General features: G+C 40.9%; 3 protein-coding genes and 1 non-coding gene across 6 annotated transcripts; all 4 read left to right on the top strand.

Annotated features, from left to right (window-relative positions):
- Window positions 1-5,757: 5,757 nt before the first annotated feature.
- LOC121994570 (AP-3 complex subunit sigma-like) lies at window positions 5,758-7,914 on the top strand. The gene is made up of 7 exons (XM_042548561.1): window positions 5,758-5,919; window positions 6,006-6,048; window positions 6,147-6,208; window positions 6,449-6,545; window positions 6,731-6,801; window positions 7,418-7,509; window positions 7,625-7,914. The coding sequence occupies exons 1-7, from the start codon at window positions 5,851-5,853 to the stop codon at window positions 7,689-7,691; spliced, it is 501 nt and encodes a 166-aa protein (XP_042404495.1). The 5' UTR covers window positions 5,758-5,850; the 3' UTR covers window positions 7,692-7,914.
- A 630-nt stretch (window positions 7,915-8,544) lies between these two features.
- On the top strand, window positions 8,545-8,616 carry TRNAQ-UUG. Its single transcript has one exon. It is a non-coding gene; the product is annotated as a tRNA-Gln (tRNA).
- Window positions 8,617-11,129: 2,513 nt separating this feature from the next.
- On the top strand, window positions 11,130-18,887 carry LOC121998798 (inositol-tetrakisphosphate 1-kinase 3-like). Of its 3 annotated transcripts, none has more exons than XM_042553857.1 (10): window positions 11,130-11,564; window positions 12,521-12,602; window positions 12,833-12,865; window positions 13,670-13,790; window positions 14,067-14,159; window positions 16,783-16,902; window positions 16,981-17,157; window positions 17,281-17,336; window positions 17,419-17,503; window positions 18,529-18,887. In XM_042553857.1, exons 1-10 carry the CDS (start codon window positions 11,380-11,382, stop codon window positions 18,606-18,608), a joined length of 1,032 nt encoding a protein of 343 aa, XP_042409791.1. In that variant the 5' UTR covers window positions 11,130-11,379; the 3' UTR covers window positions 18,609-18,887. The 3 variants fall into 3 exon arrangements, with proteins under 3 accessions (XP_042409791.1, XP_042409793.1, XP_042409792.1); XM_042553859.1 differs by lacking the exon at window positions 12,521-12,602 and adding an exon at window positions 13,376-13,425 and having other exon boundaries at window positions 11,430-11,564; XM_042553858.1 differs by lacking the exon at window positions 12,521-12,602 and having other exon boundaries at window positions 11,430-11,564.
- A 2,220-nt stretch (window positions 18,888-21,107) lies between these two features.
- On the top strand, window positions 21,108-27,378 carry LOC121998797 (leishmanolysin-like peptidase). The gene is made up of 17 exons (XM_042553856.1): window positions 21,108-21,568; window positions 22,102-22,464; window positions 22,557-22,697; window positions 22,883-23,015; window positions 23,116-23,229; window positions 23,314-23,387; window positions 23,471-23,545; window positions 23,650-23,742; window positions 23,856-23,916; window positions 24,021-24,353; window positions 25,043-25,169; window positions 25,320-25,419; window positions 25,498-25,567; window positions 25,650-25,802; window positions 25,980-26,075; window positions 26,213-26,529; window positions 26,801-27,378. The coding sequence occupies exons 1-17, from the start codon at window positions 21,482-21,484 to the stop codon at window positions 27,011-27,013; spliced, it is 2,550 nt and encodes an 849-aa protein (XP_042409790.1). The 5' UTR covers window positions 21,108-21,481; the 3' UTR covers window positions 27,014-27,378.
- Window positions 27,379-60,948: the final 33,570 nt, after the last annotated feature.

Here is a 60,948-nt window from a genome sequence, read left to right as displayed (position 1 = left end):
TATATATTCTCCATCCTGATGTGATTGATGGATGCAGTAAAAGCATAATGATGGGACATATTGATTGATTATAGGATAATGCCTCATTAATGCAGAGATTGTAAGAGACATTATAAAAATGGGTCCTTCTCCGTTGGCACAGACACAGACACACACACACGCATCTCCTTCTACTTGTTGCTATTTGCTGTCATCTTTGCGCCACCATCATTTTTGACTTGATCATCGGAGTAGCTGCGCCAGGGATCCCCTAGCCCGCTTAATGACAATCTCCTTCTCTTCACAGGAGTTCTTGGAGCCAGTGATCTACACGCCACATCATCGACGATCCATCCTCATCACATTCACACAAGATCAAATTTGGTGTCGTCTATGGGAAACTCTTTGCTTAATCCGGAACGTGAAGATGGATGACACCGAAAGAGTAACTATCACTTTGTCGCAAGAAGATATCGATTTGCTTGTGCTAGCCAAAGCACAGACACAGATGCAAAAGTGACAGGCAATAGTTCCTTCCCCTTCGAAAGCATCCACTACATCTGCCACATCATTTGAAGAACCACCTGCTATTGAGAGAGGATCCAAGTCTAAACAGCCAATGAAGTTTCCTTGGACATTTGACCGAATGCCCACCGAAGGCTACCTTGGAGCCGAGTGGTCCTAGAGATCTTTAACTAGAGATTCATCCCCAAGGATCTAAAATAGGGGAAGGCCCCAGCCGGTGTCAGCACGCCAGAGCGGCAGGGAACACCTTTCTCACAAGAAATCCTAGTTCCTAGAAGATAAACTACCCAAACGCTTTCAGCCTTTGCCGATTGAAGAATATGGAGGTTTTGCCGATCCTGAGGATCATCTCTGCAAGTTTGAGAATGCCGCCCTGCTGTATTAATATACTGATGGTGCCAAGTGCTGAGTGTTCCTAACAACTCTCTCCAGTTCGACGCAAAGGTTGTTCGATCGACTCCTTATTGGTTCGATCACCAGCTTTAAGGACTTTAGGAAGGCTTTCATCCAATACTTCGCCAGCAGCCGGAGGTACCATAAGACCAACTTAAGCTTATTCACTCTTAAGCAGAGAGCAAAGGAGTCCTTGAAGACCTATATAAAGAGATTTGACCAAGTGACTATGAATGCCCCTTCTACCTTATCTGAAATTCTGATAAGCGCTTTCTCACAAAGGCTCTTGGACAGGGATTTCTTTCGCTCTCTGGCAAGAAATCCCCCAAAAGACTTCGATAATTTGTTAGGCGGGGCGGTTAAATACATCAACATGAAGAAAGCTCAATTCGCTTATAAGAAGGAAGCACCTAACCTAGTCCCTCCTTTTCAAACCAAGTGGAAGGATCCCCAAGCTCCCTTGCAACGTAAAGAGCACCGACCAACTCCCATGCCCCCGGTTCAGTTGCCCCGGGCTCAACGAGGAAGAGTTGTGCAACAAGTGGAAGTAGCTTAGACATCCTTTGTCGAGTTGTGCTGGTGGATCCCTACTTTTTAAGCTTACCATCGGACCATGACACACAATACTCAAGAGTGTCAATAGTACACTCAGGATAGTCGCCAAGCGGTTGAGCAAGGACATCCGCCTCCCTAGATTGATTCTCAACTACTTAGACAAATAGCGTCGAGTCTTGGATTAGCCGATAAACCAACTAACATACAACCACCATCCAGTAATCTTCCCACCTCAAATTATGCCAGGGCATCTACGTCAACCAGACAAGAGGGAAATCAAAGTAACACAATAGTGAGAAGAGTAGGTATGATTTTACAAGGATCTACTGATGGAGACTCCAATAGAGCACGAAAAGCCCATGAACAATGATCGGAAATTCATGTGGTTAGCTCCAACCAGTAGTAAATGGAGGGCCCACAAATTAGTTTCGGGCTTCAGGATCTTGAAGGAGTGGAGCTTCCCTACAATGACGCCTTGATCATCAAAGTCATTATTGTAAATTATGAAGTAGTGCACATTTTCATGGACACGGGAAGTTCCATCTATATTCTCTTCAAGGCCGCCTTTGATAAAATGCAAATAGACCAATGTGAGCTCCAACCTATGACAACTGTCTTGTATGGATTTATAGGCAACGAGATACAACCGCTCGAATAAATCAGGCTGGTAATCTCCTTTAGATCCAAGCCACTTATGAGGACTCGACGAAGTACTTTCATTGTAGTGGATGCCCCTCAGCCTATAATGTCATCTTAGGAAGGCCCGCACTGCATGAATTTCGAATGACCATTTTCACCTATCAAAAAATAAAGTTCTCGATAGAAGGTTAAGTGAGAGAAGTAAGAGGAGATCAGTTGGCAGTACGAAAATGCTACGTGAACATGGTCAAAATAAAGGAATGAAAGGCTCAAAGAACCCAAGTGGCCGAGGGTACACGCCATATAACAAGAAGCCTTAGGCCAGCCAAGGACAGGAAAACTAAGGTTACCTAAGAATTGATTCCTAAAAAACATGACATGTCCCGGAGGAGGAAGATTGGGACGATCAAGGAAGTTGAAAATGATGATATGGAAATTCGTCGGATTGTGTTAGCTTAAGCTGATTCACCTCTCCGTTGTTGATATCTGAGAGCATGATAGTGTATCATAGGGAGGGGATGTACAGTGAAATTTCAAGGGACATAGAATCAGAGCAAGGAGACAAGAAAAAATGCCAGAAACTTATGGAGGAGAGCGAAAACAGAAGGAGGAACGAAAACGAAGAAAAAGTAGCCGGCGAAAGACAGCAAGAGCAACGGGAGAAGATGAACACATGAGAATTTACTCTAAGTTGCCACAACACCATCTGATTATTTGGACAAAAAAGCAAACTAAAATATCACCACCGTTCGATCAGGGAGACAATTGAATTCAAATCGTCAAACGTCTCTTCAGCAAACCTATCATGACTAGCGACGTGGATGAGCCACGTGGCAGCACTATAGAAATTAGCATTTATGATGGATGTGATAGATGAATCATAACCATGATACTCCCTCACCTATATCACAGTGCCTTACTATGCATTTATGACACTTGCAAAATATATCACTTCCCATTATCAAACATTTATAAGGCCTGACATCTCGTTTTTTGAGAAAGATGACGACAAAAGTAAACTTAACGAAAATGTATTAAATTGTCGATCGGATAGACAAAATTAAGATAGTGTCTAGTTAGTTGACATGATCCTCATTCAATTAGACTTGAAGAAGAGATTTGTGATATGATGAATAGGTAAAGAGTCATCTTGAGGGGCCAAGGGGTTAATAAACTTGCATAGGTGGCAGTTAAAGTCCACGGTGGGTTAGAGAGCCGAATAACTGACCTAGTAGGGCCCCATACTCTTGATCGGCCCTATTGATCAGACAAGCTCTCTATGGACCCTACTCCCAGTCCAGACCAGACTCACTCGAGACTCAGCTCCCCTCTCTCTCTATCAACCCTACAGATCGGACAAGTTCTTTGTAGACCCCACTCCCGGTGCGGGCCGGACTCACTCGGGACTCAACTCCCCTCTCTCCCGATTGACCCTGATGATCGGATAGGTTCTCTATGGACCCCACTTCCAGTGTGAACTGGACTTACTCAATACTTAACTCTCATTTCTCCTGATCAACCTTACCGATCAGAAAGGCTATCCGTGGAGCCCACTCTCGGGGCGGACCGGACTCACTCGGGACTCAGTTTCCCTCTCTCCAGATCGACCTTGTAGATCAAAAAGGCTATTGGTGGCCCCATTCTCGGCTAGGACCGAATTCTCAGGACTATGTTCCCACTCTCACGATGGGCCTAGCCGATCAGACAATCTCTCAATGTCCCAATGCTCTACTCTCAACTTAGACCTAACACACTCAGGCTCTGCTCCCCGTTTTTTCTCCTGATTGGTCCTGCCAACTTGATATGCCATAAAAGAGTAAATGTTGACTTGCTAAACCGCTTATAAAACTCTGCTACCTTTGAGGATGTCACTACGACCCAGTTAGGCTATTTATAGAAATGGATTCTTTGAGAAGCCCATCTTCTAGTTAATAGCTAAAAACTCATTTACTGTCATTAGTACAGCACATTAGTTTGTCAAACGATTGTATCTATGTATAGACACTTACACAATACATCTTCTCTATATCGATGTAATTGATGAATACAATATAAGTATAATGATGAGACAAATTAATTGATTGTAAGATAATGTCTCATTTATGCGGAGATTGTGAGGGATATTATAAAAAAAAATTCTTCTTCGTTTACATAGCTACGCACACAAATATGCATCTCCTTCTATTTATTATTATTTACTGTCATATTTGCGCCATCATCATTTTTGATTTAATCATCGGAGTAGTGGTGTCAGGATCCATAATCCGCTTACTTCCGGACAGGATCGCAGCGAAGAGTCATAGACCATTTTAATTATCATGCAAAAGAAGAAGAAATAGCAATGTCTACCTACTCCTCAGACGCACTGTTTCTTCCCTCCTCTCTGTCGTGCTCTTCAGTCTGCAAAGCCATGGTCAGATGCGCTTGTTTAAACCTATCATCAAAATGACCAGTGACAAGAATTCCAGCTTTGAAATCAAGATCAATCTATTCAAAGCCTTGCAAAGGTAGAATGGCAATATGCAGGAGAACATATAGCATAAATAAGCTGATGGCTGGTACCTTGGGAGAGCCAGCTCCAGCAGGAGGAATCCAGCGCGATGAATGGACCGAGGCGATGGCGCTGTGAAGCGGCATCAGTGACTGCACGCTTCCCGCCATCGACCTAGAGAGTTCACATCGGAAGTAATCAGGATAACAAGATCGGAAGAATGCGTCGATTCACCTCCTCAGAGTTGCGGCAGCTCTTCGGGAAGGCGCAGGTTTCGGAAGCAGGGTTTTGGAGAGGGGGCGACGGATCTTAAGGTGGCAGATCTCCTGGATCATTTTTTTTTATTTTCTAAGGAATGTGTCATTCATATTTGTGGTCGGATCGTGACCGTGATCCGGCCGTAAATAGTTGTGATCATTTTTTATATTCATCGTCTCCATCAGATTATAATTTTTGTTGGAGCGGACGACCGAAGCAGGAGAGGACAGATCCTCTGGTCCACAATTTACGGACCAGGGGATGATCCACTATTGTAGACCCTTGATTTGGATGGACCCTACTAACTTAAAAGTGAGCTCCATCCAAATCAATGGTCTTCATACAGTAGATTGTCCCCTGGTCCACAAATTACGGACCAGAAGATCCGACTAGGGGGCAGGGATCCTCTGGTCCAGGATCCCTGGACCACCCCTGGTCCCCTATTCATTCTTTGATTGGATGAACTGGATCCCATCTGTCTAACAGGTAGGGTCCAGTTCATCCAACCAATAAATGGACGGGCCTCTTGTGATCCAGATTTTTCTAGACTAGAGGATCTGGTCTCCGGGCGATCGAAAGCCACCCGAAGATCTTCGGTGATGGATAAGTGGTCAGGTTACTGTGCACCGAGCGAGGGTGTCCTTCGGACGACTTCTGGCCGTTCGTTCCGAACAAAAACTATAACCTGATGAGGACAGTGAACCTATGAAGGGATCACAACTATTTATAATTGGATTGTGATCATGATTCGATCTCAAATGTGAATGATATATTTCTTAGACCATAAAAAGTGGTCCAGAAGACAATGGACCTGCATAGCGACACCATCCGTAATGGGACGGAGGATCACAAACGCATCAACGGCCGTGAGCTGATCGAACACATCGACAGCGAAAAATATGTTTTGTTTTTGTTTCTTAAATCAGAAAACAGCAACGCCAAAGAGGCGAATTGGGGCAAGTCTCGACCCGATCACTTTGGATTTGGGCGGCTGGTGACCGGCGGCGACCATGATTCGCGCGGTGATCGTGATGAACACCCAGGGAAAACCTCGCCTCCTCAAGTTCTACGATTTCCAGGTCCCTTAATCTCTCTTCTTCTCGTCCCTTGTCATCTTCGTCGGGCTTATTATCGAGTTCTCTTGTTGCTCCCGTTTCATCGCCAGCCACCGGAGAAACAGAAGGAGCTCATCCGCAGCGTCTTCGCAGGTCAGGAAGCCCCCAATTTCTGAACATCCTCCTTTCCCGTACGTTCTCCGCTTCTAATTCCAACAAAAGATCCAATCTTTTTGCATCCCTTGTTGTAGTTCTATCTGGAAGACCGGACAATGTCAGCAATTTCGTCGAAGCAGATGCAATCTTCGGCCCAGTATTTTTCTGCTTTTAAACATGTTCTTGCCTTGCAATTTTTTCCTTAAATTGAGGGTGCTAATTCTTTAGGAACTCGATCTTTTTACCAATAATAAATTATGTTCACGATGGATTGTAGAGCCCGTGAGGAAAATACATAGTTTCCTGGAGAGACATTAGTAGTTCCTGAAAAGGTCTCAATCTTCGCTGCAAGTCTTTATGTGAATGCCATCATATGAGCTTTTCTGTTTCATTGCAGGGTACAAGGTTGGTCTACAAGCACCTTGCAACGCTTTATTTCATTTTCGTGTTTGACAATAGTGAAAATGAACTTGCTATGCTCGACCTCATTCAAGGTGAAAGCAAAGTGTCAACTGCACAAATTAGTGATTTTCTCCTCTAGAAAAACTGTGTGAGAGGTTTCTATGATACTAAATAGTTCAAGTAGTATACTTAACGTTCATTTTATCATATTTTTAGGAACGTCTAACATGTCCATGACTAGAATTATTCTACCTAATATGAATTCCATTGCCTGCAGTCTTTGTGGAGACAATGGATAGATGCTTCAAGAATGTCTGTGAGCTTGATATAGTGTTTAACTTCAATAAGGTACAGTAGTTAGCTAAGAGATTTGCATGCATTTTTATCAGCAACTCCTTGAATCAGTTAAACGAGCGAGTCTCTGAGCACATTTGCCTCATTTCAAGCATATATCTTAGCATGTAACTGATATTTGAAATGCTATGCTTGTGTTCCAAGTAAAGAAAATGTACTTCAAAAGAAATCAGGAGAAATTAGATTAGAAAACTACTTTTTTTTTTTTTTTGTATAAAGTAGAAGGAAGGAGAACTAATAGGTTTATGGATCAGAAGATGGAAAATTATGAAATGGAATAATGCAATCTTAATGGTTATAATTTGCTTGAATATGACAAAGGCAGTATAAACAGCCTTGTAACATTTATTGTTTGATTTGTAACCAAACCTTCTACTTCTAGTAGTGTCTACCTATGCCATTCTTGCTTATAAGTCAATTTCTCACGGTCAAGCAGGGCATTAACAAAGATGCTACGGTTTGGGTTATCCTTTCTGATACATATTTGTGGTTTATGAACTATCAACTCGTACAATTTCTCACTTCATGTGTTCATTGTTACCTTGAAGTTGTTGTAAGATAATCTCAAAAATTTCATGATTCTAAATTAGTACGTGCTGTTGATTTGCAGATGCATGCCATTGTTGATGAAATCATATTTGGAGGGCAGGTGCTGGAAACTAGTTCTGAGCAAGTGATGAAGGCTGTCGAGGAGATTTCTAGGTGCATGCATATTGATTTTTCTTTGCACTTTTCTCTTCTTCTCATTTCTATTAAATAATATTTTCTTCTCTGATCAATAAATATACCATATATTTAATTGGTTTCTCTTGCGCAGACTTGAAAAATCTTCCAACTCAATCAGCTTTGTGCCTAAGGCTGTATCGGGAAGGTTTGGCCGCTAACTAGTTCAAGATTTCGTTGGACTCGTATACGCAGGCTCACAGTTTTGTCTGTTCTATTGCGATGCAACATCAATCTTTCCGTTTTATGATCAAGTTGTAAGGGGAGTCTTTAACGTATTGTTATGGTAATAAATATTGAAATCAACAATGTCAACCCACCATCAAATTTTCTCGTGCTATCAAAGTCATACCGATTCTAATTTAAAGTTGGCTGTTATTTGCATGCATAGTAGCTCACATACTCGTACCTTCTCGTGTATAGAGCTATCAATTTGGGTTGAACTTATCGGGTTGATCCGTTTCGTCAAACAATTTAAACAGATTGAGTGAGAATTTTACCAATCTAAATTCATCGCGGGCCGACCCGCGTGAGTCAGTCCGTGACGGACTTGGGTTGGTCCGTGAGTTAAAAAATACATGTAAGTTAAGTTTTTTGTCAATTTATTATCTTTCTTTATTATAATTTTGAAATAAAAATAGTACTTTTCATCTACTCATTTATATTTAAAATATATGTTTATGGATACATTTGCTTGATGAAACCTTTCCGAAGTAAAATATTAAAAATATAAAATATTTTTTATTTTTAAAATTAATGGGAATTTGGGTTAGCCCGTCAAACCCGTAATCCACCTTGGATTGGGTTGGGTTGAAAATTTCTCAACCCGCCAAGTAGATGGATTAGCTCGTCCTGTCCCACCAAATGGTTGACCTATCGTGGGCGGACCCACCCTGTCGCGGGTTGGTCCGTTTGACAGCTCTATTCTATTCAGCTCATGTATGATGGTTTGTTCCAGCTCACTTTTGTTGTAGAAACTATTGAAATATTATAATAGTTATATCAATGCCATGTGGTTCTATGGTGTAGTGGTTAGCACTCTGGACTTTGAATCCAGCGACCTGGGTTCGAATCCCGGTAGGACCTTTTTAAAGATAATTTCCCAATTTTTTAATAATATTTTGGCCACCATCTTCCAATTAATTAAAGAAGCTTTAATTAAAAAGGGCCAAACCATGTCCTCGGGGAAAAGACAAGTGGTTCTACGGTGCGCTTGTGTAATCAATGCTCTCGCTTAAACTATTTTTTATTTGATTTTTCTGGAAAATTGTCATTTAAAACTTCAGGGCTTGATGTTAAAGTTTTAAGCACTCGAATAAACTATTTGAGATTCAAATAAGAATCCACTGTGTGGTGGCGAATCCAAACATATCTATAAAGAGATCACAGGTTAGATAGATTACTGATTAAAGTATAGAATGCTAATGGTTATATTCTTCGCTAATATGCATTCTAAATATTCTCTCTCAGCACCTCTTTCCATTTATTTTATAGATATTCTCCATGTCCTTCAAAATTCCATAAATGTAACTTATTTAATTTTAATGCATAACCGTAACTTTAAGGTTAACAGTAGATAGAAATTCCTTTGCGGCTTTGCTGCTGTGGCACGTATCTTTTATGGATAAGAATTACAACGAGGCTAAATATATTATACATAGACAGATTTTTTAGTGACCCTTATATATATTTAATGATCGACGAATATTTTATTTTCATGATTACTATCCATTGGTCTGATGTGCGTGCATCTTTCATTTTTCTGGCTTCCTTCTTTAAAATTATATTTTCTTAATCGTCAATTTTTAAATATCACTTGGCTGGTTAAAATCATATTCTATCATATCACTTTCAATATGAAATCCACTTGCCGAATAAATTTCGTCGCAGTGGTTAATTAACTAGCTAGCTAGATTTGGTTTTCTTAACAAGCCAAGAGAAAAATCCAAACCAAGATTTGCATACGATAAAGTGGTACGGCCTCCCTATAATATATTTGCGGTTAAAGGATAATTCTATTAATTGTATATGTAGTTAAATAGTCAATATATATATATATATATATATATAGTGACAACACACCCATTACCTCACTGTGATAATTGATATTTTAGTAAATGATGCATCTAGATCTTATATTTTTATTTACCAAAGGTACACATTATTTCAAAGATATTATAACAATATTTTTATTTTTTTTAAAAAAATATTTTAAAGACTTTTTAATGATTAAAGTTAACAAACACACACACTAATTTTTGAGAGTATAATAAATTTTAGGGTTAATAATTTTAAACTCCTTTGTATTTTATAGCAGATTGTATTTTGCCCCCTCTATTTAAAAAACTACACTTAATCCCTCTTTGACAAAAGTAAAAAAGAGAAAAAAAAATAAATGATCAAAGTAACTCTAACCTAAATAAGATTTTAGAAGAAAATGAAAAATAAAAATAATTCCGTAAAATCATTGAAAGCTTAACTTTAACCCAACCTGATTTATATATAGGCCTATAATCTCACTTGTTCCTAGAAAAAATATCATCACAAAATTCACACATGCACCAACATAAATAATAGAAAAAATAGTAACTATGAAAGGGATAATTAGCCAAAAACTCATTCCACCAAATAAAAAAGAGTCAAAATTCTAAATTGATGAATCAAAATTAAATAAAGGTAGAATAAAATTTATCATTAAAAATAAAAATAAGGACCCTTTGATAATTTATAAAAAAAATTGTCCTTTTAATTTTTGTCCAAAAGTAAATTTTCATTTCAAAGCAACTAAAATTATTTTTCATTTCAAAAAGGTGATGCTTTGGAATGAAAATTTACTTTTGGATAAAAATTAAAAGGGTGATTTTTTTTATAAATCATCAAAAGGTCTTTATTTTGATTTTTAATGATAAACTTTATTCTATCTTTATTTAAGTTTGGTTCATCAATTTAAAATTTTGTTTCTTTTTTGTTCGGCGGAATGAATTTTTGATTGATTATCCTTTCAGAGTTGTTATTTTTTTGTTATTTATGCCGGTGCATGTGTGAATTTTGTGAGGATATTTTTTCTAGGAATAAGTGAGATTTTGTGTCTATATATAAATCAGGTTAGGTTAAGGTTAAGCTTTCAACGATTTTACGGGATTATTTTTATTTTTCATTTTTTTCTACAAGTTTGATTTAGATTAGGGTTATTTTGATCATTTATTTATTTTTTCTCTTTTTTATTTATATTAAATAGGGATTAAGTGTAGTTTTTTAAATAGAGAGGGATAAAATGTAACTTATTAAAAAAAATTATAAGGGGGTTTAAAGTTATTAATTCTAAATTTTATTGTGAGAAAGATGGTGAAGGGAAGAAGAGAATGAAGGGGAGGAATTCGAAAAATAGGGCTCCCCTGATTACCTGCTTGAAAATTGCGGGTCCCTTCAGTCCTAACCGATAATACGGAGGTATACCCACTTGGACAGAGATACCATCAAACGGAAGCGGGGCCCTCATCGACGACACGCATCCCGCAGTCACGTCACGTGGGAATGGAATGGGAATTTTCCTAATTGATGGACGCTATTTATGGAATTTGCTCCCGATCGAACTTTGCTACAAATACCGCCGATCGAACCTCGCTGCCTTGCTCCATCGCTCTGCTTCCTTTCCAACTGCTTCCTCTACGACATCTTCTCGCTCTCATCTCTCGCTTGATTTCTGCTCGTCTCGACCAATCTCGCAGCCTTTCGACCTTCGATTCGCCTTCCCCGAACCGAAGTCACGGCGTTGCTTTGCTTACGATCTTTTGATCGTTTGAGGTCGGTGGTGGGGTTCTAGGGATTTTGGCCGTGCGCTTTAGGTCGATGAGGCTGAACGGAGAAATCTCGCACCTCCGAAATGAGGAGGTAGAAGAGGAAGAAGCAGAAGAGAGGGTTCCCCTTATGTCGCTCTCGCCTCCGCCGCCGTCGCATAAGCTTGTCGTCGGATACGCTCTCACGTCGAAGAAGGTCAAGAGTTTCTTGCAGCCTAAGTTGGAAGGATTGGCGAGGTGAGTCCCTCCTACTTCAAAAATTTGATGTTGGAAACTTATGAAATAGGTTGGTGGTTTTTCTTAGGATGACCTGAGGTGGATCTGGGCCACTGTTACTGTCAGTGAAAGTGTTGGAACACTGGATTTGTGAGGAGTCCATCGAGAATCAAAGTGACTTTAGGTTTAGACGGCAACGATACAGCCTTGCGTTGGTTTCTTCTGAAATTTAAATGAGAGCGATCGTTAATTTAAATATTCTCCATCTTTTCTGTCCTGGGATTCATTAAGTTTTTTTAAAAAAAAAAAATTCTTCGTTTTGCGTGCTTATATTTAAAATAAAGATTTAGTTTTCCCGTTGATTCTCAGTTCCTTCTATTTGTTTATTTCTTTTATTTTTTTTTTCCAATTCAATTGTCGACGTTTTGACAATCAAATCCGGCCTCCGTTTAAGAGGATAATAGGGGAAGTTCATAAACCATAGCGTACTATTTCAAAGACAGCTGGCATTGATTCTTGCAAGCGTCCACAATAGGGCTCCATTTGCCTTATCTTCAACAGTACGCTTGATTCTGCATTTATCTAAGCTGGCATGCCTGATGTGGTGGTGGTATCTGGAATCTTTGGTTCCATAAATCAGAAGATTCTCCTGCCTGTGCAACTCGGCCATTATGTCTGAGAAAACAGTGACATCATTCTACTGTGAATCTCTTGGATCCTATTAGTTCTTGAGAAAAATAAAATTGAATATATATATTGTTGCATGGCCTTTGCTACCGACTTAGATGCCCTCATTGTTATTGAGCTTTAAAAGTTTACATCTGACATTGATTTTAGTTTACAGCGTTGTCTACTCTGTTTCTTGCCATAAAAAAAATACTAGCACAAGAAAATAGCTATTTATTTGTCAGATCTGATGTCTCGTTATTTTGAAAAGTAAAAAAATTGAAGAGGGGGTTTTGTGATATGTGATGCAGGAAGAAGGGAATTATATTTGTTGCCATTGACCACTTTCAGCCACTTTTAAATCAAGGTCCTTTTGACATTGTTCTCCACAAGGTCAGGTGTTTCCCATGGATAATGACTGCAGTTGTTTTAAATTTTGATAGGCAATGACTTTTTCTATGTTAGAGATTGAAATTATTGAATGTTTTTTTTATTGTTATTTCAGTGATTCATCTTATTGGTAATTTTCTTAAATATGTTAACAATCTAGCGGTCCCAACTCTTGTGTTTTGATTTTCCACATGCCGGAACTGATAATCTTCAGTTTTTTAATATTTGTGCAGTTGACCGGAAAAGAGTGGCAACAAATTCTAGAGGTTAGTAATCACCTTCTGAAATACTAGAACTTCTCTTTAATCACTTATCAGTATACTATCACCTGATCAATTCATTTACTCCAAAGGGTGCATAACTTCTTCATCATGCTAGAACTCAATATATTCATCAAAAGTTGAAGTGTTACTCGATGGTCAACCTACAGGGTTCCCCTTCTACTGGTTTTACTTACAGAACTTTTCTATCCGTCTGATTAATAAAAGTGAAGTTTAACAGAGAATTGTACTTCATCTTTCCAAAAACCATAGCCCCAAATGATTGAAGGTGGCCCAAATTGTGATACATCTAACTCGTGAAATATTTTTCTTGGATCTGACCTTAGGTTTTAGAGTCATCTTCTTAGAAACTTTATTCTTGTCGTTCCTGGTATATTATGTCTCCCTATGCAAGATCAATTTAATACTCGTAGCCATGCTTTTCGGTAGGATTCTAGTGTTGGTATGCCATGATTCAAATTTCTATTGTCTAACTTGTACATTTTTCTTTTGCAGAGTCTCAGTCCCTTACTCCAACTATATTGACCTGAACCCTTTTACAGAAAGTAAATTACTTGAATATTTTTGATTTGCAACTAATAAATTGTCACTGCCGACGGATAAAAAAGTTCTCATTAAATTTGATCTAATGTTTCAATAGTAGCTGTTGAAATTGTCTTAATTTGTGTTCCACTCTCTTGATGATTGTATTATGATCTTCTCTCTAGGAGAATAATTTCCAAAAATTCATCTTCTGAATCCTCTATGTCAGAGGTGTATAATTATTATTTGTCTCTTAATTCTTTGAAGGATTACTTGGAAAAACATCCAGAAGTAACTGTACTTGATCCACCAGCTGCCATAAAACATTTGCATAATCGCCAATCAATGCTCCAGGATGTGGCCGATCTGAATTTGTCAGGCTGCTATGGTAATTTTCGTTATGCATCATCCTGAAAATTGGTTGCATGGTCACAGATATATTATTTTCCATATTCCATGTCACCCTTACAGCCTTACTAGAATAATTTGATAGACTTATCCTCAGCTTCAGTACATTTCTGTTTGCAAAATCATTGACTATTATTCACCATAAAGTATTCACATGATGAAACCAATCTTATCTCTGACTTATATTTTATTCTTTCCAACCATGAAAGCTCACAATTATACACTATAATTGTACCTGTTTGAATAATAATTGCAGGCAAAGTTGGTGTTCCTAGACAACTTGTTGTCACAAAAGACCCTTCATCAATTCCAGATGCTGTTGGCAAGGCTGAGCTTAGTTTACCATTAGGTAAACCCTCTGACAACTGTTTCACTATCTTAGCAATGATTCTTTATGCACACAAATTATTGCAACTGATGTTGGAAGGAAGGAATGGGATCTCTAGATGTGCAATAGCAAAATTACTCTATGCCATCTAATGGTATATTTGTTATAACAACCAGGATGGCTTAACAATAAGGATAATGCTAAATGGCCTGAATTTGGCTAGCTAGAATGAAACACTTTATATTCATTTTTTGGCTGACATGCATTAATTAAGATGACATGTATTAAATGGAACACTTTATATTCATTTTCTGGTGGCCAGATTTTGGCCATTGAGATTTACCGTAACAATAATGTGCACCTCCATTTAGTGAAATTTGTTTGCATATCAGTTTGTGGAAAATCTAGCTCTTCATGCTACATAGGTACAAACCAAAATACTTAGGTCCTAATTCCTACGGTGGATGAGCCCCGGTAGGAAATGCACTTAGGAGAAGGCTTCCGAGGCACTGTTTCCCATTGTTTCCTTGGACAGAAAAGGTGGGATTGAAGCAATGTGTTGGGGAGTTGTAACCACCCCAACACATTTATTGGGAAAGAAATACTGAAATGTAACCACCCGATCAAACCAATCAAACTCCTAAATTACAAACTACTCATTAAACTATTAGTTTTTTACCGAACCCAGTAGATAAAAAAAAGAAAAAAAAGGCAGCCCGGTGCACGAAGATCCCACCATGCAGGTCCCGGGGAAGGATCTATTGTACGCAGTCTTACCCTGTTTTTTGCAAGAAGCTATTTCCAGGATTCGAACCCGTGACCTTTTGGTCACATGGCAACAATTTTACCGTTGCGCCAACAACTTTACCGAACCCAGTAGATAAGTTTCCAAAATTCCTAAATCACGTATCATAGTTTCAAAATTACCAAATCACGTATCTACTTCTCATTTTACCCTTGTCCTCAAATCAATTTGAATGGAAAAAAATCAATCATTTTTTGATTTCTTTGTGTCTTAAAAAATTCATTAACCGGTTTCGGCCAAAACCGGTTGATGGACTTAGAGACTTCGAAATGACATGAAACCAGTTCCTATGTGTTCGTCTAGTTCTCCTGATTGTAAAAATGTTATTAAACATCAATTTGACTTAATATATTGAGAGCGGTGATTTTTAAATACAATGTGTCTGAAAAATGAATTTATGTTTAAAAAATTACTGCTCTCAATATGTTCAGTCAAATTGATGTTTGATAGCATTTTTACAATCGGAAAAACTAAAGGAACACATAAGAACCAGTTTCATGTCATTTCGAGGTCTCTAGGTCCCTCAGCCTGACCGAATATATTAAAAGTAATGATTTTTTAAACATGAATGTGTCTGAAAAGTTAATTCATGTTCAAAAAATCACTGCTCTCAATATATTGAGTCAAATTGATGTTTGAGGGCATGGATATAATCATAAGAACTAGAATAACTCATAGGATCTAGTTTTACTTCATTCCGAGCTCTCTTGGTCTATCAACCGATTTTAGCCGAATGAACCTATATTGATTTTATTTAGGTTATTCGGCCATAGTTTCAAAAAAAAATCAGTGCTCTCAATATATACATTAAATTGACATTTTATAGTATTTTTACAATCAGGAGAACTAGACGAATACATAGGAACTTGTTTCATATCAATTCAAGGTCTCTACGTCTATCAGCCGGTTTCGGCCAAAATCAGTTGATGGACTTAGAGACCTCGGAATAATATAAAATAAGTTTCTATGTGTTCATCTAGTTCTCTTGATTATTAAAATGCTATCAAACGTCAAATTCATTTGACCCAATATATTGAGAGTAGTGATTTTTTGAACACGAATGTGTCCGAAAAACTGATTTATGTTTAAAAAATCACTGCTCTCAATATATTGGGTCAAATTGATGTTTGATAGCATTTTTACAGTCAGGAGAACTAGACGAATATATAGGAACTGATTTCATATCATTTCGAGGTCTCTAGGTCCATCAGCCGATTTTGGTCGAAACCGGCTGATGGATTTTTCAAACAGAATGAAATTGATCCTGGAAAAAAAATTAGTCGACTGATTTGTTTTTCTAGTTGAATTGATTTGAGGACGAGGGTAAAATGGAAAGTGGGTACATGATTTGGTAATTTTGAAATTATGATATGTGATTCGGGTATTTTGGAAACTTATCTACTTGGTTCGGTAAAAAGCTGTTAAACTATTACCAAATTAAAAGGTGCCCGTGCACTCAATTCTAAAATAGAACAATTACAAACATAAATTCCACTATGTAGCGATCCTTGTATATGACTTCACCCTCAGGGTATCTCATAGTCTGTTGAATTGCTTTTGCCATCTGCGTGATGGATAAATCAACAAATTCCATGCCAACGTAGTGTTGTCCTGATCATTGCACGTTATATCTGAAGGTAGAAGGTTATGTCCTCAAAATGATGTAACTCTTTTTGTACAACTAGTGTTCATTCTTGCAAATTTGACTTGGCAACAATTTAACCTTTTGTTGACAGAGCAGTGAATTAGGTACATGTGTGCAGCTAACTCGCATGCCTACTTTTTAACCTGAGCATGGTTGTGTTCTCTTCATGTTATTATTTTTGTTTCTTTTTGCAGTTGTCAAACCTTTAGTCGCTGATGGAAGCGCAAAATCACATGAATTGTCACTTGCCTTTGACGAAGTTTCCTTATCAAAACTTGACCCTCCGTTGGTTCTCCAGGAATTTGTTAACCATGGTAGTATGCTTTTGACTCTTCATTGCCAGGCGACCTTTTCAGTAAACTATTTTCTGAACTAATTTCCCTCTCCCATAGGTGGGGTTCTCTTTAAGGTCTATATTGTTGGGGAGGCAATAAAGGTTGTTCGTAGGTTTTCCCTACCCGATGTTAATAAGAGGGAACCATCAAACAACACAGGTGTCTTTCAGTTTCCAAGAGTTTCTTGTGCTGCTGCATCTGCAGATGATGCAGAATTGGACCCTAGTATTGCTGGTAAGGTTAATGCTGAAGACACATCTGATATTAATTGTTTGTTGGCTAATAGTATGTCACACAATGTGACGTGAGATGTTTTTTTTTTCTTTCTTTCTAAGCTTCGTTACTACTCTTCTGTAGAACTTCCTCCACGGCCTTTGCTTGAGAACCTAGCTAGGGAGCTCCGTCATCGGCTGGTGATGATTTGCTATGTGCATGCACTATCCAATTAATTTGTTGGTTTGTTGAAGTTTTAAACTTGCTTATAATTGCCTGTAGGGTCTTCGATTATTCAACATAGATATAATCAGAGAGCACGGAACAAAAGACCGGTTTTATGTCATTGATATCAATTATTTTCCCGGTAAATGCAGCCTACTTGTTCAGTTTTTTTGGTTGGAAAGTTTTTCTTTAAGGCTCATTAAATTTGGGTTTTATTCGTATTCTTTTGTTTGACATTAGTTAGTTTGACCTTAAGACCTTTCCCTTTATTGAACAAGCCATAACTGACAGAGAGAACATTAGATATACAGCTCTTCGTTGGTGATTGCTTGCATTACGAATGTTTAGTTGGAAATTCATGCCTTGTTTGGTTAGATAAGTAGACCACTGTTTGTTGTTTTTAATTTCTTTATATTTCTCACAATAACATTTTTCATATGGTTTGGGGAGAGTCTTAAGTATCTTCATATGAAATATAAATTTTATTTTGAAATGTTGTTAAAAACTGGAGAATTTTTTTTCTAAAAAAAATCTTGTCGGTTCTCAATTTTTTTTTTTCTGGAAAATTAAAAATTTGAAATTTGAAATATTGAAAAATTAAATAGTTCAAGTGTATGTTTACTCTCTCTCTCTCTTTGAATATGAATCAGTCTAGCTTCTGTGCCTTTCGGTTTAAACAAGGACACCAACTGTTTTCATGTCAACTGTGAACTTGCAAGTTATTTACATTAAATCAGTATATTTTTATACGCGGGATTTGTGTATTTCCATATGGAATGAAATAATGCATGTGCATCCATTGTAATATCTTTGATTAGTGGTTCTTAAGTTGAATACTGCCCTAGTCATCTCTGTCTCTGTCATATGTTGGATCTCAAGAAAATTTTAGAAGTATATATATATATATATATATATATATATATATATATATTATGGTCCTCAATTTTTTTTGTGACTAAAACTATATGTTGGATTATTTTCTTAGTATCACCTTCTCGCCACATTTTTGCCATGACCACTAAAATCACAGCATCTTTAGAAAGTCCGTGTCGGTTAGTCGGTAATTTTAGCTTTTGGATGATTGTCTTTATTCAATTGTGAGTTATTCCCTGTCGATGCAACTTCAACAAATATTATGTTCTTAGTTGGATTGTGCAATCTCTGCAGGCTATAGTAAAATGCCAGGATATGAACACATATTCACTGACTTCCTCCTCGGCCTGGTACAGAGCAAGCTCAAAAGGTGACTACCGATCTGTTAAACATGACTTGCAGTTGGCGTTTGTCAACATGAAAAAGGCTAAAACACATCTGAAATTCCTCAATGCACATAAGCTCTAATCTCGGCAAATTGTTATGCACGAGCAAGTGCAGTGCTGCTTTTTTCGACTACCCATTTCTAATCAGTCCATTCTTCCTGCTTACCCCCGCCTTCATTGTTGTTTCATGATGTCTTCGTTTGTGCATTCTGGTTGTAACATGCTTCATTATTTAGTTGATAGTAAAATGTTAATGTCATTCCCAAACCGCATGTCGTCCTGATGACGGTGTCGCACAATACCAAACACTTTGCGGGTCTCTAATGCCCTTTCGTCACATGTCGCTCGCTCGTCTGGTTCTGTACTAGTGCTAAGGTTGAGCCTGTGCGTACATTGTAGTTCCTTGGGCCATAGGCATGTGGCTTATTCAATAGTGTCTAAGAATTAGTTGGAATTTTTTTACTTATTTAAAACCATGATCTGGGACAAACTTTGTGTTGGAAAATAATTGACGCAAATAATATTATTTGTATAAAGTTCAAATATGCGTTATATATTATTGTACAAGTTTATCCAAAGGACCACACTGGGACAAACTTTGTCCTAATTGCTATCCCTACATATTAATTATCCTCAGTAGGCTTTAATCTTTCAACACATTTCTTGACTCCTACCACATGTCTATGAATAAAATAAACTATTAGTTAACTTTTCTTTCTTTTTAATTTCAACACCATGATCTGTTCTCCAACTAATCTTGCATTGTCTTGTTGTTGTGATTGGTGGGAAGGTTAGGGATTATACCATCAAATACCTAAAATAGTGTTTCTTTAAAATGATTTTTGAGAATTCTTTTAGTAAAAAACCAAATTGTTTTCCATTTCTCTGAGGGTTCTAAGAAAAATATATATATATATTTATTATGAAAGAATGTTATACTTTGTACATTTAGGTGCTTTTTTTAGTGAAATATGAATATCTGAATTCGTTCTCTCTCTTATTTTAGAAAAAAAAAAATGTAGTTGGAAGAGAAAATTTAACTGAAAGAATTAAAACCTTGTGCTCCATCTTATTTTTATCACAACAACAGGGAAAAAAACTAATATTCTTGATGCATATGCCAACCGCACAATTTTAAAATGAAATTTTATACATCTATTTTTTAATACATACATTTATTTAATTCTAGTAGACTGTAGGTTAAAATTAGCAACCCATCCAACGTTACATGATTATTGATAACTGTGGAGCCACGAGGAATAAAATTACACCCAAGCAACAATTTCCTTAATTAGATGCCATAAATCGCGATTAATGAGAAGGCATGACTCGTGAGGAATAAATTATAAATAATCAACAATTAACCCTAAACCCTAATTAAAATTAAGGAAGATAAGGGACAGCCATGTATGCATCATTAAAAGTCGACTGTTATCAATAACAACAAAGCTACAATGTCAACAATAAACTAAAAAGTTATTATGGAAACTACCCAACTGTAATCATAGTCATTTCAAAAAGCAATGAAAGTATGGGAAGTCAGAATAATTTCCCTCCAAATTTATCACGTCGCCCTTCATTTCTTTTGGTATGATTGATTGTGTTGATTCGATTATTAGGATAAAAAATTATTTGTTCCTATTAAATTATATAATGTAATATCAGAACTCTACATCCAACTTAATATCCGACAATTCTAATGTATCAAATATCTGATGGATTATTAGTTATTTAGATATCTAACCTTATATCAAATAAAATATAAAATATAAAATATAAATATAAATATAATAAAAAATAAAATATTTTAAAAAGATAATAGACATTATTCATTACACGTTGTAGTAATATTATAAGTAGGGATAATCATAAATCGGGTTGATTTTATTATTACGATAAAAAATTATTCGACCGATCTTATTAAATCAGATAATATAATATCAAAATTCTATATCCAATCCTATATATTTGATGAGGTTTTTTCAATTCAATTTAGACCGGTATAAATGGTTTGATGGGTGTGACGGATTGACCGCTCACCTTTAGTTTGAACTCCATGAACCACTTTTGGCGAGGCGTAAATTAATTAAATGCAGCAGTCGATAAAATATTAATAACACTGAAAGTTTGTTTGAGCGTTGGACGGCCCAACTACCACCGAATTATGAGATCGATCAAGATTCATAATACTCAACTAATTCACCCATCAATCAAACTGAAAATAGTCCAATCGAGTTAATCAAAATCACTATCATTTTAAACGTTTCTCCACGTAATCCGTTGAATGATATATATAGACTGTTTATTTATATTAAATTAATTTCATTAAATTAATTTTTATGTTAATAATTTATTTTTAAATTACAATTGCCACTCGTAAAGATAAAATGATTAAATACCATGTGCATGGCACTTTCGTAATATGTGTCAAACGCTGTAGCTTTCTCAACGTAAATTAGTGAAAAAGGTCTATTTAATACTAACAAAATTAAAAGTTGTTTTGTTCTGGTAAGAAAAAGATTGGAACATCGGCGAACCCTTCTCTCTCCCCCTCTCCGACTCTCAATCCTCTTCGCAGCTATAGACTTGTCGCCTCTTCCTGCGTCCGGCTCCAGTCTCCGTCGTCTCCCCTACGATTCGCCTCTCCGGGTGGTGGTCGGATCCGCCAGTGTTGGCCACTGGATCAGATTTCTCTTGCCGCAGCTGGTGTCTGGCCTTCACAAGGAGGCGGCGAGAGCAGAAAGCTCGCCTTCCGGCCAGAGTGGGCTGACAGAGCGACCTTATCTTGGTGGCGCAGTGGTCATTCCCCAGGGGGAGTGGGAATGAAACCCACGATTGAAACTTTATTTTGAGGTCGGTAGATGGAGGTGAAGACGTCACCTCCTCGCAAGACGTCGTCTCGAATAGCATTTCCCTTGGCGGTTCTTATTTCGGTACTCTCTCTCGAGGTAGAATGCTTCGATCCGTTTTGTCTCTATTTTATTGGATTTTTCTGGAGATTTTATTGTTGTGGGTGGGAATATTTGCTGTTGAAACTGTTAAGTTGGATCGATTTGGGTTTGGCTGTAGAACTTTGACTTCCGTTTAGGCGAGTGTTCGTGATCTGCCGCGATTTTGCGGGGAATAGGGAGGCCTGGTGAGGACTGCTGGTGGTCTAGGGTTTACTTTATTTTCATGGGTAGATCTCATTGTAGACTAATTTTAAGTCATTTAATTGTAGATCTGTCTTCTGGATTAAATAAAATCCCTCCTAGTGAGAGAACCTTGATTTCTTACTCTCTTTCAAATTGTTCGAATTTACCCTAAAATTTTGAAACTCTAGCAAAATGATGTTATGTCTTGTGAATGCCATTATACTGAATCTTACTTGGATCGACAGTCCTTTGTTTCTTTATTTTCATCTTTCCTAGCTATTTGATGATGCCATTTTTTTTTTTTTTGATGTTGTGGCTTACTAACAAGATCTTATTGTTCTTTCTAGATAATTTTACTTCTGGTGAGTTTTGGAGGAACTGGTGCAGAATCTCAAGATAAGTATTCATTTATTCGGCAAAATTTGGAAGCTGGGGAGGGAGATGTTTATCTCACTCACTCATGCATCCATGATGAGATACTCCACCAGAGGCGGCGCCCTGGCAGAAAAGAGTACTCGGTCACTCCACAAGTATACTACGAACATAGTTCCTCTGGATCACAACAAGGTGGTAGAAGAGCTTTGCTTCAGGTGTCTACTACACCTCCACTTCAAAAGGATTCGAAGAAGCCTATCCGGATATATCTAAATTATGATGCTGTTGGCCATTCTCATGATAGGGATTGTCTAAACATTGGAGATCTTGTGAAGGTAAGCTGTTGAAGTTAATAAAATTGCTTATGAACAATGAAGTCTTGTATTTTATAAGCGAGAATCATTCTCTGATCATGGTGTTGCTTCAGCTTGGTGAACCTTCTGCAACATCAATTCCAAGAACTCCCGTGTGCACTCCCAACGGAGACAGGCCAGTGTTTGCAGATTGTTGGTATAACTGTACACTGGAAGATATTCCAGGGGAAGATAAGAAGCAACGTCTTAGGAAGGTACGAATTATAGCCTATTGGTTCAGTCTGTATTAAACAGTGTAGTATCATTTGTTTTTTCTATCGATTTGAGATGAGATCTGTTCTACGTCTGATACAGTTGATTGCTTGACTTCGTTGGTCCAATATTTCACCACCTCTCTTATGGTATTTCTGTAACTTTTTCTTTCATAATTGTTGACTAGGCACTAGGCCAAACTGCAGAGTGGTTCAGAAGTGCTCTAGCAGTTGAACCTGTTAAGGGGAACTTGCGATTAAGTGGATATTCTGCATGTGGTCAGGATGGTGGTGTGCAACTCCCCCATGAATATGTTGAAGGTACTGATTTGTTTTTGGGTTGGTTTAAGTGTTCTACAGAATGCCATTTCAATACTCGATTTTTTTGTATTTTGCTATATAATTTCTCAATCCCATGTAGATGGTGTTGCTGACACGGACCTAGTCCTCTTGGTAACAACTAGACCCACAACTGGCAATACTCTTGCATGGGCAGTGGCATGTGAGCGAGATCAATGGGGTCGTGCTATTGCTGGTGCTTTCTTGCAACCATATTTGTTGGAAGTTAATGAAAGTTTGTTTATTGTTCCAATTAAAATTATCCTTCTATGATTTGTAGGTCATGTGAATGTTGCTCCTCGCCATTTAACAGCTGAAGCTGAGACGTTGCTTTCTGCCACATTGATACATGAGGTTTGTAAATGCTATACGGTTCTACTTTTAAGTTCTTTTGTTATGCCTGGCATGTGGCAACTGAAGAATATTTGTCTTTGAAGGTCATGCATGTTTTAGGTTTCGATCCTCATGCCTTTGCACACTTCCATGATGAGAGAAAGAGAAGGCGTAGCCAGGTATCACTTTACTGTTTGTCATCACAATTTGATGTTTTTTGTTACTTTATATCTAGTTCATCTGCCGGCTTACTGTTTGTCTACATATGTAACTATCCTTTCAGGTCACTGTGCAAGTTATGGATGAGAAGCTTGGCCGTATGGTCACACGTGTTGTCCTACCCCGAGTTGTTATGCATGCAAGATACCATTATGGGGTAAGTTGGAGCAAACAATTCTTTTCATTCTATATTTGGACTATGAAAATTAGTTTAGTGTTGAAACTTAGGTTTCTTTTTCTTGTGGTTTGATGTTTATTGCTGTTCGATAGGCATTTTCTGAGAATTTTACTGGCTTAGAGTTGGAAGATGGAGGTGGCCGTGGTACATCAGGTAGTTTGTTTCTAATAAAAGGCATCATTTAGTTATTTTTTTTATTTGAAAATTTAACTAATTTGCTTTCCATTATCACTAACAGATATATGTTTCATGATCAGGTTCTCACTGGGAGAAAAGACTTTTAATGAATGAAATTATGACAGGATCTGTGGATACAAGATCTGTGGTTTCAGAAATGACCTTAGCTTTATTAGAGGATAGTGGCTGGTACCAGGCTAATTATAGCATGGCTGAGCACCTTGATTGGGGTAGGAGTCAAGGAACTATGTTTGTTACATTTCCTTGCAATCATTGGAAGGGGGCATATCGTTGCAACACTACTCAGTTGTCAGGCTGTACATACAACAGGGAGGCTGAAGGATATTGTCCTATCGTAAGCTATAATGGGGATTTGCCTAAATGGGCTCAATATTTCCCACAAGCTAATAAAGGTACGATTAAGAATTGCAAGCACAACCTCTTCATATCTTTTGTTTCTTGGTCTGATTATAACTGCTCTTTAGTAATGCTCGTTTCATTATGACTACATTTCTCTTTATTTGGATTCTATATTATTATCCTTCTAGTCATTTTTTTTATTCTGAGGTTTTCCATTATTTCCCTCTTTGAATTGATAATAGAAAAAAAAAAATCCTGGCATGTTAAGCACCTTTGATTTGCAGCACTTGTAATGTAAGCTCAAGGCTAGAGAAGAATGAACCATAAGAATTGAAGAGTTTGAGTTATTATAGGCAGACAGAGTGATTGAGGCCAGGCTGTGTAATATCTAGATTAGGGAAAGGAACTTAAATACATGGATAAAAAAATGATTGATTAAGGCATCGAAGATAAAGACAATGTTGTTTATCCATGGTTCGTAGTCATTTCAATGGATTTATTTCTTCATTGTCCGTGTTATTTTTTTTTAAGAAAAGGAAATAGATGCAATGAGCCATCACTTCTCTGTCCTTGAGCATGATTTGCTTTTAGTGCACTGCACCCTGGTTCAACCTCTTTATGGCAGTAACTGAAATGATTCTCTTTTTTTTTCCCCATTCATATGGTATAAGATATGGGCGTTTTTTTTGATGCAATAACTCCTTATGATCTACAACTCTATGTAACACTTACTCCTATTCAGGTGGACAATCCTCATTGGCAGACTATTGCACATATTTTGTTGCCTATTCTGATGGTTCTTGCACAGACACTAGTAGTGCACGTGCACCGGATAGAATGTTAGGTGAGGTTCGAGGAAGTAACTCAAGGTGAGACTCAAATTCAGCATTCAGTTCAATGTAATAATAGCAAGTCATTTGTGGAACAAATGAAACCCACATGAGAAACAATTTGAAAACAAACTTAGGCTGAAATCCAACGTGACTTGATCTTATTATGAGATGCTATTTGTTTGTTAGGTGCATGGCTTCATCATTGGTACGAAAGGGCTTTGTTAGGGGATCTATGACCCAGGGAAACGGCTGTTACCAACATAGGTGTGTGAATCGTACACTAGAGGTAAATACCAATCTGTATATTTATGCTCTTATATGTACTACAATTGATCTTAAATTTATCTCATCTATATTTATTTAGGTTGCTGTGGATGGTATTTGGAAGGCTTGCCCTGAAGCTGGCGGTCCTGTTCAGTTCCAAGGATTCAGCGGCAAGTTCTCAGTCATGCCAAAAACATTTAAAACCAGATTTATGCACAATTCCTTCTCTTATATATGCTCTTGATGCTGCAGGTGAGCTAATTTGTCCATCGTATCACGAGTTGTGCAGCAGTGTGTCTGTGTCAGTAAACGGCCAGTGTCCTGACCGCTGTAGTTTTAATGGTGATTGCGTTAATGGGCAGTGTCACTGCTTTCTTGGTTTTTATGGTTCCAATTGCAGTGAAAGTGAGTTAACATGACTCAGCATTTGTGAAGTTTTAACCTATTTATGCATGTCTTTACTATAATGATATTTATCCTCCATTGTCAAAACAATCATTTTGCTAAATACTTGGTGTTTGGATTGGTAGTATGGAAAGTTTCTTGTTAATAGTGACTTAAGGAATGTTTCTTCTTTCACAGGATCATGTCCAGCAAACTGTAGTGGACACGGTACTTGCCATCCAAATGGATTCTGTGACTGTGAAAATGGTTGGACTGGCATCGATTGTTCTACTGGTACTTTATGCAATATCCTCTTCACATTCATTTCCAATGTACTTTATCAATGTTTGTTTATTTTTGCGCATTGGTAATCTGATGCCATTTTGTCAAACAAACATCCATGTGCTATATTGCTAATCCACGTTCTGCAGCCATATGCGATGAGCACTGCAGTCTGCATGGAGGAGTATGCGACAATGGCGTGTGTGAGTTTCGCTGCTCTGATTATGCTGGCTACACTTGCCAGAATAGCTCATCATTGCTGCCTAGCCTTTCTCTATGTGGAGATGTTCTAGTTCGGGATGTATTTGGACAACATTGTGCACCGAGTGAGCCAAGCATATTGCAGCAGCTTGAAGCAGCTGTGGTAGTTCCAAATTACAACCGCTTGATGCCTGGCGGCCGCTCACTCTTTAGCATCTTCGACAACAGCTACTGTTCCACGGCAGCCAAACGGCTTGCTTGCTGGGTATGTTATTTGTGCCTAACTATTCTCCAGTTCCTCTTACTGTTATATTGGTTCTTTTCTAACCTTGCATGCACTTTAGCAAATTCTCACAAGCTTTCATTAACTTTTTCTATTTGTGTTTTTCTAAACTCTTGTAGATTTTTAGATTTCATTTTGATCATGCATTTAGCATTTATGATGTGTTTGATAAAATGGCCTACTTAATGTCACTTTCCAAATGCTCGTCTTGAATAGAACCTATCCCAATCTTTTTGCTCATTTTGTATCATAGATTTCAATCCAACGTTGCGATAAGGACGGAGACAACAGACTTCGGGTGTGCTACTCAGCATGCCAATCTTACAATGGGGCCTGCGGAGCGGCACTTGACTGCTCAGATCAGACTCTATTCAGCAGCGAGGAAGACGAGGGCCAGTGCACTGGCTTTGGCGAGACAGTACCCTGGTGGATTCGGCGCTTTGGGAATCTCTACGCTCAGAGATGAATGAAACTGTAAAGGTCTAGCGTTCCGTGTTTGTCGTTTCTTTCTTTCTTTCTTTCTTTTGTAGTTTCCATTTTATGATCCATCGTTGCCCATATTTTGTTTGGCGAGGGTTAATCAATTAGGACTGCCATTTCACCCAAACAAAATGGACCTAATTAAGGTTCCAGGGTGTTGATGATAGTTAACTTTGTCGGTTTAAAACAAAACTTACTAGGAGGGCTTGTTCTAAGAATTAAGCCCTAATCCCATTGGAGATGTTTAATGATCGAGTTAACATGAGAGGGGAAGGTGGGAGAAAAACTCATAATTGTATTTATTGTGCCCCTGTTTCTAATTTATGATCCATTGGAAATGATTTGCTCGTTTCTTGAGGGTAAAAAATGACGATTGACGGCGAAAAAAAGGGTAAACTCAATGGGCAGAATTTGAACGGCCAGAAAATGAATATAAAATATTTCATTTAATGTATGTCAGTTCAAAAATACGGAGGCGCGGTGGAACGCCCCGGCAGTCTCCAGTGGCGCACGTGGCGGAGTTGTTGCCAACGCTGAAGAGGCAGTGGGTGCGGTCCCAGAAGCTGCCGGACCTAGACGGAGGCGCCCAGGAGAACGTGGACTCGTTGGGGCCGAGCTCGAATCCGCCGCCGGCTAGGACTGCCAGGCCGTTTCCGGACAATGTGGCCGGCCAAATGGGGTACGGGCAATTATTGTTCACAGTAAAGGTATCACCGGCGCCCACGTAGCTACCGCTGCCAGAGAAGACAACATAGCTCCTGTTTTACAACGCAGCATATACATCCATTTAATCCTTAGAAATTAAATAAAAACAAAGGCTAAATTAAGATTTAAATTGTCCTTAGATCGCTGGCCTGCCTGAGAAAAACAGTGGCGTTAATTGAAGGAGAAAGTAGAAATTTAGTCGGATATAATAATTAGCCTCCATGAAGCCACGGAAGAGATGGGTCGGTTGCAGAGAATTGCCTAAATGGCTAAATATATAGAATTAAATGGCAGCTTTAAAACAGTCAACAATTTCATCTGTTGTTGGATCTCATTGTCATGCTAATTAATATAATGAATGATTAAGATGAAGATGACAAGTTTGGGCTAAGCAAGCGATCCGATCACGTAAACGGCATCTTGAATTGATTATCACTCACAGCCAAACTTTGTTTTGTTTTCTATCTATGCTTATGGACAATCTCTCCTCTCATTATTATGCAATTAGATTCATGTACAAAACCATTAGTTCCGTTGTAGTTCGGCTATGATTGATATTTGGTTACTATAAAGCTTTGAGCTTTCCCCATGTCTCTATAACTTATGTGAATCCAAATCATACTTATTGATACGGTGGTAAAGATGGGCTCCCAAAAAGTGGGTCAAAGAAGAAAAGATCGACTGACATAGCGGTCAAAGTTAAGGGGAGGTCAAAGGTGTCTGCAACAATAGAGGCAAGCCCAAGTTGATTACATGTCCAAACAGACATGAATGTTCGACGAGGCCTCTAGTTCAGTCGAAGTTAATTAGCATCTCAACTTGGGACTAGCAGGTCATTCTCATTGTTGGACAGTAGGTACCCTGAGCCACGATCTCAGTCGATTGAGGTTTAGGGCGATCGGGCCCAATGTTCTTGCACCTTGCCAACGGACAACCCGGGTGGGCACTGGGTCGAGGGTGACGTCTCGTAAGGCCAAGCTGGTGATCCCCTAGCCAAGTGGCTGCTAATTGGCTTGTAGTAGAACCCGTATACCTGTAATATCGTACTTTTTAAAAAGTTTGTACTATAATGGATAGAGAATATACCGTTGACAAATCGTGTTTTAGAAGCTTTTAGCCTATCAAATCATAGAGATTTGTGTGTTCGTTTAAAGAAAGATGTCAGAAGCACTTTATGACCTGTCTTTTCTTAGGAATACTTTGAAAAACATGTTAGTACTTTGAGATGTGTGTATAACGTAATAGTAACACTATTAAAGAGGTCTCTATCTACAAGCGGAGGTATGCGATGCTCCATATTAACGCTTATTGCTACAATGTTCTTGCTCTATTTTTTTCCTTCAAATCGTGCGTTGTCTTGAGCGCTGAAGGGCTAATATCCGGGACCCGTTCCCTAACCTGACACTAATGTTTCTTGTGTTGCAAGACAACGTGAAGTCTTCATCGAGACAACAACAGAGTTGCCTTCCCAACTAACTGTCTTCAGCACTTTTGGACAGAATCATATTTGGTGTCATTTGTGCGAACTTCACCAGCATCAGAGACATGGATATGGAGGACGCTAGATGACTCACGACTATGACCTTAACATAAGAAGAGCTGAAGATGTTAATAAATGTCTTAGTTGCAAAAATGATGGAGCAACAACAACAAGTAGCAGTCGAGCACTGAACGCTGAATGACCTAGCCATTTCTACTACAGGACAACACATAGACATGGGGCTCGAGCGGAGGATCCCGCCGGTCGCAGGCTGAACCCCCAACCGATCGACGGTTCCCAACAAGCACCCGTTTCGCCGACCTACCTACCACTGGTGCTTAACATACCAATCTCCTACCATAGGGCGCTGTTTCGAACACCCTCTAAAGAGCATGGTCGAGCAAAAAGGATGCAAGGATCGTCTTCATAAAATGCGCCTGGTTGGGATATGCGTAAAGGCAAAGAACCCCGAACTGACAATTCTCCTAAGCGGGTGAACATGTCGTTCTCCCAAGAAATTCTCGATGACCAGCTGCCACGCCATTTTCATTCTCTGAAAATAAGAGAATATGGGGGAGCGATTGATCCAGAGGACCATCTACTTAAATTTTATGAACATGGCCATACTCCACCAGTACACTATCTATGCTTATTAGTAAGTGTCTTCTCTCAAGGACTTACAGATAATATTTTTTTCCAGATTCCTTACTAGGAAACCACAGAAGGATTTTGACTAGTTGCTCAAACAAGCCACAAAATATATCAACGTCGAAGAGGCTCAGTCCGCTCAGAAGAAAGTAGTCATGCCCGAGCCAGCTGCTACTCTAGAGCGCCAACTGGCGAACAACAACCTGCCCCTAAAAGGGCCCCGAGTGAGACCTCCACAGTAGCATCATGAACCCCGACCACATGTGGTTCAACATGTAGAAGTCGATCGGATAAGGCCCGCCGAGCCCCGACAGTGGACTCCAAAATATTGTACTTATCACTGCTCGACCATTCACAACACAAAGGACTACTATCACTTCAGTCGAGGACCGTGCCAATCGGCTCCTCAAGAATTTCTTTGGCGATCTCACTCTCCCGACCACCAACGCATCGCCGATCGAATGGACCTCCTGTCCAGAACAATGAGCCGTCCGATCAGAATCAACAATAACCCCAGTGAAGAAACAACCAAAGGCCAGCTCGAAAGTCAACCGAATGACCTCCCTGTCAATTAGATCGGGAGGAAGAAAATCACGGTAATGCCGCCCGGGGTGACATCAACATGATCATAGGAGGCTTGATTGATAGTGACTCTAACTGAGCTCAAAAATTGCATGCACGACCCTTATAGATCCACACAGTTGGGTACAGCGAGGAAAAGACACAAGGACCCGAAATCAATTTTGGTCCTCGAGATTTGGAAGGAGTGGAAATCCCTCATGACGATGCCTTAATCATTAAGGCCGTAATTACTAACTATAACATTCACTGTACCTTCGTTGATACAGACAACTCGGTGAATATTATATTCACGCTTAAAAAATGGTGAGCCGGTAGCTCAACTACATGCGAAGATCAATGAGTTGATCACCAGACTGATCAATGTCACGTCCCGGGAGTATAGTTCCTGGTACCCTACTCGGTGATAATATAATATAAGAAATCCTAAGAACCATCTAAACAAAATAATCAGGAAATTTATCAATTTATATATATCATAGTTTTCGTAGACCAAAAAATTATACAGATAGATGACATCTGAAATAAAATTACAAAATGTGAATACAACGAAACAAAAGTAAAACAAACCAGGAATCAATACGTCGAGATCTCTGAGCAACTCTATGTAAAGTGGGGACCAACTATAATATCAAAAGGATCCCTGTGTCTGTAAAATTGGAGGCCATGGAATGTAGAAAATTAGCCAAATGGCTAAGTGGATACTCAAGAAAAATGTGCATGAATTTAATCTTATTTAGGAAGTTAAAGAAGTAGAGTAAATCACAATCTTTCGTTACAACTTTAAGTTATTCTTAAAGTTCTCTATTTATCCATATATTTGTATAATCATCTTCGATTATCGTTATCTATAATCAGGTCGTTATCTATAATCAGGTAATATTTTTATATTAGAGTTTAGGATCTTCATCTTATCATCATAAATTAAAATCAATTCTCTGATCTTATTATTTAATCAATCGGTATACAAGTTATCATGGTAATATCAACATGTATATCAATGATCTAAATCTGATAAATTAACTAAAAAGTGAATCATTGGAGTCAATATCATCAGAGTATAATATCACATGGATAGACTAAAACCTTCCTCAGAGTATAACACTGTCACATACGTCATCTAATGTATGGGCTATCATGCCCTCACCGGTGGAAGACATAATAAAACATTGATCGAGGGTTACATCACGCCACCACACCTCAGGTGTACGGTTAGATGTGAAGGAGAGTCAAGTAGGTCAAGGTTGATTGGATACTTGACTGGGAAATCCTAGTGAGTGAAGCTAGATGAAAGTCTTGGTGAGTGAAGCCAGGCAGAAGGAAAGTTCTGATGAGTGAAGCCAGGCAGAAGGAAAATCCTAGTGAGTGAAGCTAGGTAAAAGTCCTGGTGAGTGAAGCCAGGCAGAAGGAAAATTCTAGTAAGTGAAGCTAGGTGAATGTCCTGGTGAGTGAAGCCAAGCAGATGGAAAGTCCTGGTGAGTGAAGCTAGACAGGTGAAAGTCCTAGTGAATGAAACTAGACAGATAAGAAGTTCTAGTGAGTGAAGCTAGACAGAAGGAAAGTCCTAGTGAATGAAGCCAGACACGGAAAAAATCCAGGTGGATCAAGGCTGATCGGACACCTGGTATTGGTAAGTCCAAGTGGGTCAAGGTTGACCGGACACTTGGCACGAGGAGAAAGTCTAAGTGGGTAAAAGGGATTGACCGGACACTTGGTGAGAGAGTCCTAGCAGGTCAAGGGTGGCCGGATGCTAGGCATGATGTACCAACAGGTCATGGTTAACCAGATGCTGGTTTAGGGGACTTTGGACTTGGTTTTGGGCAAAAACCATGAGCTGGATCGATCAGCCGATCGATTGGCTCATGCCCAATCGATCGGCTGATCGATTGGGTGAGTCCCTACGACAAGCCTCCTCCCAATCGATTGGGAGAAGTTCGCGATCACATAGAATAGCTTTGGATCGATCGGCCGATCGATTCAGAGCCTCCAATCGATTAGGAGCTGCGATTTCGCGCGATAAGCCCTGGATCGATCGGCCGATCGATCCAGACAATTCCTGAGAGCACAGAGGCATTCTGGATCGATCGGCGGATCGATCCAAAGCCTCCCCAATCGATTGGGAGCAATCCAATCGATTGAGATTCGACTGTTGGCACTGGATAAAGACGTTGGTGTGTGATTTCGTCGATAGAACTCTCGGCTTTCTTCTCCAGCGACACCAACGATTCCACAGCTACTCCACAGAGTTCTTACCGCCAGATCTTGAAGGTTCTTGGAGGCATTTCCAAGTCAAGAGGCGGATCTACAGCAAGAAGAAGAAGCTAGGGTTAGGGTTTCTTGAGTAAACCGTGTAAGCTTTCCCTTGCATTTGCTTCTCTTTGTATCTTGTTGTATTAAGAGTGTTGTAGGGCTTCTCCGCCTTCGGTAGTTACTGTAAAGGAATGCTTTTATAGTGGAGGGTGCGTGAGTGTGTGGATCCTTGGACTAGTCATCTTTTCTTGAGGTGGATACCAAGTAAATCCCTAGAGTAAGCGTTGTTGTGTTGTTTCTTGTATTTTCCGCTGCTATCATCTTGAAGAAACAAGCAAGGACGAGCACGAGATCTCGCCAAGCTATTCACCCCCCTTCTAGCTACATTTTCGATCCCAACATTAGATACTCTGGACCGCGATCGCCGTGCTACCACAATAATATGTGGGTGGTCCAGTACTCCAATATGAAGCTATGATATAAAGCTAGACTCATAGTCTTCACTTCTTAATATTATTCATTTATCATCTTTATTATTACATTCTATCCATTTATCATAATTATTTTCTTTTCATATCAAACGATCAATTAAGTTAATATTTTTGTATCAAGTTTATTAATTTATCATCCTAAAGTTCACAGATAAAAATTACAAGTATCAATAGGTAGAACATCAAAAATATGGAGTATGAAAAGTTAAACAATATTTACTATTATTTTTAAAACAACCCTCCCCATATTAATTCCAGTACGAAACCACATGTAAACAAGAAATAATACCAATTATTTACCCTCCACGATTTTCTTATTTTAACCAATTTCACTAATTGTAATATCATTTTAAATCCCTTTTGAAAATAATTATACAAGTATATACAATTTCATTATTTCTTTAATCATGCACAAAGATAAATATATATAAGAGTCAAAGAGAGATGTACTCATTTTATATACACCAAAATTTTCGAGTGTCGGCAGGTCATCATGCTCCACTCGAGCTCGTGTCTAGAAACATAATACTAAACATATCTCAAAAAATTAAAATACTATCCAATAAAAATCATGACATGAACATCTAAATTTTTTATCTACAACTCGAAGTCGAAGGATCATTTTGATCTCGCTTCCTTGTAATTTTCCCCATCCCTAAACTAATTTGGATCAAATATATCTCACATGTTTTCCCCATAATCAGTTTAGGTACCTTCATCCTTTTAACATTATGGAAAGACTATCAAGACAAAAAAAAAAACAAAATGATATCAAATTCACCTTGAGGAAAAATTGATCGCTCCTGTACGTTGTTGGAAATCAAGAAAAGAAGTCATCGCTAAAAACCTAAGAGAGAATGAAAGCAACAAGGGTTTACTGTTGTTGACAGAGAGAGCAGGACAAACCAAAGGGTGAAATAGTTGAAATGTTGAAAGAACAAGGAAGGAGAACCTTTTCCTTTTCGCCGGTGGCCTTAACTAACTTCGACAAAGGTGCCAGTGGCTGTGGTGAGCTGGAAAAACAACAAAAGAAGTAGGGAGGAGGGCTACTGCCCTTGTTGTTGGGAGTGAACAACAACTGTCGATGCTTGCAAGAGAAGAGAAATCAGAAGAAAAGGGGGTTGTTGTGCTTGAGAAGAAGAACGGGGAGAAATCTGCCGTTCGTTGCTGCTAGAGAATGTTGGTGCAATCATGCCCTGGAAGTTTCAATGTGTTGACAATTATTTAAGTTTAGGTTAATACGTTGGAACTAACATGCATTGTGAGTGTGCAGGAGGAGTTTTTTGCATGTCGGAAGACCAGATGCAAGAGAAGTCCAAGAAGGTCGAGGACTGGATTCTTGGTAAAAAGGTTTCTTGCAGGTCAAAAGACCAGATGCAAGAGAAGTCCAAGAAGGTCGAGGACCGGATTCTTGGCAAAAGAAGCTCTTGCATGTCACAAGATTATATGTGTGTTAGGTTCACTATTAGAGATCGATTGGTGAATCGATTCAGACATGGCTGTGAGGCAGAATGCCTTTGAATCGATCAGCCGATCGATTGAAGGTAAGTCACTCGATCGGCCGATCGATTGAAGGTAAGTCAATCGATCGGCCGATCGATCGGAAAGGATCTGCGCGAAGCACAGAACCCTTCTGAATCGATCAGCCGATCGATTCAAGGCATTGAATCGATCGGTCGATCGATCCGTGAACTTTCTGTGCGAAGCACAGAATCATCCTGAATCGATCGGCCGATCGATCCGTGAACATTCTGTGCGAAGCACAGAATCATCCTGAATCGATCAACTGATCGATTCAAGGTATTGAATCGATCGACCGATCAATCCACAAAGCTGCGATTTCATGAGCAAGCGGCTGAATCGATTCAAACTCTGCCCCAATCGATCCAAGTCAAATAAAAGAATCTGCACTGTTGATCTTGACGCGATGGCCTCCAACGGATACTTGTGAATCGATTGGGACATAATCTCAATCGATTCACGATGACGGCAGCGTGAGAAACGGCTAGTTTTCTTGATGTTTAAAATGTTGGAAGAAACAGGAATAAGCACCCATCAACGAAAAATACTGTTCTATTGCTCTGGTGTGAAGAATCCTTGAAGTGCTCAAGATCTCTCAAGCGTTGGAAGTAAAAGCTCTCAATCTCTCCAAGCTTTCAAATCTCACGCCACAAGGAAGAAGCTATTTCAAGTGTAAATCTCTTCTCTTCCTCATTGTAGTGAGTGTGAGCTATTTTCTTTTGGAGAGGAAGTATTATAAGTGTTGTAAGGTTTCTCCACCTTCGGTATGATTCCGAGAAGGGAGGGTTTTTGGATAGTGGAAGTGTAGTGAGTGGCGTGGATCCTTGGACTAGTCACCTCCTTGAGAAGGTGGATACCAAGTAAATACCGGAGTTAGCATTGGCTTCAAGTTTCCGCTGTGCAAAATCAAAGATCAAGAAAACGAAGTGAGCCATTCACCCCCCCTCCCTCTAGCTCAACCGATCCTAACAAGTGGTATCAGAGCGTTGGTTTGCTTTTGAGGATTCATTGTCAAGAAAGCACAAGTTCAAGAGCTACAAGATGTCAATGAAGGAGGGACATAGTACTTCACGACCACCATTCTATGAAGGCAGCAATTTTGCTTATTGGAAGAGCCGCATGGAACACTATCTCATGACCGAAATTGATATGTGGTTCTCAATCACGGAGGGATTCATGGCGCTAACTGAAAATGGAAAAATGCTTGAGTCATCAAGGTGGACTGTTGAACAAAAAATGAAAGCTCAAGCAAATGCAATGGCGATTGTGACTCTTCAATGTGGATTAAGTTCGGAATAACTCAACAAAGTTGGACCTTTTAAGAGTGCCAAGGATTTGTGGGATAAGCTTATTGAACTAAATGAAGGCACCAAGGATTCAAGAATTGTAAAGAGAGATTTGTTGATAAATCAACTTCAAAACTTCACCATGAAGGATGGAGAAACGGTAAGCTCACTACATGGATTCAAGGAACTCCTAAATGGTCTTCATTCAGTTGGAGAGAGTGTGGAGAACCGAGATCTCATAAGGTATGCTTTAAAATCTTTCCCAAGAAACTCTTTATGGTCATCCATGGTGGATGCTTATAAGGTTTCAAGGGATTTGTCAATAGTGAAATTGGATGAATTATTTTATGAACTTGAATTGCATGAGCAAGCTAACACAAGCCATAAGGAGAAAGGTATAGCCTTGGTTGCAGGTGAAAAGAGCAAAAAGAAGCACAAGGAAAAGAAAAAGAAGAAGAATGAGTCATCTTCAGAATCCGAACAAGATAGTGATAGTGATAGTGATGAAGAGCTATCATTAAGTGAAATGGCAAACTTCGTTCGAAGAATGATGAGTCATTCAAGGAAGTTTGACAAGAAGGATGTTAAGAAAATCTTCAATGATGAGAAGAGAAAAGGTAAATCTCTTGTGGATTCTAAGAATAAGACTGATGTAATTTGCTATGAATGCAAGAAAAAGGGACACTACAAAACGGAGTGTCCAAAGTTGAAGAAGCAAGAAGAAAAGATTAAGAAAAAGAAGAAGGCGTTGAAAGCCACATGGGATGACTCATCATCAAGCTCATCGGAAGAAGATGAAAGGAAGAGCTCCAAGCACATGGCTCTCATGGCCTTAAGCCATGTAGAAGATAGTGAAGATGAAGAAAGTCATGGAGAAGATGTGGAGTCTTCAAGTGAGTCATCATCTAGTGATGATGAGGTAATTTCTCCCAAGCTTGATAAGATGTATGCCACCATTGCATGCTTAACCAATGCACTAGCTAATCAAAAGGGAAGGTTAAAAGATTGCAAAATGAATTGAAATCACTTAAAAATGAAATTGTCCCATGTGAAAGTTGCATGCTTTATGAAAATGACAAAAATGATGTTGATGATCTTAAAAAAGAAAATGTATCATTGAAATCACAAGTTCATGATCTTAGATGTGCTCTAGAAAAATTTACTTCAAGCTCAAAATACTTAGACATGATTCTAGGAGCTCAAAGAGGCGTGTACAACAAAGCGGGATTAGGTTTTAAATCTTAAGATAAGGAAGTTAAATTCATGTCTCTAATTAGTAGAAACCATGCTTCAAGGGTTAAGGTTGTTCAAGCTTGGGTACCCAAGCAATTTGTTATTCATGCTACCAGACCCAAAGTGTGGGTACCAAAACATTTGGTTCATCGTGTTTAAACAGGCATGCGCGAAGGGGGAGCATCCAACAACATGGTTCGTAGATAGTGGATGCTCTAAGCATATGATGGGGGACTCATCAAAATTTTCATCATTTAGACACAAAAGTAAAGGTACCGTTTCTTTTGGTAATAGTGGTGAGTTAAAAGTTATAGGAATTGGAGATATTAGAATTTCGGGAAAATTTGTAATAAAAAATGTGTTATTAGTGAAATGCATGGTATTTAATCTTTTGAGTGTTAGTCAACTATGTGATTCGGGTTATGGAGTTGAGTTCAACTCATCTCAATGCCTAATCAAGCATAGTGAACTAAACACTAATATTCTCATAGGCCATAGAAGAGAGAATATTTATCAAGTTGAACTATTTGGTGCTACTAATGTGTTTGCTAAGTGTCTCATGTCCAAAGAAGAGGAGACGTGGCTTTGGCATCGGAGACTCGCACACACCAACATGAAGAATATCAAAAACCTTTCAAAGAAGGAGTTGGTGCATGGATTGCCAAAGTTGAAGTTTCAAAAAGATAAAATATGTGATGCATGTCAAATGGGTAAGCAAACCAAAGCTACTAATAAAGGTAAAAATGTTGTAAGTGTTAGGACCTTCGGATGCGGCTAGAGAGGGGGGGTGTGAATAACCGACCCCAAATTATCGTTTCTTTCTACAAATCAAGTTAGTGCAGCGGAAAAATAACAACAGAAACGTAAATGGAGAAATCAAACCTCAAGCACAGCGATGTAACGAGGTTCGGAGATGAAACTCCTACTCCTCGGCGTGTCCGTAAGGTGGACGAATCATCTCAATCCGTCGGTGGATGAGACCCCGGAAAACCGGCTAATAAATACTCCTTCTGAGTGGAGAAACCTCGCCACAAAGTTCTTGCAACAGCAAGATAGGAGTACAAAGATACAGCACAATACAAAGGCAGTAAGAATGTAAAAACACAGCTTGCCTTCTCGTCGACTGGATGAAGCAGCAACTTCATAAAACACCTACAACAGCAGGAACCAGCCGAAGGAAGCTTCCACGAAGCTTCAGGAAAATGAGAGCTCAGCAAAGCTCTGATTGCAGTAAGTTCAGTAAGAAAAGAGAAGCAACCCCTAATCCTGTAGCCCTCGACCTGTTATATAACCTGCGAAGAAGAAGACACATAAACTAGCCGTTGTGTCGCAACGGCTAGGGCCTGGACCGATCAAGCACACTCCTGATCGGTCCAGGAGTGTTCTGATCGGTCTTGGGACCGATCAGGCCTTAGGCTGATCGGTCCCCAGACCGATCAGCCAACTCTCTGTGAGAGAGAGAGTTGGCCTCGTCTCTGATCGGTCTGTGGACCGATCAGGACTCAGGTGGATCGGTCCACAGACCGATCCCCCTCTTTCTTCTCCCGATCTTCTTCGCTTCTGATCAGTCACCAGACCGATCAGGTAATTCACAGAAGCACACTGTTTGGTTACTGATCGGTCACCAGACCGATCAGTCAACCAGCGTATCACTGGATCGGTCACCAGACCGATCCAGGTTTAGAGCTCCAGCCCTAAACCCTACCTGGTCCTGAGAACGAGCTACCGAGCCCTCTCTGACCTAGTCCGGAGAACGAGCTACCGAGCCCTCTCTGACTTCGTCCGATCCAGAGAACGATCTACCGAGCCCTCTCTGACCTAGTCCGGAGAACGAGCTACCGAGCCCTCTCCGACTTCATCCGGTCCAGAGAACGAGCTACCGAGCCCTCTTTGACCTAGTCTGGAGAACGAGCTACCGAGCCCTCTCCGACTTCCCATGCCAAGCTTCCATACTTGGACTTCTCCCGTGCCAAGCTCCCTGCTTGGACTTTTCCGTGCCAAGTCTCCATACTTGGACTTTTCCCGTGCCAAGTCTCCATACTTGGACTTTTCCGTGCCAAGTCTCCATACTTGGACTTTTCCGTGCCAAGTCTCCATACTTGGACTTTTCCCGTGCCAAGTCTCCCTGCTTGGACTTTTCACCAGATGTCTGGTCAACCTTGACCTATCTGGATTTCCCTTGCCTGGCTTCACTCACCAGGACTTTCCAACTGCCTGGCTTCACTCACCAGGACTTTCCCTTGCCTGGCTTCACTCACCAGGACTTTCCCTTGCCTGGCTTCACTCACCGGGACTTTTACCTGGCTTCACTCACCAGGATTTCCCGAATCAGGTCGACTCACCTCGGGTCAACCAGGTCAACCTTAACCAAAGATTGCACCCACAATCTCCCAAGTTTGTATTCTGTCAAACATCAGAATACAGCTTTTCTACTCTCGTCAAACATCAGAATAGAACTTTTCTATTCTCGTCAAACATCAAAATACAACTCGAGTCAGGTCAACTCGTGTCAGGTCAATCAGGTCAACCTTGACCTAAGGTTGCACCAACAATCTTCCCCTTTTTGATGTTTGACAAAACCATAATCAAGTTAGGTTAAACCGATAACCTAACTTAGGTTTTCTAATGTTCTTCCTTGAACATTCTCCCCAAACTCTAATGTTCTTCCTTGAACATCCTTTGGACATTCTCCCATTCTCCCCCTTTTTGACACACATCAAAAAGAATGAATCAAGGTCAAGAGTTTCTTCTTAATGAAAGTCCCATACCTTTCATTGAAACCCTTAATTTCCCCCTTGATACTAAAGTCAACAATCAACTTAGTGATAATCCCATATCACTCAAGTCTTTAGAGTAAAAACTGCCCCTAAAAGTCAACTCCCCCTTGACTAATAGGTAAAACTCCCCCTAAAGGTCAACTCCCCCTTGACCATTGCACCAACAATGTCTTAGAGAGTTTTAACCCTTTAGAAATCACCAATCTAATCAGTTGAAATTTCAGAAATTTCAGACAGCACATTTCAGAAATTTCAGACAGAATTGGCACGCCCGATCGATCACCAGACCGATCAGGAGCTCCCTGGATTGGTCCAGTGACCGATCCAGCATCCCCTGGACCGATCAGGGAACCTCCTGATCGGTCACACATGTCGATTTCTGATTTCTGAATTTCTTCCTCCCGAAATTCAGAAACCCCTACAAAATTACAGAAAATTCCAAAAATTATAAAATTTTGAGGATACATTCCTCATAACATATATTATCATGAAAAAATAGTTTTCTATGAAAATAACTTCCATTTTCAAATCTTGATACAAAGTTTAAAAACTTTGAAATAGTTCAAGTTTACCTCAACTTTGTATCAACTTGCTCAATGATGAATGCTATCACTAGAAAAGCTTCATCAATGTTTTTCAAATCAATTTTGAAATGATTTTAAACCATTCAATTTAGGACCACAATCTTAGGGCTAAGTGTACATGACTTGTACGCAAGCTTTCCCTATGATCCTCAATTTCAAATTAGGCTCATCTAGGTACAAGAACTATGCACCTTGATCCTAACTCATAATCCTAATATCTCACACACATCTAAGGTGTATCAAACACATCCAAGTCAATTTTGATGTGAGATATGAGTTTAGGTCATCTTAAGCTAAGTTCTCATGCATTTTCTAAACAACAATTTGATTTCCATATCAAATTATGTTTTTGTCCTTAAATCAAATTAATTGATTATAAATGCAAAAGATGATGACATGGCATAAAATAATATCATAAGTAAAAACATGTGTCAATGTCATGATGTCATGTCATAAAGTATGAAACTTAAATAAGGCATGACATTTAACTAACATAAGCATTATCATGACATTTCAAATGATAATAAATTAAATATGATGTCATGACATGGCATATGGCAAACAATACATGGCAAATAATATATAAAGGTATAGAAAATACCTAATTCTAGCCTTAGTTGCCATTTTTGATAATTTTGATTATTTTGCCTTAAATTCTATATTCCTAAGTGTAATAGACCTAAAATCATATACTAAAGATTTTTAGATCACTATGTGCCAATTAGATTGACCCTAGAGAATTCCTCGAATATGGTTGGCACATGCTAATCACCTTAGGAATAATTTTTCATTTCATTTTCAAGGCTTGATTACACCTTGAAAATTCCTAAAGTGCCACCTTTTGCCATGATTAGGTTAACTGCCTATTCAAGTAAGGTTGGCACACCCTAAACCATCTAGCGTGATGGAATCACGCTCTTAGGAACCCAATACCTATTTGAGCTCATTGGGTTCACTAAATATTCACTAGGGATGACTTCCCTAGAAACCCTCCTAATGACCCTCCTAGGCTTTAAAGCCTTGGTCATTTAGGACTCATCAAGATCAACTCTAGGGGTGACTCCCCTTGTGACCTTGGTGATGGTCTTTCTAGCCCTAGGTCTTGTTCCATAATCGAATGGAACATTATGATAAGTGGGCTTGACCACTTGAGTCTTAGGTTTGTGACCCAAACCTCTCATGTTCTTGGGCTTTGATTTTTGACCCTTAGACCCTTGAGTTGACTTCTCTAAATTCTTAAGGGTCTTTTCTAAATTGTCAAGTCTTGACCTCAAGACTTGATTTTCCTTCTCTAATACCTCAAGTTTTAATTTGTCATTTTTCCTTGAGGTATACCTAGGCATATGTCTAGTTGTTTTGGGATTCCTACCTAGGTTTTCCTTAACCTTAGATGAGTTAATTCTAGGGTTGGTTTTTCTAGTATTGTCCTTATCTAGGCTAACATGTTTGGCACCTAAGCACGTGTATCGGTTACTATAGTTATCATGCTTATTATTATTGACAATAGTAATAAGGCTACTAGCATGCATCCTTCTAGAATTGCAAGAATGTGCCTTACAGATTACCTTAGGGTTTGCCTTAGCCCCCTCTATAGACGTACTCGGTCTCTTGTCCTTGTGAGATTGCCTCCCCCTCGGACATTGGCTCCTATAATGTCCCCTTCGCTTGCATTGGAAACACACCACGTGCTCCTTGCTCTTGCGTTTCGGGACTCCGGCTTCCTTGACCTTTGGTGCCGGTGGAGTCTTCCTAATCCTCTTTGGACATTTACTCTTGTAATGCCCATATTCCCTACACTCAAAGCACATTATATGTAATTTACTTGAAATTAAATCGCTTGAGTTACGTAGGGTTGAGGATGAATGTAAGCTCTCTTCTTCATCCCTTCCGAAGGTAGAAGCTTCTTCTTGCACCAATCTTGAAGAAGAACTCTCCTCCTCTTCTTCCATAGATGTTGAGTAGCCCTCAACTTCTAATTCCTTACCTCCATGATGTGAGCTACTTGGCTCACTTGACTCCTCTTCATGACTTGAATTGGAGCTCTCCTCATGGAACTTAGCCAAGTTGTTCCACAACTTCTTGGCATTGTTGTATCCACCTATCTTACACAAGATATCACTAGGTAATGAAAATTCAAGGATTTTTGTTACCTCGTCGTTGATTGTGGATTGGTGGATTTGTTCTTTCGTCCACTTCTTTTTCTTGAGAAGTTCTCCCTTTCTATCCACCGGAGGAATAAAACCTACTTGTACACAATTCCAATTTGCTAGGTTAGTCATAAGAAAATACTTCATTCTTACCTTCCAATACGCGAAGTCGTAGCACTCGTAGAAGGGTGGAATCGTGATGTCTTCTCCGAGTCGATCCATTCTCTAACTTGTGCTCCCCCGGGTGTTAATCCGACGAAGAGCAACCTTTCTCTGATACCACTTCTTAGGACCTTCGGATGCGGCTAGAGAGGGGGGGTGTGAATAGCCGACCCCAAATTATCGTTTCTTTCTATAAATCAAGTTAGCGCAGCGGAAAAATAACAATAGAAACGTAAATGGAGAAATCAAATCTCAAGCACAGCGATGTAATGAGGTTCGGAGATGAAACTCCTACTCCTCGGCGTGTCCGTAAGGTGGACGAATCCTCTCAATCCGTCGGTGGATGAGACCCCGGAAAACCGGCTAATAAACACTCCTTCTGGGTGGAGAAACCTCGCCACAAAGTTCTTGCAACAGCAAGATAGGAGTACAAAGATACAGCACAATACAAAGGCAGTAAGAATGTAAAAACACAACTTGCCTTCTCGTCGACTGGATGAAGCAGCAACTTCACGAAACACCTACAACAGCAGGAACCAGCCGAAGGAAGCTTCCACGAAGCTTCAGGAAAATGAGAGCTCAGCAAAGCTCTGATTGCAGTAAGTTCAGTAAGAAAAGAGAAGCAACCCCTAATCCTGTAGCCCTCGACCTGTTATATAACCTGCGAAGAAGAAGACACATAAACTAGCCGTTGTGTCGCAACGGCTAGGGCCTGGACCGATCAGGCACACTCCTGATTGGTCCAGGAGTGTTCTGATCGGTCTTGGGACCGATCAGGCCTTAGGCTGATCGGTCCCCAGACCGATCAGCCAACTCTCTGTGAGAGTTGGCCTCGTCTCTGATCGGTCTGTGGACCGATCAGGACTCAGGTGGATCGGTCCACAGACCGATCCCCCTCTTTCTTCTCCCGATCTTCTTCGCTTCTGATCGGTCACCAGACCGATCAGGTAATTCACAGAAGCACACTGTTTGGTTACTGATCGGTCACCAGACCGATCAGTTAACCAGCGTATCACTGGATCGGTCACCAGACCGATCCAGGTTTAGAGCTCCAACCCTTAACCCTACCTGGTCCTGAGAACGAGCTACCGAGACCTCTATGACCTAGTCCGGAGAACGAGCTACCGAGCCCTCTCTGACTTCGTCCGGTCCAGAGAACGATCTACCGAGCCCTCTCTGACCTAGTCCGGAGAACGAGCTACTGAGCCCTCTCCGACTTCATCCGGTCCAGAGAACGAGCTACCGAGCCCTCTCTGACCTAGTCTGGAGAACGAGCTGCCGAGCCCTCTTCGACTTCCCATGCCAAGCTTCCATACTTGGACTTCTCCCGTGCCAAGCTCCCTGCTTGGACTTTTCTGTGCCAAGTCTCCATACTTGGACTTTTCCCGTGCCAAGTCTCCATACTTGGACTTTTACGTGCCAAGCCTCCATACTTGGACTTTTCCTGTGCCAAGTCTCCCTGCTTGGACTTTTCACCAGATGTCTGGTCAACCTTGACCTATCTGGATTTCCCTTGCCTGGCTTCACTCACCAGGACTTTCCAACTGTCTGGCTTCACTCACCAGGACTTTCCCTTGCCTGGCTTCACTCACCAGGACTTTCACCTGGCTTCACTCACAAGGATTTCCCGAATCAGGTCGACTCACCTCGGGTCAACCAGGTCAACCTTGACCAAAGATTGCACCCACAATCTCCCAAGTTTGTATTCTGTCAAACATCAGAATACAACTTTTCTACTCTCGTCAAACATCAGAATAGAACTTTTCTATTCTCGTCAAACATCAAAATACAACTCGAGTCAGGTCAACTCGTGTCAGGTCAACCTTGACCTAAGGTTGCACCATACCAATTGTAGGATCGAAAAGAATTTAGATATCTCCACAATGACATGATATTGTCCACTTTGGGCCTAAGCCCTCATGGTTTTGCTCTTGGGCTCTACCCAAAAGGCCTCATGCCAATGGAGATATCTTTTTCTTATAAACCCATGATCTTTTCCATGTATTTTCAATATGGGACTATTTTTGCAACCTTGCAACCCCAACAATCCCCCCCTCAAACAAAGGACCATGGGCTTCCCACGTCCGATCCTCGACCCACCAGATCTTCCTGCCCCTCGGTCTACTCGACCTACTAGGACTTCCTGCCCCTCGGTCTACCCAACCTACTAGGACTTCCTGCCCCTCGGTCTACCCGACCTACTAGGACTTCCTTGCCTAGCCGCAACTAGGACTTCCTGCCCCTCGGTCCACCCGACCTACTAGGACTTCCTGCCCGGTGTCTGGTCCTCTTGATCCGAACATAGGAGCCCCCACTTTCTTTGTTTGAGGTCAATATTGTACTCACATGGTTCAATCAGACCATAGCTCTTGTGCACAGTCGGCGGTTAAACCTTCTGGCAGTCCGGGCTCTGATACCAATTGTATGATCGAAAAGAATTTAGATATCTCCACAATGACATGATATTGTCCACTTTGGGCCTAAGCCCTCATGGTTTTGCTCTTGGGCTCTACCCAAAAGGCCTCATGCCAATGGAGATATCTTTTTCTTATAAACCCATGATCTTTTCTATGTATTTTTAATATGGGACTATGTTTGTAACCTTGCAACCCCAACAGTAAGTACCTCAAATGCTTTGGAGCTCATTCACATAGATTTATTTGATAGTAGTAAATATATTTCTTTAAATGATAGTAGATATTGCTTTGTGATTGTGGATGATTACACTAGATATACATGAGTGTTTTTCTTGAAACATAAGTATCAAACTCTAGATACCTTGATTGCTTTTTGTAATAGAGTAGAAAATGAAAAGGCTCATAAGATAAACAAAATAAGAAGTGATCATGGAGGTGAGTTTGAAAATGATAGATTCACTAATTTTTGTATGGAAAAAGGATATAAACATGAATTTTCAACCCCTAGAACACCTCAACAAAATGGAGTTCTTGAGAGGAAAAATAGGGTTTTGCAAGAGGCCGCTAGGAGCATGTTAAATGAATATTCACTACATAGTTTCCTATGGGCCGAAGCAATTAATACGGCTTGTTATGTCCAAAATCGAACTTTAATACATAGGTTTCTAGGAAAAACACCTCATGAATTGTGGTTTGGTAAACAACCTACAATTAAGCATCTTAGAGTATTTGGGTGTAAGGTCTATATTCTAAACACCAAGGATCACTTGGGAAAGTTTTCCGCTAAGGCGGATGAGGGGATTCTTGTAGGTTACTCAAGTCATAGCAAGGCATACCGAATTTACAATAAAAGATCAAAACTAGTTGAAGAATCACTAAATGTTGTATTTGAAGAAAATCCTTCTTTAAACTCTATAAGAACAAACGATGAAGAATTATAATTTGAGTTAGAGAAACTAACACTAAATGAGGTAAATCATCAACGAGAAGAAAATCAAGAAAGTGATGGTGAGAAAAATGAACCTTTGCCACTTGAATCCGAAATTATAACAAATCAAGACTCAAGACCTACTAAGACTCATGTAAATCATCCCTTAGATCAAGTAGTAGGAGACATTACTCAAGGAGTGAGAACTCGATCTTACTTTAGAAATGAAGGAAGTCAAGTTGCCTTAATATCTCAAATCGAACCAAAAACTATTGATGATGCCTTATTTGATCCGGATTGGATTTTAGCAATGCAAGATGAATTATCTCAATTTGAGAGAAGTCAAGTTTGGGATTTAGTTCCTAGGCCTAACAACAAATCAATTATTGATACAAAATGGGTCTTTAGGAACAAACTTGATGATAAATGGATAGTGGTGAGAAACAAAGCTAGATTGGTCTCTAGGGGTTTCAATCAAGTAGAAGGGTTGGACTATGATGAAACTTATGCACCCGTAGCAAGATTGGAGTCAATTAGAATGATGTTGGCCTTTGCCGCTCACAAGGGTTTCAAATTGTACCAAATGGATGTAAAATCAGCATTTTTAAATGGTGTTATAAAAGAAGAAGTATATGTTGAGCAACCACCGGAATTTGAGAATTTGGAGTGTCCAACCCATGTATATAAACTTAAAAATGCCTTATATGGACTAAAACAAGCTCCTCGGGCTTGGTATGAACGATTGTCAACATTTCTAATATCAAAAGGGTTTCATAGAGGAAAAATTGATCCTACTTTATTCTTGAAAAATAGTGGTAATGATATGTTTGTGGCCCAAGTATATGTAGATGACATTATTTGTGGTTCCACAAATAAAGATTTTTTAAATGAATTCATTAATCACATGGAGAGTGAATTTGAAATGAGTTTGGTTGGTGAGTTGACATTTTTCCTAGGATTACAAATTAAGTAAACTAAAAGAAGGCATTTACATTCATCAATCCAAATATGTCAAAGAGCTATTTAAGAAATTTGGGATGGAAAATGCAAAGGAAATATCTACCCCCATGACCACAAATACTAAGTTGGATAAAGACATTGAGGGGAAAGAAGTTGACTCCAAGGTGTATCGTAGTGCTATAGGAAGTCTTCTCTATCTCACGGCTAGTAGACCGGATATACTTTTTACCGTAGGTATATGTGCTAGGTATCAATCTTGTGCCAAGGAGTCATATTTGAGTGTCATTAAGCGAATTCTTTGTTATCTCAAGGGAACTCAAAATGTTGATCTTTGGTATCCTAGAACCGAAACTTTTGACCTAGTAGGCTATACCGATTCCGATTATGCCAGATGTAAGTTGGATCGCAAAAGCACTAGTGGTAGCTGTCAATTTCTAGGGTCCTCTTTGGTAAGTTGGTCAAGTAGAAAACAACATTGTGTAGGTCTCTCCACAACCGAAGCGAAATATATTGCCATGGGAGAGTGTGTATCACAATTATTGTAGATGACTCATACTCTAGAAGACTATAAACTTACCTATAACAATGTTCAAGTTCTTTGTGATAATGTGAGTACAATCAACTTAACCAAAAATCCCGTTCATCATTCAAGAACGAAACACATAGAGGTTAAACATCATTTTATTTGTGATCATGTAATTTGAGGTGATATCATTTTAAATTATGTTGGATCAAAATCAAACTTAGCCGATATCTTCACCAAACCTCTTCCCGAAGTTGAATTTAGCTTTCTTAGAAGAGAATTGAGAATGTGTTGTATTGATTAAATCATATCCTCCATGATCACTTCATAAATAAAGCTCTTTAAGTTTTATTCACCTTAAGCTGTGCCTCTCACAAAAACATAGGATTGTCCTTTTAATGTGATTTAGATGGGGGTGAGAGGTTAGGGACATTTATTTTGATCATAATGCTTGTTATGATGCATTATTTTGGTCAAGAAAAATGATTTTCTTATGAAACATTCATTTGTCCAATCATAGGGAAAGCACGTGTACAAATCATGAGTACGTTGCCCTACGATTATGATTGGAAATTTTTAAAATTGTTGGTGCAACATCCCTCAGGTCAAGGTTGACCTGGTTGACCAAGCTTGAGTCTTGGTTTGGGTTTCGATGTTTGACAATGCAAGGTTGATTGAAGAAGAGTCAAGTAGGTCAAGGATGACCGGATACTTGATTGGGAAGTCCTAACTGGGACGTTAGGCAGAAGGAAAGACCTAGTGAGTGAAGCTAGGCAGGAGGAAAATCCTGGTGAGTGAAGCCAGGTGAAAGACCTAGTGAGTGAAGCTAGGCAATTGGGAAAGTCCTGGTGAGTGAAGCCAGGCAAGAGAAATCCAGATGGGTCAAGGTTGACCAGACATCTGGTGAGAGTCCAAGTAGGTCAAAGGGATTGACCGGATACTTGGCAAGAAGAGAAAAGTCCAAGTGGGTCAAAGGGATTGACCAGACACTTGGTGAGAGAGTCCTAGCTGGTCAAGGGTGACCGGATGCTAGGTCTAATGTACCAACAAGTCATGGTTGACTAGATGTTGGTTTAGGGGGCTTTGGACTTAGTTTTGGGCAAAAACCAAGATCTGGATTGATCAGCCGATTGATCCAGCAGATCTGAATTGATCAGCCGATTGATCCAGCAGATTTAGATTGATCAGCCGATTGATCCAGCAGATCTGGATCGATCAGTGGATCGATCCAGAAGATCTGGATCGATCGGCCGATCGATCCGGTGAGTCCCCGCGAACAGAACCCCTCTGGATCGATCGGTGGATCGATCCAGAGGTCCCAATCGATCAGTGGATTGATTGGGACGCTGCTACTTCGCGCGATAAGCGCTGGATCGATCCGTGGATCGATCCAGGCATTTTTCCAGAGCACAGAGGTGCTCTGGATCGATCCATGGATCGATCCAAAGCCTCCCCGATCGATTGGGAGCATTCCAATCGATCGGGATTCGACCGTTAGAGTCGATTTAAGCCGCAGGCGTTCATTTCCTTTGGTATCTCTTCACCGATTCATTTCAGATCTTCACCAGCTTCTCCACAGCTCTTCTCAAGCTCGAGATCGCCAGTTCTTGAAGGCTCTTGGAGGTTCTTCCAAGTCAAGAGGCGGATCAAAGCAAGAAGAAGAAACTAGGGTTAGGGATTTTGCTCTCATTGTAAGCTTGTAAGCTTGTATTTCATTACCTTTCCCTTTCTTCTTGTATTGAGTCTTGTAGGGCTTCTCCGCCCTTGGTAGTTACCATAAAGGAGAGTTTTATTAGTGGAGGGTGTGTGTGTAGGTGTGGATCCTTGGACTAGTCACCTCTTGTGAGGTGGATACCAAGTAAACCAACCTTGAAGAAACCAAGCGTTGTGTGGTTTGTTTCTGTATTTTCCGCTGCACATCTTTGAAGAAACAAGCAACGCCGAGCAACGAGCACGTGACGAGCTATTCACCCCCCCTCTAGCTACTTTTCGGTCCCAATAAGTGGTATCAGAGTGAGGCCGCTCTTCACCGGAATCATCGCCGGAAGGGTCAAGCATAACAAGAAGAGCTAGAGGGTGAAGAAGTTGAAGCAAAATTGTCAAAGTCAAAGAAATTCAAAAGCTCAACTTCTACAATGGAATTCCGAGATGAGCTCGGATTCGACACGAGGGTGGCTCCACCATACACTTCCACGAGCTTCGATTCTTGGAAATTAAGAATCGAAAATTTTCTTATGATGGAGATAGAGCAATGGTTTGCTCTTATGGAAGGCTTCAAGACTCCAACAAACTCAAAGGGCAAAGTTCTTAAGAGGAGCAAGTGGAGCCAAGAGCAAGTCCAAAGGTGCGAGGCCAATGACAATGTGACCAAGCTTTTGGTCAATTTATTGCCAAGCACCATCCTTTGCAAAATTGGAGAATTTAAAGATACAAAGGAATTATGGAGTAAATTGGCCAAGCTTCATGAAGAGATCCCCTCCACTGTACAAGAGCAAGAAGAATCCAGAGAGGGTGACTCTTTGGAGCAAGACCAAGAGGAGGACTCCGAGGTTGAGAGATGCTCAACCTCCGAAGAAGAAGTCCAAGAAGAAGCTTCATCTTCGAGGGAGTGCAATGAAGAGAACAAGGAGGGAGCATACTCCTTGTTCCATGTACAAGATGATGAAGCCTCCACCTCTAGGATTGAGGGGGAGTGTAGATCAATGAACCTGGAGCAAGAAGAGGCCTCCACATCCGGGTCAAGTGAAGAAGAAGAAGATGATGCCACCTCCAAAATTCAAGAAATATCAAATGGAGGAGCAAGTGTCATCCCTACACAAGAAGGTATAAATGTTTCAATTAAAAATAAAAATCATATAATATGTTTTGAGTGTAGGGAAAATGGGCACTACAAGAGCAAGTGTCCCAACTTGGCCAAGAAGCCCAAGGAGACCACCCCGGGACAAAGAAGAGCAAGGAGCACATTGTGTGCTTCTTGTGTCAACAAAAAGGGCATTACCGAAGTCAATGCCCCAAGGGGAAGAAGATGGTCAAGGCTCAAGGAGGTACTAGTCAAGGGGGAGCCTCCAAGGTAAAGAAGAAGGTAACATTTATTGAGCCTACCTCTTTACGTTATGGTAAAAAGCATGATAGTTCTAATTTTTATCATTTTAATGCAATTTACCATAAGAATAGAAAGCATGAGGGTATTAAGGAAAAGCATGTGGCCCTACATGCCAAGACTACCCAACCTAAGGTTAGGAAGGTAGATAGATATTTGGGCAAGAACACTAAGGATAATAGATACAAGCCCAAGAATAAAAATGCTCATGGATCAAATGAAAAATCAAATACTAAGGACTTAGTGAGGAAAAATCAAGTCTTGAGGTCAAGACTTGATAAATTAGAAAAGACCCTAAAAAGATTGGAAAATATCCTATTAGGGCAAAATGAGCATAACCTAGGTTTAGGGGTACAAAAGCCATCAAATGGCCATAGAGGTTTGTGATACAAAACCAAAGCAAAAAATGATGTGCCTAGTTATCATAGGGTTCCATATAGTTATGGAACAAACCCTAAGTCTAGAGGTCAAGTCAAGGATACAAGGAAAGATATCCCTAGAAGTATCTTTGCAACCAAAGTGACTAAGACTTCTAAGAAGTCTAAGAAAGTCACTAACAAGGTCACAAGGGAGGCTATCCCTAGAGTTGACCTAGAAAATGTGACCAAGGCTTCTAAGAAGCCCAATAAGGTCACTAGGAAGGTATCTAGGGAAGTTATCCCTAGTGAGTACCTAGAGCATCCAAGGAGCACCAATAGGTGTTGGGTTCCTAGGAGCATCTTCTCTACCCCATAGATGGGCTAGAGAGTGTCAACTCTGATTAGAAGGGTAGTTAACCCAACCTTGAGGAAATTGACACTCAAGGAACATTTTCAAGGTTTTTGTTAACCTTTGAAAATGAAATGGAATTATCATTTACTCCTTGAAAGAGTAAAATGTGCCTAATGGTGGAAAAATTGATTTTATCTTAAAATGGCATAAATTGGGAAAACCTAGAGAAATACCAAGTTGGGATTTTGGTATTCTCTTAGAACCTTAAGGCAATCCAAGCTTTAATTTAAAGTGCTACTCTTGAGGAAAAGTGGTATATGCCAACATTTGAGGATATGCTTAATTTTTAAGTGGCATAAACAAATCAAGATAAATAGAAATGTCAATTTGGGTTTTGACATTTTCTTGAAGCATTTATGGCAATCTAAGTTTACCATTTTAAGTTAAAACTGTTGGAACCCCGAGGTGTTTTGATGTGATCAAACAAGTTAAGCTAGGTCCTGCGTAGTTTAACCCTTGTGTCTAAGTGTGTAGGAACTTAGGAACACAGGACGTCGAGCGGAAGACGCGGCTAGCGAGAAGGACGGCACGGGAGAGAGCCGACGGGCTCGGTGTGTCCGAGGGACGAGGTGTCCGCGGAAGAGTACACCGGTGGACGAGAAGAACGTGCGCGGCGTTCGAGGGACGAGAAACCGGGAAGGAAGGCTGCTCGAGGAGAAGGCCGGAACTTGGATTCGGGTGAGCCCTATTCCGGATGGCCGAGATCACCCAAGCTAGTGGAGCCGGAACAGAAGACCTGGACCGAGACGAGCTGAACCAAAGCAGAGCGACCGGACGGAAAAAGTCAACCAGAGTTGACTTTTGGGGTCTGGGGCGCCCGGAACCATCCGGGGCGCCCGGACCCCTCCGGGGCGCCCGGAACCACCCGGGGCGCCCGGAATGTGGCTTTTGACCAGATCGAGTCAAACTCGATCTGAACGTTGGGGGATAAAGTTTTATCCCCCCAGGGCGCCCGGAACCCTTCCAGGCGCCCCGACCAAGGCTATAAATATAGCCTTGGTCCAGAAGCAAAAGAAATTAATCAAGAACAACGAACTTGTAATCAATTTCTGTGTGCTTTACTTTTCTTCTTGTACGTTCAACGCTGTAAGAGGCTACTCCGCCCAGAGGAGAATCAGATAGTGCGCTTACATTCCTTGGATTAGCAATCCCCTGATTGCAAACCAAGTAATTCCTCTGTGTCTACTTTCTGTCTTAATTAGTCTCTGCTGTTTTTAATTACAAGTTTTTTTAAGTTAGTTGAATATCCGAGAAGGGTTTTGGGTTTTAATTTGTAGGACAATTCACCCCTCCCCTCTTGCCGGCCTCCAAAGGGACCAACAAGTGGTATCAGAGTGAGGACGCTTCAGGAGGACTAACCGACGATCGAAGCAACAAGATGGCCGGACCAAGTATCATCCCACCAAAATTCGAGGGGAACTTCGCAGACTGGAAGCGTCGTATGGAGGTATTCCTAAAAACAGATTTTGAAATTCGGTTTATTATGAAATATGGTTTTATAGCTCCAGTAGATAAAGATGGAAAAGAAAAAGAAGAGAGCGATTGGACAAAGAAGGAGCAGAAACAGTCGTGCGGAACATCACCTGCTGAGTGTGTTACCGCCTCAAGAGGTCAATCACATCGGAAACTATGTGTCTGCTAAAGAACTTTGGGAGAAGTTCTTGGAACTCCACGAAGGCACGTCCGAAGCAAAGCTCGCTAGAAGGGACATCCTCCGTAACAAACTGATGAACATCCGTCTGGAAAAAGGTGAGAAAGTAGCCAGTCTACACGCGAAGGTAAAAGAACTAATTACTAGTCTCGAGAACCTCGGAGAAAAGGTATCAAATTGGGATACAATACGCTACGCGCTCAACGCATTTCCTCGAACTCCGGAGTGGACTTCAATCATCGACGCCTACTACATCTCAAAAGATTTGGAGGTAAGTACATTAGAGGAATGTTTTTCTACCCTTGAATTACACGAAACTAGATGTGCAGAGACATCAAAGGACACAACCCAGACTATGGCTCTAAACGCAACCAACAAGGATGAACCCGAGTCAGACTCCGAAGACGACAAAGAAGCATACATGGTAAGAAACTTTAAAAAGTTTTTTAGATCTAATAAATTTAAAATGCAGAATCAAAAGAATCAAAAGAATCAAAAAGGTAGAAGAAAGGAGAAGGAGGGACACCTAAGGGAAGACTGCCCAGAACTTAAGAAGGTCAAAATGAAGACACCCAAGAAACACAACCTAAAAGCAACTTGGGACGACACTTCTTCATCCGAATCAGAAGCTCAAGAATATGCTGGGATAGCGCTGATGGCAAGTTACGAAGGGCAAAGCTCTAGCATCGATTAAGGGGGAGCGACCTCAGATGAGAGCAGCGAAGCAGGGGGAGATTCAGACTTCAAGTCTGATATGGTAAGTGAGGTATGCCTCTTACCCCCTGATCAACTTTACTCTGGCATTAAGGCAATGACTAAATCCATGTATAGATTAGAAAATGAAAATACCAAATTAAAAAATAAAATTCTGGAAACAAAAAGAATTTTAGCAAAATCATGTCTAATAGAGGATTTTGATAAATTGAAAATTCACAATGAAAAACTAAAAGAAGAAATAGAAAGATTGAAAAAATATAAAAATTCAAATATTTCTACTTTTAGAAATTATAGAGGTTTAAATTGGTATTATAGATTTCATCAAAGTCAAATTAGAAATATATCAAAAATCTATGTACTTAGGAAATACTTGGTTAACCCTGTAGGTAGGAACCTCTACTGGGTTCTAAAAACCTGTTTAATTTAACTTAGCATTTTCAGCAAGGAAATTAAACGACTAATTTCATTATGAGGCTTTGTCTAAGGAAGTGGTTGTTGCTCCAATAACCAAGAAGGCCTAGTGCCTCGCCACGACTTGGAAGCCAAGTATCGAAATGAAAAGTTTAATTGACTAACTGAAAAAGTATTAATTTAATTTACCTAATGCTTTAAAAGAGTTATTCAATTTATATATTTAAAATTAATTTATAATAATTTTTTTGGAAATTAATTTTTTTTTTAATTGACTTAGAAAATTTCTGAAAATTATTGACTTAGAAATTTTCTGAAAATTGACTTAGAAATTCTTTTTGGAAATTGACTTAAATCTTTTTAAATTAACTTAGATATTTTTTTTAACTTAGGAATTTTTCTATGAATATTGTCTTAATCTTTTATAAAAATTCACTTAAAAATTTTCTGAATATTGACTTAGACTTTTTTAAACTAGATATTCTCTTTTGAAACATTGCCTTAGAAATAAATATTAATTGCCTTAGAAATTTTTTTTTCACTTAAATTTTTTTTTACCTTAGACTTATTTAGAGAACCCCTATTTTTTATGTGATCAAAGGGGGAGAAGTATGTTAAGTCTAGGGGGAAGTATACACTTATTAAATTGAAATATCTTTGGACTTAATTGTAAATAAATTATTTTCATTGCATCTGTATTACCCTAGCTTAACTTGGGTTGCTCACATCAAAAAGGGGGAGATTGTTGGAACCCCGAGGTGTTTTGATGTGATCAAACAAGTTAAGCTAGGTCCTGCGTAGTTTAACCCTTGTGTCTAAGTGTGCAGGAACTTAGGAACACAGGAAGTTGAGCGGAAGACGCGGCTAGCGAGAAGGACGGCACGGGAGAGAGCCGACGGGCTCGGTGCGTCCGAGGGACGAGGTGTCCGTGGAAGAGTACACCGGTGGACGAGAAGAACGTGCGCGACGTTCGAGGGATGAGAAACCGGGAAGGAAGGCTGCTCGAGGAGAAGGCCGGAACTTGGGTTCGGGTGAGCCCTATTCCGGATGGCCGAGATCACCCAAGCTAGTGGAGCCGGAACAGAAGACCCGGACCGAGACGAGCTGAACCGAAGCAGAGCGACCAGACGGAAAAAGTCAACCAGAGTTGACTTTTGGGGTCCGGGGCGCCCGGAACCACCCGGGGCGCCCGGAATGTGGCTTTTGACCAGATCGAGTCAAACTCGATCTGAACGTTGGGGGATAAAGTTTTATCCCCCCAGGGCGCCCGAAACCCTTCCAGGCACCCCGACCAAGGCTATAAATATAGCCTTGGTCCAGAAGCAAAAGAAATTAATCAAGAACAACGAACTTGTAATCAATTTCTGTGTGCTTTACTTTTCTTCTTGTACGTTGAACGCTGTAAGAGGCTACTCCGCCCAGAGGAGAATCAGATAGTGCGCTTACATTCCTTGGATTAGCAATCCCCTGATTGCAAACCAAGTAATTCCTCTGTGTCTACTTTCTGTCTTAATTAGTCTCTGCTGTTTTTAATTACAAGTTTTTTTAAGTTAGTTGAATATCCGAGAAGGGTTTTGGGTTTTAATTTGTAGGGCAATTCACCCCTCCCCTCTTGCTGGCCTCCAAAGGGACCAACAAAAACAAGTGATATATTTTGAGTTAGCTAAGTGGTTAAGGATACTTAGATAGGTAATCTAGGTATATTCTGTTTATGCTAAACATTGCCATGGTTGTTTGCCCATGATATGCCATGACATCATATTTAGTTCTGTATTTTACATTCATTCCTTTATTGTGAAAAATACAAAAATACCATGTCATGTCATACATACATCATGTAGTTATAGGACTCTTTCTTTTGAAAGATATGTTATATTGATGTATGCCATAACATTAATCATGCATTTAGTTTGATTTCCTTAAAATTAAGGACAAATATTTTTACCAACAAATGGTATAAACAAATGACATTTATATACAAGCTATACCAATAAGTGGCATATCAACAAGTGGTATTTATACACAAGTGGTATACACAAGTGGAATCAACAAGTAACATCCTTGGTGGATGTTCACCACTCAAAATGCCTAAATAGAGATGCATGATCCCTAGATTAGGGAAAAACCAAATTTACATCTCACAAAGGCCTATAAGATGACTTGTATATGTTTTAGTGCACATTAGATACAAGTGAGATGTTAGGATGATGAACAAAACTCAAGATGTTGATTTAGTGCATTCTTTAGAGTTTTAGGTTCATCAAAATACATAGTTATGTGTTTTCCCATCATTGGGAAAGCTAATGTACAAGTCATGTGCATTAAGCCCAAGGAACATGGTGGGATATTAGTTTTGAAAATGTTTTTTTTTAAATGATTTTGGAAAACCTTGGTGAAGGCTATCTTTTGATTGTAATCACCATTCAATAGTTAGACACAAACTTGAAGAAAACACTAAAGTTTTTGCAAGTTCTCAAGTTTGTGTCAATATTTGAAAATATGATGTATTTTCATAGAAAACTATTTTTCCATGATAAATTATACCCTAAATAATGTCTACACAAATTTTTACGATTTTTGGAATTTTGTAGAATTTTCTAGGGGTTTCTAAAATTGGCTGAAATTGAATTTCAGCAATTTCTGGCCTTCAATCGATCAGTGGATCGATTGGAGTGCCTCAATCGATCAGGCGATCGATTGAGAAGGCATTTCTCGCGAGCAGAAGCTCGCTGGATCGATCAGCCGATCGATCCAAGAAGACTGAATCGATCAGTGGATCAATTCAGCAGGGGTCAATCGATTGGAACCCAACTCCAATCGATCGAAGATGCTGATTTTGGCTGGGAAGGTCTTATTTCAGCATCTTTGAACCTATTTTAGTCTAGGTAACTGATCCTGTCCGAGTCGCTGAATCGACGGACGCTGGGCACGTGGCGCTCTCCTCTATCTCCGACCAGCTGCACCGACCTCCGGCGAACCTGCACAGAAGTCGGGCCGAGGAGGGGTCCCCGGCGACGACCCTCCGACGCTCAAGTCAGGCAAGCAGACAGCAGATATGAGGCTCCCACATGCGAGAGAGAGTACCTCCGGCGAAGGGTGAGGACCCTTATATAGGGCTGTGAAGAGGCATGTGCACTCATACCGAGGTGCGCACGTGTTCTGTGCCATACCTTAGTATGGGCTTGTCAGATGAGCTTGCCTGACCCCTTACTGCTACAGTCCGAGCACGTCTCTGATGGGACAGTGAGCCCATGCCCTAAGATCCTGCGTATCACCTGCTGTCAGAGGATGTTTCTGTCCTTGTCTCCATGCCGAGCGTCCGACCGGTCGGCGGTTTCCTCACATCCGACCGGTCGGATGTGCTGATCCGCTCGGGAGCTTCCTGGTCGCGTGCTTGGGACTGTTCGCAGTGTTGATACTTTATTCTTTTGGCCGAGCGGGCCATCCGCTCGGCACTACTATACTGTTCATCATGAGCGTCGGAACCCCGACTCCCCGCCGGGGTATATCGCTTCCGCTCGGAAGCTTCAGCCGGTCGTCACCATCATAATCAGCTCGGCCAAGCTTCTGGTTGGCCTTTTACCTTTCGACCTCCACGCGGCGTTGACTCTGCTAAATGGGGTCCCCCATTCTTACTGCCGGATCACTTGCCTCCCCTTCAAGTCTAGTCGAAGGAGGCGAAGTCCGACTGACTGGACTGCCGATCTGACTGAGCAATGATCCTTGCATTAGTCCGCTCGGACGTTTATAGACGCCGGCTCGTCTCTCGATATTTAACGTCGGTGCTCGACGGCGCGGTTATTTATAGCCGGTCGGCGCGGCTCTCGATTTTTAACGACGGGGCTCGTCGGCGCGGGTATTTATAGCCGGTCGGCGCGGCTCTCGATCTTTAACGACGGAGCTCGTCGGCGCGGATATTTATAGCCGGTCGGCGCGGCTCTCGATCTTTAACGACGGAGCTAGTCACTCTTCTGCTCGGGGATTTATAGGCACCGGCTCGTCTCCCGGTTTCCCGGCCGGAGGGTTTATAGACGCCGGACTGTCTCTCGATCTTTAACGTCGGAGCTCGACGGCGCGGATATTTATAGCCGATCGGCGCGGCTCTCGATCTTTAACGACGGAGCTCGTCGGCGCGGATATTTATAGCCGGTCGGCGCGGCTCTCGATCTTTAACGACGGAGCTCGTCGGCGCGGATATTTATAGCCGGTCGGCGCGGCTCTCGATCTTTAACGACGGAGCTCGTCGGTCTTCTGCTCGGGGATTTATAGACGCCGGCTCATCTCCCGGTTTCCCGGCCGGAGGGTTTATAGACGCCGGACCGTCTCTCGATCTTTAACGTCGGAGCTCGACGGCGCGGATATTTATAGCCGGTCGGCGCGGCTCTTGATCTTTAACGACGGAGCTCGTCGGGCTTTTAAGCCTAATTTGGACAACGTTTACCTGGCCGAACGGTACAGGGTCTTCGAAATTGAGCTTTTGGCTCGGATATAAACCTCCTGGCCGATCGGCTCGGGGGCCTTCGCTCTCGAGCTCCCAGCTGGGATATAAACCTCCCGGTCGATCGGCTCAGGGGCTCCCAGCTCGGATAGAAACCTCTCGGCCGATCGGCTCGGGGGCCTTCGCTCTCGAGCTCCCAGCTCGGATATAAACCTCCCGGCCGATCGGCTCGGGGGCCTTCGCTCTCGAGCTCCCAGCTCGGATATAAACCTCCCGGCCGATCGGCTCGGGGGCCTTCGCTCTCGAGCTCCCAGCTCGGATATAAACCTCCCGGCCGATCGGCTCGGGGGCCTTCGCTCTCGAGCTCCCAGCTCGGATATAAACCTCCCGGCCGATCGGCACGGGGGCCTTCGTCCTCGAGCTCCCAGCTCGGATATAAACCTCCCGGCCGATCGGCTCGGGGGCCTTCGCTCTCGAGCTCCCAGCTCGGATATAAATCTCCCGGCCGATCGGCTCGGGGGCCTTCGCTCTCGAGCTCCCAGCTCGGATATAAACCTCCCGGCCGATCGGCTCGGGGGCCTTCGTCCTTGAGCATTTTGCATGAATAATTTACCTCCGGCTGAACGGCTCGGGGCCTTCATTTTTTTGAGCGTGCAACTCGTTAAATATACCTCCGGCCGAATGGCTCGGGGCCTTCGATCCTTGAGCGTGCAACTCGATGAATATACCTCCGGCCGAACGGTCCGGAGTCTTCCCATCGAGCTTCTGGCTTGACTAACATACTCTCGACCGAGCGGCACGGGCTTCCCATCGAGCTTCTGGCTTGACTAACATACTCCCGACCGAGCGGCACGGGCTTCCCATCGAGCCTTTGGCTCGGCTAATACACCCCCGGCCGAGCGGCACGGGGTCTTCCCATCGAGCTTGGGGCTTGGTTAATATGCTCCCGGCCGAGCGGCACGGGATTTATCCCATTGAGCCCTTGGCTCGGTTTCGATACTCCCGGCCGAGCGGCACGGGGTCTTCCTATCGAGCCTTTGGCTCGGTTAACATACTCCCGGCCGAGCGGCACGGGGTCTTCCTATCGAGCCTTTGGCTCGGGTAACATACTCCCGGTCGAGCGGCACAGGGTCTTCCTATCGAGCCTTTGGCTCGGTTAACATACTCCCGGCCGAGCGGCACGGGGTCTTCCTATCGAGCCTTTGGCTCGGTTAACATACTCCCGGCCGAGCGGCACGGGGTCTTCCCATCGAGCTTGGGGCTCGGTTAATATGCTCCCGGCCGAGCGGCACGGGAGTTCTTACTTAAACTACCAATCTATGAGCAACAGGTAATTGAAAGAACTGACCTATCGATCGGCACGACTATGACCCAATTTCTCAACTCCCGAATACCCGTGGAGTGAGGAGCATACGTTATACTTGTCGAAACTTATTGGCCAGTTGCCTCGCCTGATGAAGACCCCTTTGTCGGACCGATATCGGGGCAGGAGTTGCTCCCACCTGAGGGCCGATTGGACCCTTATTTTGCTCCCATTTCTAATGTTTCTCCGGTCGGTCCTCCTGGGTCGCTCGGATATCCGCTCAACTTGAGCCTTTTGTCTCTGTTGCTCCACGAGCTTAGCTGCTCTTGCCTCCATTAGAGCATCGAGTTTCTCCTAGGGGAGCATCACGGTGTGAGGTCATCCAGCCTCGTCCATCTATTCCGCTCGGATACAGGCGCGTTCCCACAGACGGCGTCAATTTGATCCTGTCCGAGTCGCTGAATCGACGGACGCTGGGCACGTGGCGCTCTCCTCTATCTCCGACCAGCTGCACCGACCTCCGGCGAACCTGCACAGAAGTCGGGCCGGGGAGGGGTCCCCGACGACGACCCTCCGACGCTCAAGTCAGGCAAGCAGACAGCAGATATGAGGCTCCCACATGCGAGAGAGCGTACCTCCGGCGAAGGGTGAGGACCCTTATATAGGGCTGTGAAGAGGCATGTGCACTCATACCGAGATGCGCACGTGTTCTGTTCCATACCTTAGTATGGGCTTGTCAGATGAGCTTGCCTGACCCCTTACTGCTACAGTCCGAGCACGTCTCTGATGGGACAGTGAGCCCATGCCCTAAGATCCTGCGTATCACCTGCTGTCAGAGG

The sequence above is a fragment of the Zingiber officinale genome, chromosome 6A, assembly GCF_018446385.1.
Source record: "Zingiber officinale cultivar Zhangliang chromosome 6A, Zo_v1.1, whole genome shotgun sequence".
In the NCBI taxonomy this organism is placed as follows: Eukaryota; Viridiplantae; Streptophyta; class Magnoliopsida; order Zingiberales; family Zingiberaceae; genus Zingiber; species Zingiber officinale.
Note: the sequence above shows the minus strand (reverse complement) of the source record. Positions and strands in the feature narration are given on the sequence as shown.

Bases quoted from the DNA above. Each gene is read 5' to 3' on its own strand.
- LOC121998798 (XM_042553857.1), top strand. From the start codon at position 11,380: ATGAGGCTGAACGGAGAAATCTCGCACCTCCGAAATGAGGAGGTAGAA. The intron at 12,603-12,832 runs GTCAGGTGTTTC...ATATTTGTGCAG, and splicing joins TTGACATTGTTCTCCACAAG to TTGACCGGAAAAGAGTGGCA. The intron at 13,791-14,066 runs GTAATTTTCGTT...TAATAATTGCAG, and splicing joins GAATTTGTCAGGCTGCTATG to GCAAAGTTGGTGTTCCTAGA.
- LOC121994570 (XM_042548561.1), top strand. From the start codon at position 5,851: ATGATTCGCGCGGTGATCGTGATGAACACCCAGGGAAAACCTCGCCTC. The intron at 6,049-6,146 runs GTCAGGAAGCCC...CCCTTGTTGTAG, and splicing joins CATCCGCAGCGTCTTCGCAG to TTCTATCTGGAAGACCGGAC. The intron at 6,546-6,730 runs GTGAAAGCAAAG...CATTGCCTGCAG, and splicing joins TATGCTCGACCTCATTCAAG to TCTTTGTGGAGACAATGGAT.
- LOC121998797 (XM_042553856.1), top strand. From the start codon at position 21,482: ATGGAGGTGAAGACGTCACCTCCTCGCAAGACGTCGTCTCGAATAGCA. The intron at 22,465-22,556 runs GTAAGCTGTTGA...GTGTTGCTTCAG, and splicing joins ACATTGGAGATCTTGTGAAG to CTTGGTGAACCTTCTGCAAC. The intron at 23,016-23,115 runs GTACTGATTTGT...AATCCCATGTAG, and splicing joins CCCCCATGAATATGTTGAAG to ATGGTGTTGCTGACACGGAC.